Below are 72,089 nucleotides of genomic sequence, written 5' to 3'. Positions count from 1 at the left end.
AGGAGACAACAGGATCAGTACAAGGTGTGCAAATCCATACGTACATGGCAGCATCCTGTCAATGGACAGAAGAATGTCTTACACAGTTAACACGATTTTTCACGTTTGTGTCTGAGTCATCAAATAAAATGTATTTGAAAATATGAAATTCATTTTAACTGTTACCTTTACATATTTTATGAATCAACAGATAACTTATTCTAAAAACACAACTATTGCCTTACTTGACTAAGGAAATACTTTGCAATGTATACACGGGCCTCACACACAAAAAAGTTGGGAATTACTTCCAACCTTTTCTTGTTTAATCAGACTTTTCCGTGGGTCCAAAGCCAGAAGGGAGTGAGAGGAACGGGTTCAGTCCTACCTATTTCAGTCAAGACAGAGACAGAGGCAATCACCTACATGTTGAAGAAACTTTTCTAAAACCTTTGCTAACTTGTTCATTTCCAGGAGGACATTCAGATTCTGGGTCTTGCGCTAAGGAGCACCCCACATTCTCAGCTTGGCAACACCTTGTCCTCTGTGTGACCTGCCCTGGCTCCAGCAGCGAGCGGAGTCTACAGAGTGCAAAAATAAACATCTCTAAGGGCCTGTGGAATGTGATGGCCTGTGCAGTGTGGGCCAGACAGTGGGCCGAGTGCCAGACCTGGTAGGTGAGCCTCTCAGCAGCCCATGTTCGTTTTTAGTCACTCTGCAAAAGCAAGGGGAGACGGCCAGCCTGGCAGTGAAGTTCTGTTTCCAGGTTTGGCCCTGCCCCACCGTGTTCTCAGTGACATCTCTGTACTTCGGGCTCTGTAACCCAGATACTGGGAAGGCTGATTAATCTAGTTTGACAGATTAATCTGGCCAAAAAGAACAAAACAATTTTTTTTAAAAAAGAACAAAACAGGAATGGGTCATTGCCCCTATTCCTCAAGCTCCCACCCAGAACTCTAGAACTGGGGGGCGGGGGGGGGGGGTCTTGTTACTGTTTATTGAGTCCTCTTCTCTCTCAGGAACTATGCTGGCCCCTGAAGCATTGAGGCCCCCTGCTCTCAGGGAGCTCACAGTCTGAGTGCAGGCCTGAGTTCTGCCTGCACTCTCTCTCTTTTTTTTTCAATTTTTTTAATTGGAGGATAAGTGCTTTACAATATTGTGTTGGCCTCTGCCATACATCAGCATGAATCAGGCACAGGCATCCATGCATCGCTTCCCTTCTGAACCCCTCTCTCACCCCATCCCACCCCTCTAGGTTGTCACAAAGCACTGCGTTGAACTTGCAGTGTCACACAGCAAATTCCCACTTGCTATCTCTTTTGTATTTTTAATCTTTTTTTTTTTTTTGGCTGCTCCACGCAGCTTGTGTGATCTTAGTTTCCCAACCAGGGATTGAACCCGTGCCCCATGCAATGGCAGCACCAAGTCCTAACCACTGGACCACCGGAGAAGTCCCTGCCTGCATTCTCTTTCAACACTGGTTCTCTGTAACACTCTGTGACTTGAGGGGTTAACTTCCAGCCAACTGAAATTTTTCACTCGGCTCCCCTCCCATGTCAGCAACATGGCGGGAGCAGTGATTACAGTGAGGAAAGTGTGGTAGAAGCAGGCAGCGCTGTTCTGCAATAAAAGTTTCTCTGTCAACTATCAAAACGATTCTGTGAAATGCATCTCAAGCTCCACATTTTTTTCTCCGTAACAAGAAGCTTCTGATAGACCATAATCTGATTTAATAATTCTGTATGCTGTGAAGAGTATAAAATTAGAATTAAAGAGTTCTGCAGGGTCACTGAGTTAGAACAAAAATTTCTTCCTTGAACCGCACAGATATTAAGCACCAATAGACATTGTGCTAAGTGCTGGAATATTAACAACATGTTATATTTTTTATCAAAGAGGGCTAGCTACAGCTCAGGCCTATCACTGCTTTTACTTGTATTTCCAAATAGGAGAGAAAAGAACTATTTTTGTAGAAAATGGTTACTAGGGGCAAGCTCTTGGTTATGCATTGCACTGTCAGCAAACTATTGGACTCTGGAGTAAGCATTTTTCTAATGTTACCTAGAATCAGCGACTCTGGCTTAGGGACTGACAGGGTGAGAAAGAAGCTTGCTTTCTACTTTCTGCCTCTTATGAATCACAAATTGTACCTTTTTCTCTTTTTCTGTAGTCCAAATACCATATAAATCACTCTGCTGCTTATTCCCATCTTCAAAGTCTTAAAAGACAATGTGGAAACATCGGCAGCTTCATTATCTAAGGTCAGTGTTTCAGTTTAGTGCCCAAAGGTCCTGACAGACATTCAAAAATTTCTGGTTGAACTCAGTAATTATTTACTCCCCTGTTACCAGGATCTATGTGAGGACTAAGCAGAGAGAAGCAGAAAGGAAAAGCAAAATACAAAAAAAGAGTAAAGCACCCTACTTTAGTCTTTACTCTTTCTGCACTTAAGAATAATATATATTTTTTCACAGTATATATGTAATTCATAAAGAAACATAAATCCATAAATAAACATTTATTTATAAATATAAATAAATAAATCCATATGCATTAGGAGATATCCCTAAGACCCAGAGTCCATGTGGAAAAAAAAAAACAAGTTGAGTCCTTGAGGCAGCGACTACACAAACCTGAGCAGAGTAGAAAAGGGGTTTCATTAATTCCCCTCCCACTTTCAGTCATTTTTGGGGTTTGAGTTTGCCCTGAATAAAAGTCTGCAAGGATCAGCTCTAATGCTTTGCTCCATTGCAATAAAGGCTGTGCAGAAAAGTGCTGGAATTCCCTCACATCAGACCTGGAAGGTGGCCGTTTAATGCACATCCCCGAGGCCTGAGTATTCAGTGGGGCCTTGAGTCTTGGAGTGGAATGGAAGCAGACATTCAGTCCTTGGTTAGAAGGTGTAATAAAAATGTCCAGGGACTAGGAGAGAGGTCTCTTTTTACCAAGAAGATATTTCACTGTGCATGCATGCTAAGTGGCTTCAGTCATATCTGACTCTGTGTGACGCTGTAGACTTAGCCCACCAGGCTCCTCTGTCCATGGGATTCTCCAGAAAAGAATACTGGAGTGGGTTGCCATGCCCTCCTTCAGGGATATTCCCAGCCCAGGGATCGAACCTGCATTGCTTATGTCTCCTGCATTGGCAGGCAGGTTCTTTACCACCTGCACCACCTGGGAAACCCATATTTCACTGTTCAGCTCGGTTCAGTTGCTCAGTTGTGTCTGATTCTTTGTGACACCATGGACTGCAGCACACCAGGCCTCCCTGTCCATCACCAACTCCTGGAGTTTGCTCAACTCCTGTCCATTGAGTTGGTGATAGCGTCCAACGATCTCATCCTCTGTCATCCCCTTCTCCTCCTGCCCTCAATCTTTCGCAGCATCAGGGTCTTTTCCAGTGAGTCAACTCTTTGCATTAGGTGGCCAAAGTATTGGAGTTTCAGCTTCAGCATCAGTCCTTCCAATGAATATTCAGGGCTGATTTTCTTTAGGTTGGACTGGTTTGATTTTGCAGTCCAAGGGACTCTCAAGAGTCTTCTCCAATACCACAGTTTAAAAGCATCAATTCTTTGGCACTCAGCTTTCCTTATAGTCAAACTCTTACATCCACACATGACTACTGAAAAAACTATAGCTTTGACTAGACGCATCTTTGTTGGCAAAGTAATGTCTCTGCTTTTTAATATGCTGTCTAGGTTGGTCATAACTTTTCTTCCAAGGAGCAAGCATCTTTTAATTTCATGGCTTCACTCCATCTGCAGTGATTTTGGAGCCCAAGAAAATAAAGTCTGTCACTGTTTCCATTGTTTCCCCATCTGTTTGCCATGAAGTGATGGGACCGGATGCTATGATCTTAGTTTTTTGAATGTTTTTGAGTTTTAAGCCAGCTTTTTCACTCTCCTCTTTCACTTTCATTAAGAGGCTCTTTAGTTCTTCACTTTCTGCCTTACATATTTCATACATATTTCACCGCAACATTTAGCAAACATATGCCAGGCACTGTTCTAGGTGCTGGAGACCCAAGATTGACCATAACCGTGCTAGCTTCCACCAGCAGGTAGCTTGGAGGCCAAGTGGAGAGCAGCAGGATCCAGAGATTAAGACCACAAGCTTAGGACTCAGGCTAAGGCTGAATCTTGGGTTGTTAGAGCATTTTTTATCTGTAAAATGGAAATTATAATATCTGCTTCACAGGGCTGGGATAAAGCTAAAATGAGATAACTACGTGTAATAGTGAATTCAGAGCTTGGTGAATTAAGTGCCCCAAACGGTACCTGTTGTTGCTCTTATACTGTGTGACTTACTCTCTGGCGCTGGCCTCAGAGACTTGAACTCTTAAGTACTGGCTGGTTCCTCTGTGACTAGACTGTTTTGCCCTGGATGTGTGTCCTTTAGAAAGAAGCTGGTTGTGATGAATATTCTTCATTTTCTAGTGGCAGTGGTTGATTTTCTTGCTTGATGTCTGAAGATTAGACCTTTCTGATGAAGATGAACTGCTTTTCCTGTTTCTTTCCATTGAATTACCATTTTAAAACTAGTGACTGTTATTTATGCTTTCAATTTATTTCTTATGACTTGCTGGGGTTCTCTCTGGTGAAGGAAAAACTTATTCATTTATTAGACACTGATGAGCTCTTACTGTGCATCAGACTGTGTGTGTGTGTGTGTGTGTGTGTGTGTGTGTGTGTGTGTTGGAGTTAGAAGATGGTGGAGAAAATTTGGGGGAGAAAAGCAAGGACGACTTAAGGTAGCTTCTGTTCTGTGGATTAAACAGTCCAGTGGTAGAGAGAGACATTGAACAGATAACAACACTGCATTTGATAAGGGCCGGAAGGGTGTGTGCAGAGAGCTCCAAGAGTCTGGGGAAGGGAGATAACTATTTTGAAGAGTGGGGGTGGGATGCAGCAGTTGTAGCAGAATGATAGATAAGTCTGGTGACAAAGTGGAGGAAGAAATTTGAAGGGAAGGAAGAGAGCATGTAAGAAAATACTAAAGCTTGAGTATTTAGTGGGTTGCAAGGAACTTATAGAATCATAAGAGAGGTGGGAGAGGGATGCAGGACTGGGAGTGAGACTAAGTTCATGGTCATATAGCTGGGCTGAAGATGGGACCAGACAGTCCTCAGCCAACATGCCGTCGTTGAGGACATTGAGTTTTTTTCTTGTTTCTACAGAGACCGGAGTGAGTATCTAGGTAAGGAACTTCAAATGGGACACCCTAAGGGCTACAATCTACTATTAAACAATACTTTCCCACTGTAGACGCAATCGTAGAGTTCATTTGGAAATCTTCTGTAGTGAGCTGTGGTGGGGTTGAGATTTGCTTCTATAATGACACAGATGTGAAAGAAATAACAACTTCTTTGTGGCTCAGCTGGTAAAGAATCTGCCTGCAATGCCGGAGACCTGGGCTCTATCCCTGGGTTGGGAAGATCCCCTGGAGAAGGGAAAGGCTATCCACTCCAGTACTACAGCCTGGAGAATTCCATGGACTGTATGGGGGTTGCAAAGATTCGGACACGACTGAGCAACTTTCACTCACTTTCACATTTGTTGCTATTAAAAAATAAAATTTCATCACAAGCCTCTATGAAAGTGAGAGTGATGAGTCCATTTTGCTTTTTATATCCTGTGTAAACTCCCCCAGTTATGAAGGTTTTTCTCTTATGTTTTCCTCTACATTTTTTTTTTTTTTGCATTCATGTTTCAGTTCAGTTCAGTTCAGTTCTGTTGCTCAGTCGTGTCCGACTCTTTGTGACCCCATGAATCACAGCACGCCAGGCCTCCCTGTCCATCACCAACTCCTGGACTTCACTCAGACTCACATCCATCGAGTCGGTGATGCCATCCAGCCATCTCATCCTCTGTGCTCCCCTTCTTCTCCTGCCCCCAATCTCTCCCAGCATCACAGTCTTTTTCCAATGAGTCAACTCTTCGCATGAGGTGGCCAAAGTACTGGAGTTTCAGCTTTAGCATCAGTCCTTCCAAAAAACACCCAGGGCTGATCTCCTTCAGAATGGACTGGCTGGATCTCCTTGCAGTCCAAGGGACTCTCAAGAGTCTTCTCCAACACCACAGTTCAAACGCATCAATTCTTCAGCACTCAGCCTTCTTCACAGTCCAACTCTCACATCCATACATGATCACAGGAAAAACCACAGCCTTGACTAGACGGACCTTAGTCGGCAAAGTAATGTCTCTGCTTTTCAATATGCTGTCTAGGTTGGTCATAACTTTCCTTCCAAGCAGTAAGTGTCTTTTAATTTCATGGCTTCAATCACCATCTGCAGTGCTTTTGGAGCCCCCAAAAATAAAGTCTGACACTGTTTCCACTGTTTCCCCATCTATTTGCCATGAAGTGATGGGACCAGATGCCATGATCTTCGTTTTCTGAATGTTGAGCTTTAAGCCAACTTTTTCACTCTCCTCTTTCATTTTCATCAGAGGCTTTTTAGTTCCTCTTCACTTTCTGCCATAACGGTGGTGTCATCTGCATATCTGAGGTTATCGATATTTCTCCTGGCAATCTTGATTCCAGCTTGTGCTTCTTCCAGCCCAGTGTTTCTCATGATGTACTCTGCATAGGAGCATTCATGTTTAGATATGTTATTTTGAATTAGGTTTCATACATGATGTGAGGTAAGACTAGAGAGTAATTTTCTTCCCATATGAATTAACATGTGGGCTTATTTCTAGACTCTCTATTCTGTTCCACTAATCTAATATGCCAATATCATTCTTGATTACTTTGGTTTTAGAGCAAGTCTTTGAAATTAGTGTAATTCTTCAACTTTTTCTATTTTTTGAGAGTTATTTCATATTTTTTAGGTTCTTTGCATTTCCGTATGAGGTTTTTTTTTTTCCCCTTTATTTTAATTTACAATACTGTATTGGTTTTGCCATACATTGACATGAATCCACCACGGGTGTACATGCGTTCCCAAACATGAACCCCCCACCCACCTCCCTCCCCATAATGTCTCTCTGGGTCATCACCGTGCACCAGCCCCAAGCATGCTGTATCCTGCGTCGGACATAGACTGGCGATTCGATTCTTACATGATAGTATACATGTTACAATGCCATTCTCCCAAATCATCCCACCCTTTCCCTCTCCCTCTGAGTCCAAAAGTCCGTTATACACATCTGTGTCTTTTTTGCTGTCTTGCATACAGGGTCGTCATTGCCATCTTTCTAAATTCCATATATATGTGTTAGTATACTGTATTAGTGTTTTTCTTTCTGACTTACTTCACTGTATAATCGGCTCCAGTTTCATCCATCTCATCAGAACTGATTCAAATGTATTCTTTTTAACAGCTGAGTAATACTCCATTGTGTATATGTACCACAGCTTTCTTATCCATTCCTCTGCTAATGGACATCTAGGTTGTTTCCATGTCCTGGCTGTTATAAACAGTGCTGCGATGAACATTGGGGTACATGTGTCTCTTTCAATTCTGGTTTCCTCGGTGTGTATGCCCAGCAGTGGGATTGCTGGGTCATAAGGCAGTTCTATTTGCAATTTTTTAAGGAATCTCCACACTGCTCTCCAAAGTGGCTGTACTAGTTTGCATTTCCACCAACAGTGTAGGAGGGTTCCCTTTTCTCCACACCCTCCGTATGAGTTTTAGAATCAGCTTGTCAGCTTGAAATAAGGCTGCTGATTGGAATTTCACTGAAACAATCAACTTGTGTAGATATGACATCTTCTCCGTCTTCCTTGGAATGAATTTGCTCACTCACACTCTCTCTCTCGGGCCTTTGTAAGTTTCTCTTAGCTTTGTTTTATAGTTTTTAATGAGCAAATGAGGGACTTTGCTGGTGGTTCAGCGGTTAAGACTCAGCATTCCCGATGCAGGGGACCTGGGTTTAATCCCTGATCAGGGAACTAGTTGTCTGAGGAGGCCTTAGAAATAGCTGAGGAGACAAGCGAAAAGCAAAGGAGAAAGGGAAAGATATACCCAACTGAATGCAGAGTTCCAGAGACTATCATGGAGAGATAAGAAAGCCTTCCTAAGTGAACAATGCAAAGAAATAAAGAGGAAAACAATAAAATGGGAAAGACTAGAAATCTCTTTAAGAAAATTGGAGATACCAAGGGAGCATTTCATTCAAAGATGAACACAATAAAGGACAGAAACAGCAAGGACCTAACAGAAGCAGAAGAGATTATGAAGATATGGCAAAAATACACAGAAGAACTGTACAAAAAAGGTCTTAATGACCCAGAAAACCACAATGGTGGAGTCACTCACCTAGAGCCAGACATCCTGGAGTATGAAGTCAAGTGGGCCTTAGGAAGCATTACTACAAAGCTAAAGGAGGTGATGGAATTCCAGCTGAGCTATTTCAAATCCTAAAAGATGGTGCTGTGAAAGTGCTGCACTCCATATGCCAGCAACGTTGGAAAACTCAGTGGTGGCCACAGGACTGAAATTTTCATTCCAATCCCAAAAAAGGGCAATGCCAAAGAATGTTCAAACTACCCACACAATTGCACTTATCTCACACACTAGCAAAGTAAGGCTCAAAGTTCTCCAAGCCAGGCTTCAACAGTATGTGAACAGAGAAATGCCAGATGTACAAGCTGGATTTAGAGAAGGCAGAGGAACCAGAGATCAAATTGCCAACCTCAGTTTGATCATAGAAAAAGCAAAGGAATTAAAAAAAAAAAATCTACTTCTGCTTCACTGACTACACTAAAGCCTTTGACTGTGTGGATCACAACATACTATGGGAAATGGGAATACCAGACTACCTTACCTGTCTCCTGAGAAACCTGTGTGCAAGTCAAGAAGCAACAGTTAAGAACCAGATATGGAGCAACAGACTGGTTCCAAATCAGGAAAGGAGTACATCAAGACTGTATATTGTCACCCTGCTTATTTAACTGATGTGCAGAGTGCATCACGTGAAATGCTAGACTGGACGATTCATAAGCTGGAATCAAGATTGCTGGAGGAAATATCAACTATCTCAGATATGCAGATGATATGACTCTAAAGGCAGAAAGCGAAGAGGAACTGAAGAGCCCCTTGATGAGGGTGAAAGTGAAAACACTGGCTTAAAATGAAACGTTCAAAAAACTGAGATCATAGCATCCTGTCTCATCACTTCATGGCAAATAGGGAAAAAGTGGAAACAGTGACAGATTTTCTTTTCTTGGGCTCCAAAATCACTGTGGACCGTGACTGCAGCCGTAAAATTAAAAGATGCTCCTTGGAAGAAAAGCTATGACAAACCTAAACAGTGTATTAAAAAGCAGAGATCCATCCAAAAAAGGTCCATCTAGTCAAAGCTATAGCCTTTCCAGTAGTCATGTGAGAATTTGACCATAAAGAAGCCTGAGCACTGAAGAATTGATGCTTTTGAACTGTGGTGTTGGAGGAGACTTTTGAGTGTCCCTTGGACTGCAAGGAGATCCAGCCAGTCAATTCTAAAGGAAATCTGTCCTGAATATTCATTGGAAGGAATGATGCTGAAACTGAAGCTCCAGTACTTTGACCACCTGTTATAAAGAGCTCACCGTTTGGAAAAGACCCTGATGCTAGGAAAGATTGAGGGCAAGAGGAGAAGGGAGGGGACGGAAGAAGAGATGGTTAGATAGCATCACTGACCAATGGGCGTGAGTTTGAATGAACTCTGGGAGATAGTGATGGACAGAGAAGCCTGGCTTGCTGCAGTTCATGGTGTTGCAAAGAGTCAGACATGACTTAGCAACTGTACAGTAACAACAGCAATGAGCAAATAATGCATGCATTTGTTAAAATTATTCCTAGGCATCTCATGGCTTTTGATAAAATATAATGTAAGGCAATACTTTAAAATTCCAATTTCTAATTGTTCACTCTAAAATTGTGTACAAGCCCCCACGTCCTTGAAGCAAAATACTGACTCAAGATTTAATGATTGGTACATGGACTTCCCTGGTGGCTCAGACGGTAAAGCATCTGCCTACAATGCGGGAGACCCGGGTTCAATCCCTGGGTTGGGAAGATCTGGAGAAGGAAATGGTAACCCACTCCAGTACTCTTGCCTAGAAAATGCCATGGGCCGAGAAGCCTGGTAGGCTACAGGCCATGAGGTCGCAAAGAGTCGGACACGACTGAGCAACTTCACTTTCACATGTAAAGATGCAGAAACAAAGAATAGCTGTTGGGCCGGGAAACTGGTAACAACTTAGATTATAAATCCACCACATAACAGAATCATCAAAATATGTAGACAAAGGGCTGGCACACATTCCTAAGTTGTTTTACAGGAAGCAGACCCCCACCAGATGAAAATTGCTGGCCACCAGAGCAGATTGACCTAGATTGGTTGAAACTAGAAGGTTGATGATGTTCGAAACTTCACCATGATGCCAACCAATCCGAGAATTGTCCGCAAGTTGACCGTGCTCTGCTCCTTGAACACTATAAGACTCCACACCACCCCCTCCAGGGTGGGGCACATAGTCTTGAGGGCATTAGCCTACTGTGCTGCCCTTTGCCTGGCAAAACAATAAGAGCTGTTCTTTTCTATTTAGCCTACAACCCCACTCCCATATCTCTATTAGGCATGGGGGAATGGAGGCTGAGTTTCAGCAACAACTACTAATATATAGAAATGTATTTGACTAAAAAGAAAAAATAATAAATTTCAGTTCACCAAAAGTAATAGTATCTGTTCTTCAAAACTGCACCATTGATTAATTAATGGGAAAACCACAGGATGAGAAAAAAATATTTGTAATACAAATATCTACAAAAGACTTATATCTAGACTATATAACTAATTCTTATATCTCAATAAGAAGATAAAAACCCAACTAAAATGAGCATTCTGTTTGAACAGAAACATCACAAAAGAAGATATATAAATAGTTAATAAAACATGGTTAACATCATCAGTGGTCAGGAAAGTACAAATTAAAGCTACAATGAGACTGTGTTACACACTGGAGTTCTAATATGTGTGCTGTGCTGAGTCACTTCAGTCATGTCTGACTCTTTGTGACCCCACGGCTCCTCTGGGAGTATGGGATTTTCCAAGCAGGAGTACTGGAGTGAGTTGTCATGCCCTCCTCAGAGCTCTAATATATTACTGGTAATATCACACAGCTATGTCAAAAAACAGTTCGGTAGTTTCTTCTAAGTTTAAATATACACTTATAATATGACTCAGATATTTCATTCCTGGGTATTTACTCAAGAAAATTAAAACATGTGTCCACAAAGGACTTGTATACAGATGTTCACAGACACTTTATTCATGATGGTCTAAAATGGAAAACAACCCTAATGTCCATCAACAGATAAATAAACTGTAATATATTCATAAAACAGATTACTCTTCGCAATACAAAATGAATCAAGTGCAGATATGCACAGCAACATGAATGAATCTCAAAACATTATCATAAGCGAAAGAAGCCAGAAGCAAAATAGTCCATATTGTGTGATTCCGTATTTATGAAAATATTGACTGGCAAAATTCATCTTTATCAACAGAGAGCAAACCTGTGGTAACGCAATGCTGAGGTTGGTGGAGACTGACTGCAAAGAAGCATGAAAAAATGTTTGGGGTGATGAAAGAGTTCTATATCTTGATTATGGTGGTTGTGGTTACATGAGTGTGTGCATTTGTCAAATGTCATCAAAATGTAGAGGTAAAATGGTTGTGTTTTACTGTATGTAAATTATACCTCAATCTAAAAAAGTTTCTAACAGGTTTTCACGTTTAGAGTAACCTCTTTCAGGACTTCCCTATTGGTCCAATGGTTAAGACCCTGCACTTCCACTGTTGGGGGTGGCAGATTTGATCCCTGGTCCAGGAAGTTCCATGGTCTTCCCAGGTGGTGCAGTGGAAAAGAATGTGCCTGCCAACATAGGGCACCCAAAAGACACAGGTTCAATCCCTGGGTCGGGAAGATCCCCTGAAGGAGGAAATGGCAGCCCACGCCAGTATTTTTGCCTGGAAAATTCCATGGACAGAGGAGCCTGGTGGGCCCAATCCGCGGGGTCACAAAGAGTCAGACACAAGGGAGCGTGCACACACACGCACCCGGGGAAGTTCCACATGCCACTCATAGTGGCAAGAAAAAAAATTTCCGCTTCCTTTCTTGGCATAGGCTTCTACTCTCCCTTTCTGTGTGGTGGGAACTTCCCCTGCAACACACTGCTGTGGCTTCTTGTTTACAGATGGATTTATTCCGGATGGAATCCATTTCCTTGTTTCCCACAGTAAAAAAGCAATAAGCATCGTCTACCAGGTATCTTAGATATTGTGGGAGAGACACTTAACAATCAGCCAACTGGTTTAAAGTCTGACATCAGTAATTTGACGGCTTGTTTCTATAGATTAGGGACCAGTGACAGGAAGTGATTTCACCCAGTGTCGTGCAACGAAGTAGCGTCACTCAGACCCAGTGGTCTCAAAGCCCACTCTTGGTATCTTGCTGCCTCACCTTTACCTCTCTTAAGGCAGCAAACCAATTTAAAAAGTACGGATACTACTGAAAGTTAAGACACTAGAAATAAGAAGGGATTGAGGAAGGAAGAACGGAAAGACAGTGTTGGAGAAGCCTAGCCAAATAAGTGCCTTTTCTCTCTAACTATAAGAAATCTGCAGTTTTTCTAGTGATAGAAGGGGATCACTTCAGAAGACTTTATGGAGGGCAGTGTGACAGATTTGCCCTACAAATGGAGTGCTGCATTTGAAGGTGGTTGACCGTTAGCAAGAAGTCTTTGCAAATGATTAGATTTTTGAAAGGAAAGGGGACAAAGTGAAATGGAACATATATCCCAACCTGCACGGTTTAAGGAGTGATCTTAGAGGAGCATTGTGATATAGAGCCTCTTTGGTTACAATTTTTTTTTCCTGAAGTCAGAATGAAATTCAGAATGCAATTATATTTTAGTGGTTGGATGTTAAAATGAAATAAATGGAAGGCTGCTTGGAAAAATGAAGAATTGCCTGATGGAAATGTACTTTCTTTGCCTATAGTTTTAGGTATGCTCTTAACTCAATAAAGATATTTCCATTATATGTGTGTCATATCAGGTGGGTTAATTATTTACAAGAAGCTCAGGCTAATATTCCAGGGGAACCATAGACTGCTCCAAAGTTTCTAGGAAACTAGATTAGCTTTGTTTAACCTGTGCATCTCTTCTGAATACATATAAATCTATTACATGACTTGTTTTGAAAGCGACTCACGTGTTGTTTTGAGAGCAGCCACGTACTCCTGAGTTAACCCTGTGGTTAACCTCGCTCCCCACCCCCACCCCCCCACTGCCCTTGGTCTTGGTCACTCACTCACGAGGGCTTAAGCTTTACCGTGGCTTGTTGACACAAATGCCCAGTAACAGTTTTGGAGTCTGGAGGGCAGATGGGCGATGAACTCTACCAGAGTTCCTTATCTCCATTTCAGTTCAGATACAGTGTTGCCAGGTGAGTGCCTTCGCTTCTGTGAGCTTCGGTTTCATCCTCCTGGAAGAGGGAAAATTGTGCCCATCTCTGAGGCTTGTGAGGCTCCAGAGTGACTGTTCATGAGGAACTATTAATAGTCTCGCATACTGATGCTTTCAGAGAGGTCCTTTCTTCCCACCCTGGAACCCTGTGAGGAGGTTCCATGGTCTGCGGTTTTGCCCAGCTTGACTCTAACCAACAGACCTTTGCTTACTATACTGTTGTTTACCTTTTAATTTGGATTTATGCAATTATATTTTTAGAGAGACACTCACCAGCTAGTTCTTAACTTATAAGATGAGGGAATGCCAAAGAGAGGATGTCTAATTGAAACAAATGAAAATGGAATCATCTGGGGATAGCAGAGGCAAGGTAAAAATTAATGATGTTTAATATCTTTGTAAGGAAACAGGACATTTTATTTTGCCAGGGGCTGTTACCTTCCCTGTGTCTTTTAGGAGATAATCACCTAATTTTAATGTACAGCATCAATAAATGATACGGTCATTTTTAGTCCTAGAGAAACTATACAAAAGAGATTTCTGTGTTCATATTTATACTGCAGGAGTAACCTGAAATATTTATTTCAGAAAATTATATATATTTTGGTATTGAATGCAGTTTTAAAAATTAATCATTACCACATGGACTATGCAGTCCATGGAATTCTCCAGGCCAGAATACTGGAGTGGGTAGCCTTTCCCTTCTCCAGGGGATCTTCCCAACCCAGGGATTGAACCCAGGTATCCCGCATTGCAGGTGGATTCCTTATCAGCTGAGCCACCAGGGAAGCCCAGCTTAATTAGACCATCCTACTATATTTCTTTCTCTATAGTCTTCCCACTCCATATGACACTTACAAGTATACAACCCTTATAGAAATTTTGCGTGGCTTACCTCACATTGTACGCACAATTCTAGAGTCTTCTTTTTGTTTTAGCATTGTATCATAAATGTTTCCCATATTTCAGTATTATCTTTTTGTTTATAATTATAAAGCATTGTCTGCTGTCCCATTTGTTTCACGTGTCATGATTCTCCAGACACTTCCCAGTTGTCAAGCATTTACGTTGTTTTGGTTTTATATGTTATTCAAAGCACAGCTATTCTTTTTTTCTCATAGTGTTTAGCTTCTCTTGAGTTGTTTTCATAGGCTAACTTCCCAGAACTGAGATTTACTCTTCAAAGAATATGAATAACTTTCTACTTCTTGATATGTTGCGCTATGTTGCTTTCCAAAGGGCTATTGCATCGTACTGCCTGTCTCAAAATTTTTCAAGTGCCGGGCAGCACAGACGTCTCCCACAGGCCATTTATGGGTAGATGGATCCATAATCTTAAATTGGAAGACAGTTTAACCTTGGGGACTATTTTAATGGAAACCCCTAGGGAGAGGCTAGGATTATACCAAGGCAGACGTTTCTAAGCTCTGGCTTTTTCACTTGCACAGCTGATTCTGTCATTTCATGACACCTAATTGTGTCCAAACCTTGTGTGCATTTGTAGGCAAGAGTTGGTAGAATCTTGAATGCTAGTGGTCAGAAGGCTAGACATAAAGCATGCCACAACCACGACTCAGATGTGGCTGTTCAAGAAACTTTGATTTATAGCAACACAGAACCAGCTGAAGTGGAAGGTCTTACTGCCTCCAGGGACCTGGCAGGTGTTGTTCATGAGTGAAACAGCGCAGAGATTGGGCTGTACAGGAGGTCAGGGGAGGGTGGAGGGGGATGGGATATACAGGCCTTATCCAAAGGAGGAGTGCCATTCTTGGCTCCTGCTGATGGCTGCCACGAATGAATGCCAGACCAATATCTTCAGTGCTCTAAGTTTTTCAAGACAGTTTGGGAATCTGAATTTTTAGGTTTCTTAATTGATACAGCCGCTGCAACAAAAATATCACAGACTGGGTTGCCTAAACAACAAATGGTTAGTTCTTATCGTTCTGCAGGCTGGAAATTCCAAGATCAAGGAGCTGGCACGTTCAGGGTCTGGTGAGAACCCTCATCGTGGGTCCTGTTTTTACTGTGACATATGACAGAAGGGCTTCCCTGGTGGCTCAGAGGGTAAAGCGACTGCCCGCAATGCAGGAGACTTGGGTTCAGTCCCTGGGTCAGGAAGATCCCCTAGAGAAGGAAATGGCAACCCACTCCAGTACTCTTGCCTGGAAAATCCCATGGACAGAGAAGCCTGGTAGACTACAGTCCGCGGGATCACAAAGAGTCGGACACGACTGAGCGACTTCAGTTCACTTCATGGCAGAAGGGACAAAAGAGCTCTTTGGGGTCTCTTAAAAGAGCACTAATCCCATTCTGTAAGAGTGGGGCCCTGATGACCTAATCATTTCCCAAAGGCCCCCATTGCCAAATATCATCACATTGGAGAGTTCCATGTTAATTAGGCATGTCAGGGGAATGCCAGTGGTACCATTCAAAGAACTGTGTTTCTAACTGCATCAGGCTGTAATTAATGTCATCCTACTGGTGTGCCTTCAGCAAAAATTACTTGCATTTGATTAAATAAAAGTGTATATGGATTTACATCAAGGAGTGATGAAAGATGTCAGTGTCAGGCATTGTTAGGAAAAGACTGATTCATATCCCATTTTTGCTGTTGATAGTGTTAATAATAGGAAAATTACTGACTCTGCTGTACATATAAAATAGGGATAATAATACCTACTATCTATGGTTATTGTGGGCTTCCCTGGTGGCTCAGATGGTAAGGAATCTGCCTACAAAGCAGGAGACCTGGGTTTGATCCCTGGGTGGAGAAGATCCAATGGAGAAGGGCATGGGTACCCACTCCAGTATTCTTGCCTGGAGAATTCCATGAACAGAGGGGCCTGGTGGGCTTTAGACCATGGGGTTGCAAAGAGTGGGACATGACTGAGCAACTAAAACATACAGCTATGGCTATTGTAAAAGTTAAATGAGATACTGTCCATAGGGATATATCATAGCAGCGTGGCCTATCGAAATGGTCTGAAAAGCTACCTCCATGCTGTTTTCGCTTAGCCCAGTGGTTTGGCTATGACTCTGTCCCCAGCCCAGGGCTTCCCAGATGGCTCAGATGGTAAAGAATTCACCTGCATTGCAGGAGACCTGGGTTCAGTCCCCAGGTGGGGAAGATCTCCTGGAGAAGGGCATGGCTACCCACTCCAGTATTCTTACCTGGAGAAACCCAGGGACAGAAGAGCCTGGCAAGCTACAGTCCATGGGGTCACAAACAGCTGGACACGATTTGCATATCAGGAAAGGAGTACATCAAAGCTGTATATTGTCACCCTGCTTATTTAACTTATATTCAGAGTTCAGTTCACTTCAGTCGCTCAGTCATGTCCAACTCTTTGCGACCCCATGAACTGCAGCACGCCAGGCCTCCCTGTCCATCACCAACTCCCGGAGTTCACCCAAACCCATGTCCATCGAGTCGGTGATGCCATCCAGCCATCTCATCCTCTGTCGTCCCCTTCTCCTGTCCTCAATCTTTCCCAGCATCAGGGTCTTTTCAAATGAGTCAGCTCTTCACCTCAGGTGGCCAAGGTATTGGAGTTTCAGCTTCAACATCAGTCCCTCCAATGAACACCCAGGACTGATCTCCTTTAGGATGGACTGGTTGGATCTCCTTGCAGTCCAAGAGACTCTCAAGAGTCTTCTCCAACACCACAGTTCAAAAGCATCAATTCTTCAGCGCTCAGCTTTCTTCACAGTCCAACTCTCACATCCATACATGACCACAGGAAAAACCAGAGCCTTGACTAGACAGACCTTTGTTGGCAAAGTAATGTCTCTGCTTTTGAATATGCTATCTAGGTTGCTCATAACTTTCCTTCCAAGGAGTAAGCGTCTATTAATTTCATGGCTGCAATCACCATCTGCAGTGATTATATTCAGAGTACATCATGCGAAATGCTGGGCTGGATGAAGCACAAGCTGGAATCAAGATTGCCAGGAGAAATATCAATAACCTCAAATATGCAGATGACACCACCCTTATGGCAGACAGTGAAGAAGAACTAAAGACCCTCTGGGTGAAAGTGAAAGAAAAGCGTGAAAAAGTTGACTTAAAGCTCAACATTCAGAAAACTAAGATAATGGCATCCAGTCCCATCACTTTATGGCAAATAGGTGGGGAAACAGAAACAGTGAGAGACTATATTTGTGGTCTCCAAAATAAGTGCAGATGGTGATTGCAGCCATGGAATTAAAAGACGCTTGCTTCTTGGAAGAAAAGCTATGTCCAACCTAGATAGCGTATTAAAAAGCAGAGGCATTACTAACAAAGGTCCATTTGGTCAAAGCTATGGTTTTTCCAGTAGTCATGTATCGATGTGATAGTTGGACTATAAAAAAAGCTGAGCACCAAAGCAGTGATGCTTTTGAACTGTGGTGTTGGAGAAGACTCTCGACAGTCCCTCGACTTCCAGGAGATCCAACCAGTCCATCCAAAGGAAATCAGTCTTGAATATTCATTGGAAGGACTGATGCTGAAGCTGAAACTCCAATACTTTGGCCATCTGATGTGAAGAACCACCTCATTTGAAAAGACCCTGATGCTGGGAAAGATTGAAGGCAGGAGGAGAAGGGGATGACAGAGGATAAGATGGTTGGATGGCATCACCAACTTGATGGACATGAGTTTGAATAGGCTCCGGGAATTGGTGATGGACAGGGAAGCCTGGAGTGTTGCCGTCCACGGAGTTGCAAAAAGTCAGACATGACTGAGCGACTGAACTGAACTGAACTGAACTGAACAATACTTTCTCTTTTCACTTTCACTGCCCCCAGCCCAGTGATTAGCAATATTAGCATTTCAGATAATAATTTTGACTTTCTGTCAATCAGTAGGCTGAATGTATTTGTACCAATACTGCTCTTCTAGTACTTCGGACAGATTTATCCTCTCCAGCCGTTCACTCCATCTGCTTTGTCAGTCTCCCCACATTCATAGGATGGCTAATTAAGATGAAGGAGGGGCCCTTTTGAGTCTTGAAAACAAGCAAATTTAAAAGGTCTGTCTACATGGAGTCACTCTTGCTGTCTTGGGCTAACTATCTTTGTTCTGCATTTGCTCTTTGAACTCAAAGACAGCCAATTTGTTCCAGTAGCTTCAAAGATCCATGGTTGTAAGATTTTACTGTGCCATTTTCTTGAGAAAGTCATGATTTTAAAGTAAATTTAAAATTTAAATTGGTTTGTCTATAATTTATCAGGCGATGCATGGTCTGTGTTCACCAAACAATACATGCTTGGTCATACTTGACATAATGTTTCATATAATTAATATTACTTAAACTTTTTTCTTAAACTTAAACTATTTTACTTAAACTATTTTACTTAAACTATTTTCATAATAAAATTCTACCCAAAACTGGTGATTGGCTCGATCCAATGGAAAAATCACCTGTTAAAACTCTTTTATTTAGCCGCATAAAGAATTCATCCTTAATTCTAATTAAGAAGCTTATTGGACATGCCAAAGTATACCATAAGAAACACTTGATCTCACAGTTCTTATGGGACCAAACCCAGGCCTAGCTTAGTTGGGTGCTTGGCTCAGGGTCTCACAAGCCTGCAGAGTGTCAGCCAGACTGTGTTCTCTACTGGAGGCTCGCCAAGGGAAAAAAATCTGCTTTCAAGCTCACTTGGCATGTTGGCAGAATTCATTTCCTTTCTCTTGTAGGACAGAGAACTTTAGCTTTTTGCTGTCACTTTAGCTTTTGGGGGCTGTCCTCAGATGCCACGTAGTTCCCTGCCATGTGGCCCTCTCCGTGGCAGCATGTAACACGGCAGCTCCCTTTTTTAAGGCCTGTGAAAGAGCAAGAGCGAGTCAGCTAGCACGAGTGAGGCTCTTTTTTAAAAAAACTATTAGATATAACATCTATTTTTTAAAATTTCATTGATTTGTTTGTGACTCTTCTGGGTCTTCGTTGCTGCATGACCTTTTCTTTAGTTGTGTCTCGTGGGGGCTACTCTCTATCTGCATTCCAGTGACTTGTTGCAGAGCATGGGCTCTAGGGCTCAAGGGCTTCAGTAGTTGTGGCTCATGGGCTTAGTTCAGAAGGCAATGGAACCCCACTCCAGTACTCTTGCCTGGAAAATCCCATGGACGGAGGAGCCTGGTGGGTTTCAGTCTCTGGGGTCACTTCGAGTCGGACACGATTGAGCAGCTTCATTTTCACTTTCCAGTTTCATGCATTGGAGAAGGAAATGGCAACCCACTCCAGTGTTCTTGCCTGGAGAATCCCAGGAAAGGGGGAGCCTGGTGGGCTGCCGTCTATGGGGTTGCACAGAGTCGGACACAACGGAAGCGACTTAGCAGCAGAAGCATGGGCTTAGTTGTTCCGTGGCATGCGGAATCTTCCCAGACCATTGATTGAACCTGCATCTTCTGCACTGGCAGGCGGATTCTTTACTACTGAGCCATCAGGGAAGCCCAAGTCTGAGTCTTATTCACCATGAACTAATCACCCCTGTCCCATCACATGTGCCATATTCTGGTGAGAAGGGAATCATAGGTCCTGCGGAAATGCAACGAAAAGGATTACTCAAAGAACAGAGCAGCAGGAGGTGAGACCATAGGGGTGCCTTAGAATCTCCCAAAGGAGATGTGTTTGTGTCTTGCTCACCACCGAATCCTTGGTGTCCAGAATAATGCCTAACATATATTAGATACTTCATAAGTGTCAGTAGTTGAATTAATGAATTAACGTTGCAGATATTGAATCATGCATTGCTAATTTCCTCCCCCACCCAAGTCTATGGTTTACCTTTGGGTTGTATTTATGTGAGAGTTGGACTGTGAAGAAGGCTGAGCGCCGAAGAATGGATGCTTTTGAACTGTGGTGTTGGAGAAGACTCTTGAGAGTCCCCTGGACTGCAAGGAGATCCAACCAGTCCATTCTGAAGGAGATCAACCCTGGGATTTCTTTGGAAGGAATGATGCTAAAGCTGAAACTCCAGTACTTTGGCCACCTCATGCGAAGAGTTGACTCATTGGAAAAGACTCTGATGCTGGGAGGGATTGGGGGCAGGAGGAGAAGGGGACGACAGAGGATGAGACGGCTGGATGGCATCACTGACTCGATGGACATGAGTCTGAGTGAACTCCAGGAGTTGGTGATGGAGAGGGAGGCCTGGCGTGCTGCGATTCAGGGGGTCACGAAGAGTCGGACACCACTGAGCGACTGAACTGAACTGATTACATGTTTTGATGTATTCAGTTCAGTTCAGTTCAGTTCAGTCACTCAGTCGTTTCTGACTCTTTGTGACTCCATGAATCACAGCACGCCAGGCCTCCCTGTCCATCACCAAGTCCTGGAGTTGATGTATATAAATGTTAAATTTTGATTAAGACAAATCAACAAAAGTTTCCCTTAATTTGTTGATATCACTTTACATCTCAGGGAATCCTTTGCCCATCCAGAGATCAGATAAATGTTTGCCTGTATTTTCACCTAAATTTTAAACTACTTTTTTTCCCATGTAATTCTGATATATCTAGAAAGTCAAAAATTAAATGGAGAGTTATAACAGGATGTAGCAAATAATCTTTTTTTTCCCATCTATCCCTGTTTGCTACCTTATTTAGTTTTATTGAATTATTATGTACTAGTTTCTGGGCTTTCTGTTCTGTTTCATTATTTTTCATTCTCGTTTCAGTTTTTTCCATCTAAGAATTATAGCGTTCTTGGTCAGAAATGCCAAAGCAGTTACTGTCAGAATCATTCAGTATAATAATTAAGACATAGCCTAAGCTGTTGAAAGACTCCAGCATAGAGAGCCGGCATGGCACCCACTCAGTATTCTCACCTGGAGAATCCCATGGGCAGAGGAATCTGCCCGGCTATAGTCTATAGGGTAGCAGAGAGTCTACGCAACTGAAGCCACCTAGCACCGCACAGCACAAATACAGCTGAAGCATATTTACCTTTGGCATAATAGTGGGTAGGTGAAACCCAGACCTGGAGAGGCACCTCTTCCCCACAGAGTCGTTTGAGAACCCAGGCTCATCCTGTCCCGTAGCTCTGCCAGCCCCCAGGTCAATGTTCAGGCATGTATGGTTGGAGCTGTCTCATCTCCTCGTCCATGTTCCAGTCTGTGGGAAAGGAGGTGGTGCGTGTCTTGAGACATCCTTTGCCTTTGAGCTGAGGAACCAGAAGTAGCATGTATTATTTTGCTCAGATCCCTTTAGTCTAACTAATCCATGTTGCCACATCTACCTTCAAGGCATGGAAAATAGTTTAAATGGCCATCCTAGATTTGACTTGAAAGTTGAGAGGATCTGTTATTAAAAAAAAAAGAGGGATGGGTTCCAAGAACAACTAATGGTCTTTGCTGCAGTCCAGTTTGCATAGTCACAAATACTCATATTTAAGAGAAAGGTAATAATCATTTTCTGCAAGTGAAGAACTATCTTTGGCAATGAAATACAAATATGTCCTGATTTTTTATTTTAGATGGCCAATAACCCATGTGCCAGGTAGCACTCTATGCCAATCTTGAATGCCAACAGGAAGTCACTGGACGGCAAACCCTTCCAAGATCATAACTGGGCTGTTGGAGTAACTTGGGAAAGAAGAAAAAGGAATTGAAAGTATGGCAAAAGTAAATAGAGCTCGGTCTACCTCCCCTCCTGATGGAGGCTGGGGCTGGATGATCGTGGCTGGCTGTTTCCTTGTTACCATCTGCACCCGGGCAGTAACCAGGTAGGTGGGACTTTCTTCTTGATTTGTTATTATGATCTGGCTATTTTCCTAACTCGGCTGCATTCTATCTCTGAACCTGTCATTGTGAAAATAAATGTGTATATGTGTGTTATGTGTGTGTGTGTTTTCTTTGACTGCTCAGATATCTTCTTCTTGGCAAGGAACGTCATTTTCTGACACTTAAAAGTCCTGGATAGTGATCTCTTTTTTAATATCTGACCTATAAACCTGGAGTTTTATGACATTTTTGAGTAAATATCATGGCTATTGCCAGACATTTATTTTCATAAGCAGTTCATCCCACAAAGGACAAATGTATAAGCTCAAAATAGCCACGAGAACCTCTCGGCTCACCAGGATGCCGAGCCACGGGAAGCTTAAAGCCTAAAATTGAAATCCTTTTGCTTCATTTTGCACTTGGCTGTGGTAGTGGAGGCTGAACTCTGGGCTGAAGGAGAGAAACAGCACAAATGCAGGGATTCTCTCATCTCTTTGGGTTGTGGGTCCTCTTTTTCTTTTACTCAAGGACATATAGTGTGGAATATACTTGCGTTAAATGGCCATACGCTGAGATGCCTTCATCTCATTTACATTTGGAATAAATACACACTTGAAATCTGCATGTGCCAGCTCTTCTAGAGGTGCCTTTGTTCAGACTGAACTCTCTTCTCTGGCAACTCTCCCTCGGCTGCTCTGCTGCTGCTAAGTCGCTTCAGTCGTGTCCGACTCTGTGCGACCCCATAGATGGGGGCCCGCTGTCTCTGGGATTCTCCAGGCAAGAACACTGGAGTGGGTTGCCATTTCCTTCTCCAATGCATGAAAGTGAAAAGCAAAAGTGAAGTCGCTCAGTCGTGCCTGACTCATAGCGACCCCATGGACTGCAGCCCACCAGGCTCCTCCATCCATGGGATTTTCCAGGCAAGAGTCCTGGAGTGGGGTGCTATTGCCTTCTCTGCTCGGCTGCTCTACATAACTTTATTTGATGGTATCATCCATAAAAGCATTGATGTGTTCCCCATGACAAACAGATAATGCAGGAAAGAAGCAGTGTGTGTTTTTGCTACAATAAGGTTTTGTTATGTGTCATCATAAACTGTAGATTTATTTAAAATTATGTGATGGTTGAGTCTGATTTTTCTCCCATCTATTTTATGGATCCTCTGTTCTGGGAGTGAGGAGGTCATAGAGTTGAAAGGAATCTTTCATCTTGGTTCTTCCATGTGGATGCTTTCATCATTCATTTAAGCATTTCATCAATAGTTTATTTATTTTATATATAATTTGATGAGAGGAAAGTTCTGGAAGTGAGCTTGGTGCTTTATAAGAAGGGCGGCTGGAAATTTAAAAAGAGGCTTGTGGCTGGCAGCAAAGACTTGTCTTCAGAGCTTCCTGGGAGAGGCTGAGAGTAGGGTCCTTGAGCAGAATAAGCTTGGAGGAGACAAGTATGATGCACCAGGAAGCAGCCAAGAGAACTGAAGACAGAAGCAAAGACAACAGCCTACACGGGGGTTTGTCAGTTCAGAGAATCAGTGCCTATTGGGCAGTCTGATTAATTCTTTTTTCCACTTTTTTCAAGTTGTATTAAGAAATAATCAACCTTAGTCACTATATAGGTTCAAGGCATACATATTGATGAGTTTTTACTGAAGTATGTTTGATTTACAGTGTTGTGTTAGTTTCTGGTACAGAAAAGTGAAAGTGTTAGTCATTCAGTTGTGTTGGATTTTGTGACCCCCATGGACTTTAGCCCGCCAGAATTCCATGGAATTCTCCTGGCAAGAATACTAAAGTGGGTTGCCATTTCCTTTTCCAGGGGATCTTCCCCACCCAGGGATCGAACCTGCATTGCAGGCAGATTCTTTACCAACTGAGCCACTAGGGAAGCCTATTCTTTTCCATTATGGTTTATTACAAGATACTGAATGTGGTTGCCTGTGCTATACAGTGGGACCTTATTGTTTATCTATTTTATATATAGTAGTTTATAAGCATGATGATTTGATTTACATATATTATGGGCTCAGCTAACATCCATCTTCTCATATAACTACACTGAAAAGGGAAGAAAGAAGAAAAGAGGAAAAAAAATTTCTCCTCCTGAAGAGAACACTTAGAATGTACTCTTTTAACATCTTTCCTGCATATCATACCACAGTGTCAGCTGTAGTCATCATATTGTACATGACATCACTACTGCTTATTTATCTCATAACTGGAAGTTAGTATTTTTGACCACCCTCCTCCAGTCCCCTTTCCCCCACCCTCTGTCTCTGGCAACCACAAGTCTAATCTCTTTTTATATGAGTCTGGTTATTGTTTTAGATTCCATATATGAATACGATCATACAGTATTTGTCTTTCTCTGTTTAATTTATTTCACTTAGCAGAATACCTTAGAGAAGGCAATGGCACCCCAACTCCAGTACTCTTGCCTGGAAAATCCCATGGACGGAGGAGCCTGGTGGGCTGCAGTCCATGGGGTCGCACAGAGTTGGACACGACTGAGCGACTTCACTTTCACTTTTCACTTTCCTGCATGGGAGAAGGAAGTGGCAACCCACTCCAGTGTTCTCGCCTGGAGAATCCCAGGGACAGGGGAGCCTGGTGGGCTGCCGTCTATGGGGTCACACAGAGTCCGACATGACTGAAGCAACTTAGCAGCAGGATACCTTCAAAGCCCTTTCATATTGTTACAAAGTGGGAGGATTTCCACGTGTTTTTTCCTGGCTGAATAATATTCCATTGTATATATACACCACACCCTCTTTATCCGTTTATCCATGCGTGTCTTGGCGGTTGTAAATCACGCTGCTGTGAGCATGGGGACGCAGACATCTTTTCTTGTTCGGGCTCTCGTTTTCTATGGATCTATTCCCAGCAGTGGGATTGTTGGGTCCCATACTGTTTCCTGCGGTGGCTGTACCAGTTTACAGTCCCATCAACGATGCACAAGGGTTGCCTCACTGGAAAACAGATACTTAAGATTTCATATAGATGAGTCCATAATGTATTTAAAATGATTTTATTGATGGACATTTATATTGTCTCCTGGCTTTTGCTTTACAAATAATGCTACCATTATAATCTACCATTAAATCTACCATTTAAAAGTCATATTTCACTCTTGCCTTGTAACTGGTAATGCTTTCTTACACATGAAATTTATAAAAAGCTTAAAGTTGTGCAGGTTGTTAAAGCAGTCATTCCTGTTATTTGCTCCCTGTGCTTGTTAATATGCATTGAGTACCTGTTTTTGCTTCAAGATGTGTTATTACCAAACACATTATCTATGTTAATAAATTCATTTCATTGTGGAATTACATGACATTCTATTAGTAACTTGAAAAATTGAATTGGAGTTGATACTTGAAAAGCAATGTTTGTTTAAAGGCTCAGTTCTTGTAAATAATTTCTCATGTTACCTGAACACTTACTCTGTGTTTGTTGGCATTATTCCAAACAATTTTCATTGATTAAATCATTTAATCCTGGTAATAACACACAGAGGTTGAATAATGTGTCCAAAGTCACATGGTGAGTAAGTGATAGTACTTTTAACCACTGGGCTGCGTTGCCCAGTGGATTACTTACTGTGCTGACTTAGTGGATAACTTCATCAACGAGGAAAAAAAAAGTCTTTACCAAATATCAGATGTTGTCAGCTTCCAGTTCTCCAGGAGCCAGAGAAGAATTTTACAGCACAGTGACAAGATAGAGGCAGCAAGTATGTTGACCCCTTGAGAGAGAGTATCTCTGAGAATGATATAGCAAACACCACTTGGATGATATCATGAATAAAACCTACTAACCCCTGGAGGCTGTTCGGGGTTGTTCGCTATTGCAGCACAATCGAATCCAATCTGACTGATACAGTCTGGCTTCTCCAAACGCTTAATTTATAGATGAGGAAATCAAGACCCTGAGAGATTTAGAAGCTTTATCACAACTCTCAGTTATTCAGCATGGGAATCAGAGATCAGAAACCAGTTCTGCTGACATCTGTCAGATGCCCAAATATTCCAAGGGACAACAAAAATAACTTGGGGTGAGAAGCACATGTACCGCCAATAAAATTTGTTTTCTTTCAGGTCGTGCCAGTGTTTGCTTGTGTGCTCTCTGTTGTGTCTGACTCTGTGACGTCGTGGACTAATAGCCTTCCAGGCTCCTCTGTCCATGGGCAAGAATACTGGAGTGGGTTGCCATTCCCTCCTCCAGGGGATCTTCCCCACCCAGGGACTGAATCTGCATCTCCTGAGTCTTCTGCTTTGGCAGGCGGACTCTTTACCTTTGAGCCACCAGCAAAGCCCCTTTCATGGAGACTTCCTGATTCTCTAGTCTCCACTCCCAAAGGACCCAAATTAGACTAATTCCTCAACTGAATATCCATTGAGCTTTAGGCTTATTTTATATTTCTGTAATATGTGCTTTCATCATTGTGCATCACCCCTCTTGGTGGCCTCTCACTTCTTAAGGGGCAAACACCTCTGGCACCAAAACTTGGGGAAAGCCTGTCAAAGCCAACATGCATGCCCATGGGTCTCACCTTCTGGAAAAATCTGAGCCTCAGTACTTTCTTCTTGTCTGTTACTCTTCCTCATTCAAAAAATATTTATAGAGAGAATTCCCTGGTGCTCTAGTGGTTAGGACGCCTAGATTTCACTGTCTGTGTTTACAAGGCATAAATCATAAAACTTTACCATCTATAAAGTTCCATGGTCCTTTCTGTTTGGAGAACAAAGGAAAGGACCACAATAATCCCTCCCATATTTCATAAAAGTCACAGTCATTCAGAAGCCTGTGTATGTAGTTATTAAATTTTACCGCTGACAAGCCTACTCACATGTTTAGACAAGAATCTCAAGTGTTACTTTTGAATTTTGCATGCCTATAGTTTGATATGACTAATCATTATCAGTTGGGGGAAAAAGCATCAAACAGAAAGCAAAATGACAATAGAACAAGATTTTTAAAAAGTCACAAGAGACAAACATAGCCTCACAGATTTTAAATTTCCCAAAACTATTTAGTGGAGAGAAGACACTTCCACAAGTGCTGATCCTAATCTATCTTCTGCACATCAAACTCCACCCCAGCGCCTTTGGGACTTAGAATTTAGCATCCTATCCCATCCCTTTTCTCTTTCCTATCACCAGCACTGGCAACATAATTGCAGGACCCAGTGCAAGAGGAAAATGCAAGGCCTCTTGTCCAAAAGGCAGGAAAGAAAGGGCTGGTAAATATACTAAAAGGCTTCCCAGGTGGCTCAGTGGTAAACAATCCACCTGCCAATGCAAGAGACTTGGGTTTGATCCCTGGGTTGGGAAAATCCCCTGGAGTAGGAAGTGGCAACCCACTCCAGTATTCTTGCCTGGGAAATCTCTTGGACGAGGAGCCTGGTGAGTTTCAGTCCATGGGACTGCAAAGAGTCAGACAAGACTTTGCGACTGAGCACAGACTTATGCGCACAAAAATGTACTAAAATAGGAAGCTTTTCCTTTTTCAGTAGTCTATCTTGATTTTTCATGATGTTTTCTCTTTGGTGTTGTTCTGAGTAAAGAAAAATGGAAACTAGCACAGATCTACTGATCATCTTAATATTACCAGTAGCCCTATCTTTTTCTTTCCTTCTGTGTCATCGTTTTCAGCATACGGGATCAAATAATACCGAGAAGCAACATGAGTAACAAAGGATCTGATAGGAATCCTTGTACCTTTGTGTTTCTTACAGTATCACTGCCTTCTGCATTTGAAGCAAGTGTTGATTTGAAAGGAAAGCCTGGTCTCTCTTCCTCCCCTATGTCCATGATCACTCAGTTATAGGCATAACCCACTTACCTTGTACTCAGTCTGAGCTTTACTGGACTCCCACACAAGAGTCTGCTGGAGTTTTGTGACCTGGAGCATCTCTAAGAACTGCAGACTGAAGAATCTGTGGCTCTTCTCGGCTCACACGCATGCTTCATTGTCCCAGTGGACTTCACTTAGAAAACGCAACTTCAAAGATAAAATTATAAGGAATTTTAAGACAGTGACAGCTGAGTTAAACCAAGTTTTATGCCTCTAAGTATCAGATTCTGTGCAGTTGTATAGGTTGTAAACTGTAAAGCCAGACCTGCCTGACACCACTGTCCTCAGGCTTCCTCATTCTCTTCCCTCTTCTTTAACTTTCCCATCTACTCACTTTCACTTCCAGCAGCAACTGGAGAGTCAGGAAGAATAAATAACAGGTTGCTAGGGGCTGTTGAAGCATAAGGAGCTGGATTGTAAGGCCTGTCCCAGGAGACAGATACCCTTCTATCTCATCCCCAGCTGCAAGACCTGATTTCTTTCCCCGCTATCATGGAGCTCTAAAAGCTTCCTGGCCTGCAGTAGGACACCCTGCTAATCTGCGTGTGGTTCCGTCTGAGTTGTACAATGGTACAAACTGTTGCTTCTGACTCATTTATGTCTTGTTTTTCCTAAGTAATTCTCTATTTTTCAACATAAAATATTCTGTTTGTTTCTGTCTCTGTATATATACTGTCATATATATGTATATGCACACACACATAAGTTTCTGTATAAGAAATATTCACTGTCAAATAATTCAAAGTGCAGAACAAAATAAAAACCATTTACAGTATCACCATGCACATGTAATGGCTGGATACATTTTGGTTTATATGCTTTGAGGCTTTTTTTGTTTACATAAACTGTGTTTTTATAACAATAAGCCCTTTCTACGTGAACTATTTTGTAACTTAGTTTGTTTCTTAACATTATGTTGTGAATTTATTTCCAAGTCAATAAATCAAATACCTAATAAATATTTCATTTTATTGAGATCCTATAAGTTACTTAAGCAGTCCCTCAGTTCAGTTCAGTTCAGTTCAGTTCAGTCGCTCGGTCATGTCTGACTCTTTGTGATCCCATGGACTGCAGCATGCCAGGCTTCCCTGTCCATCACCAACTCCCAGAGCTTGCTCAAACTCATGTCCATCGAGTCGGTGATGCCATCCACCATCTCGTCCTCTGTCGTCCCCTGCTCCTCTTGCCTTCAATATTTTCCAGCATCAGGGTCTTTTCTAATGAGTCAGTTATTCGCATCAGGTGGCTAAAGTATTGGAGCTTCAGCTTCAGCATCAGTCTTTCCAAGGAATATTCAGGACTGATTTCCTTTGGGATGGACTGGTTGGATCTCCTTGCAGTCCAAGGGACTCTCAAGAGTCTTCTCCAACATCACAGTTCAAAAGCATCAATCCTTTGGCGCTCAGCCTTCTTTATGGTCCAGCTCTCACATCCATACATGACTACTGGGAAAACCATAGACTTGACTAGACGGACCTTTGTTGGCAAAGTAATGTCTGCTTTTTAATCTGCTACTTAGGTTTGTCATAGCTTTTCTTCCAAGGAGCAAGCATCTTTTAATTTCAGTCCCTTATCATTTCAGCGTGTTTTAATTTTAAACCAGTCCCTACTGGTGGACAAATAGGTTGGTGACAACATTTGGCTATTATAAATTGTTAACCACAATATATGTGTAACTTTTTTGTATTATTGTTTTCTATTATTATTATCACCATCATCTGTTTATTAACTTTGGTTAAAACCTAGAAGTGAAATTGGTGGGTGATGTATAATAGTTTATTGTCAAATCGTAACTTAAACAACCATCTCTTAGAAGCTACAGATGTTAGTGAAACACTAAGCTGAGTAAGAACCCATGTGTTTGTCCTGCCATCTTTTCTATAAGACTTTTCCTACAGCAGTGATCTTCACATCTACTTGGCTTCACAGCCCCTGTAGTGAATGAACACTTGTTCTTATCCCTTAGAATGTCCAATGGTTAGCTTCTGATTTCCCACTCACTATGGACCAGCAATGTATCATTGAAAATCAATCAAAATCAATTAAAACCCTTAGAGACTGGAACAGCTGATTGAACCAAAACTTGAAGCTCTAGGTCAAATCTATATTCATTGTTTTTTGTATAAAATACTTGCACTTTTTTTCAGATGTATTTCAATTTTTTTTGTGGAGTTCCAGACATACTTCTCTCAGGATTATGCACAGACAGCCTGGATCCATTCCATTGTAGACTGTGTGACTATGCTCTGTGGTAAGTATCTCCAGAGATAGACAATTGCTGGCTCCCTTTGAACTGTACATGACAGTGACCTTCCACTGCCTCTGATGACCTGTTTTTCTGAGTAGAAGGGCTATGGTAAAAATTGACTAAAACTATGTAAAGAGAAAAATATGATCCTGCCTTTAACCCAACTCAATCAGACATGCTGTTGGAATTAATGTTCTTCGTTGATATTGGATGGACCAGGTAGTGAGTACAGTCAGTTGGATACTTACCATTTGGTTCTTCCATATAAAGCGAGGGAGCCAGGCATCACAGGACTTGTCCTGATTTTGGATGCAGCTAACTATACATTGTACACTGTGTCTTGTTGTCTTCTTATTTTCCAGTCGTGTAAACAGCCATCAGAAGGCACTGTGAGCCATTTCCATGCAGTCTCCTTAAATACACGCCAGTAATATGCGCATCGTGCCTCAAGTTTTGTTTTCACTCTCGTTCCTTCCCAGAGAGTTCAAAATTTGGCTCATTGATTTATTTTTCATGCATACGTCTTCATTCTTCGACAAGTATTGTGGAAAAATAGAATGTTGCAGTCATAAGATAAGCATGTTCACGATGGCTATAATATCCTTCCAGAACCACAAAGGTGCTATACATAATGTGTAGAGTGGTCTCAAGATTCGTGGAGTCTCTCATTCCATCTGTACAGTAAAGAGAAAGTAGCCTTGAGATTTTTCTTTTTAAAAATTTCCAACCAAAGTTATTAAAGGAGTGTCATAGAAATTTTATGAGATTGGGTCAAATTGAAATGATCTGTTTGCAGGCTTGACCCATTAAATCCTTTCATTTATTGACTCCTGAACATTTTTAAAAAAAACTGTTATCTCTTCAGGCCATATCTTGGTGGCAGAAGAAAATGCTATATGGTTTACTACTACACTACTAAGTCGCTTCAGTCGTGTCCAACTCTGTGCGACCCCATAGACGGCAGCCCACCAGGCTCCACCGTCCCTGGGATTCTCCAGGCAAGAACACTGGAGTGGGCTGCCATTTCCTTCTCCAATGCATGAAAGTGAAAAGTCAAAGTGAAGTTGCTCAGTCGTCTCCGACTCCCAGCAACCCCATGGACTGCAGCCCACCAGGCTCCTCCATCCATGGGATTTTCCAGGCAAGAGTACTGGAGTGGGGTGCCATTGCCCTCTCCAGTAACACATAAATTACATCACCGTTCCATTCTAGGTACTGGTTCATATTTATTTTTAGAAAAATGTACGTAATCAGGAGCAGGTTGATTTGTTCTGATGTAGTTCCTTGGTTATTTGAATGCAATTCTAGGTTTCACAAGACCACTAAGTTGATGCTACTGATAACACTGGAAGGTCAGAAGGGATCAAGAAATCATAACTCGGGTTTTCTAGCCTATCTTTTTAATTTAAAACATTAAGATGATCACTTGATTTTCAGGGTCAGATGAGTAGTCATTGTCTTTGTGTGAGCACGCCTGTGCTCATGGCAGTGAGAACTTCCATGTTTATCTTTCACGAAGGACGCAGGTGACTCATTTCTCCCACTGTTATCTTTTGGAGAGTATTTATAATCCCTCAAAGAGGAATAAATGGCCTTCAGTGACCACTGTGGTCACAATGACCATGTGAACCGTTGAGCTAAAGCAGGGTCATGTTAGATGCAGTGTATTTAAGTTCTATCCAAGGCCTTGAGTCCTCTTGTACCCAATTACTGTATACTCGTTTGCTTATCTGGTGACATTAGTTGAGTTTGGAGTATGGACAAGAGGCTGCAGAATCACATCTGGGACATACCTTGGGGCCATATCTGCACTATGATGGGCAGAGAAGTGAACATTTTTCATTGAGTTTCATATACATCTTGTCACTTTCCAAGAGCCATTACAGCATCAGCCTGGAGAATTAAATGTATTTTTAGGAGATTTGCTCATTCCTATTATCTAGAGGTTATATATGCATCCAGCTACTATTCCAACTAGATGGGATATTAGGCTGATGACTGATGCTATCATGTACATTTGAATCAAGCCCCAATTTTAACCTGATCTATATAAAAATTATACTCTACAGATACCCAGAGAATTGGCTCTTCTGATCTTGTTCCCATGAATACTGGTGTCAGCATGAATTGTTTTTTAGAAAGAAATTCGCATGCTTTCTCCACTCATCTCCTCTGCCTGAAAGACCCAAGAAGCCAGAATAATAGGGTGAAATAACATTGTACTCGGTGTCAGGTGCCCTGAGCTGAATATTTTTTGGTGATCTTGGGCATGTCATATTCCCCTGAACTTTAGTTTCTTTTTGGCCTCTTCCAGCTTGAATTATTATCCTATAAACCTGGAAGTTGGCATAATTCTGACACATTGTTAAACCACAGATAGAATGAGGCTAACTGAAATGTTATCATCGCATTTCCTAGATTTTCTGGGCTTTCGTTTCTCATCCACAGGGTTTTCAAAAGCCCAGAAGCAGTGCCAGATTGTGAAGTGTGTCTGTGATCTCTCTCCCTGGCCTTTTCTTGCATAACACTGCTGGCCATGCAGTGTTGCCCACCTTCTTCTCCACAATATACCTGTCATTATTGTTGTTAATTGTGTATTATCCATGTTATGTGAAACATACAAGGCATATCACTGTGCAACCGTTGAGCTAAATCAAGGTCACGTTAGATGCAGTGTGTTTAAATTCTGTCCAAGGCCTTCATTTCAAGGAACTGGCTTGCTGTTTGAAAAGCAGCCCATTCTCCTGGGATTATGACCATTCTAGCATGGAGAAATGGAATGAGCAGTCAAATGCTAGTCAGGAGACCTGCTCCTGATTCTAGCCTTGCCACTTGCTCTCTGTGGGACCGTGGGCAGGTCATTCCCTCTCCCCTCGGTTTCTAACTCCATAGGATGAGTGGGGTGGGCAGGTCATTCCCTCTCCCCTTGGTTTCTAACTGCATAGGATGAGTCGGGTAGGCAGGTCATTCCCTCTCCCCTTGGTTTCTAACTCCATAGAATGAGTGGGGTGGGCTCGAGGATCTGAGGATGGGCGGCTATCTGCGCCACTGATACAGCACCCCAGCCTGTACACAGCGCCCTCAAGGCCTCTATGTTGAACCTATTTATTATTGTTTTTGAAGCTCCACTTGGGAGTGTTGTCAGTAACCATTTTTCCTGTCAAGTGGGAATCATGCTGGGTGGCTTGCTTGCATCCACTGGTCTCATCCTGGGCTCGTTTGCCACCAGTCTGAAGCATCTCTACCTCACTCTGGGAGTTCTTACAGGTAAGGGCACTTTGTACCACCCTTTCTCATCCCACCCTATCCAGGGGTTGTTAAGCCTTCCCACAGAGCAGTAATTCATAAAATATTCCTATTGTTGGATGCATAATTTAGCTGAACATCTGCCTACCAAACGATTAAACACAAGGGCTAGAAATTTAATGAACTGTCATATGTAATGAGACTGTGTCAGCACTTTAATTCAGCCACGTGACAACAGTGACTGCTGACTTTCCTTGGGCAGCCATGTATGGCTGAGATCCTTCACTCAGAAGCAGAGCAACATTAGCCAGGGCAACATAAATTTTTAGCAATGATCATTCTCCCAGCATCTTTGCCAAGACATAGAAATACTATCTGTGGTTGACCAGAGTTGCCCTTACTTTTTAGTGAGTATCATTGTCCAATAAATGGGGGTTTACAGTTAAAAAAAAAAAAAAAAGCCTCTTGTGAATATTCTTATATCACACATTCTCTTTCAATGTTATGGAAATATACTTCAGAGAATGAAGTCCATAGAAAGAGAAGCAACCGATGTGCATTCCACAGATCCCACTTACAGGGACTGCAGAGGATCAAGGTTGGTTGGAGGGGCTAGCATGATCTGGCCAATAAAAGATATAATCTCACAGTGAGGTTATAAATCGGGATCTGTCAGCTGAAAAGGTATCTATCTGTCCCATGTCACCCAAAGGGCCTGACCACTAGGGTGTCCCATCCTCTCAGTTTACCAGAAACTGTCCTGGGCCTGGTGCTGAAAGCCTCACATGTGGGAAACCCCTCAGTCCAAGCAAACTGGGATCATTGCTCACCCTACCCCGAAGATGGAAATAGGAGGTGCAGGCAGTTCTCCTTTTCCTTCCTTGATGTTTAAATTCCAGGTTTAAAGCCTTTCTGATTTTCTTGACTTAAAAAAAATAGAACTGGAAAATCTTGAAGAGACTTTTCTGCTGGGGATATTTTCAGGTTGCTATATGTACATGCTATGTTCATGGGTAAAATTAGCACGTTTCTTAATATTTGAAATTACTCTGGAACTTTCACAGGATCACATATGCTATTTAAATACAAATTCCAAAGTGGTCCAGATAATCAGGGTTGTATCTCCATGTGCAGTGATGAGTTAAAGTAATTCTCTGGATAATTTAAGTATTATCAATAATGTAAGTCTTATCAATAATTTAATAATACTTAAATTACCTGGAGATCACTTAATTTACTAAAATTAACTTTAATTTATTTAAAAAAGAATTGTTGTGGTAAGAATACATTTCTCAGGTCAGTGTTATCCTGATTTTCTAGTTAATTCAAATTTAACTTGTATAATAGATTTTAAAGTCTTCATTTTATTTTGCTTAAGTCATAGTCCCTTAAAGCTTTTCTTCCCAAGAAGAAAGTCATACAGATGCTATACTTTCCAAATTGTGGATGGCTGGTGAGGGGAGACTCATTTTCAGCTTGATGTAGAAAGCAATTTTAAAGGGATTTACTTGAGATTTAGATTCTCTTAAATCCCAATAGTATGATTCTCAGAGATGTTCTTTCAGGGGCTATTCATGGCATACCATTAGCACTCATAGACTTCTCTTTATCACCAGGTCTTGGATTTGCACTTTGTTACTCTCCAGCTATTGCCATGGTTGGCAAGTATTTCAGCAGACGGAAAGCCCTTGCTTATGGGATCTCCCTGTCAGGAAGTGGCATTGGCATCTTCATCCTGGCTCCTGTGGTTCAGCTCCTTATTGAACAGTTTTCCTGGAGAGGAGCATTACTCATCCTTGGGGGCTTCGTTTTGAATCTCTGTGTCTGCGGTGCCTTGATGCGGCCGATCACTCTTAAAGAGGACCAGACCACTCCAGAGCAGAACCATGTCTGCAGAACTCGGACACAAGACTTGAAGCGGGCATCTCCCTGTTCGACTTGGACTAAAGAATGGGTGCAGACCTGCCTCTGTGGCTCTTTGCAGCAGGAATACAGTTTTCTACTGATGTCAGACTTTGTCGTGTTGGCCATCTCTGTCCTGTTTATGGCTTATGGCTGTAGCCCTCTGTTTGTGTACTTCGTGCCTTATGCGTTGAGTGTGGGAGTGACTCATCAGCAAGCTGCTTTTCTTATGTCTATTCTTGGGGTGATTGACATTATTGGCAATATCACGTTCGGATGGCTAACTGACAGAAGGTAAAAATCTGTGAAACCACCACTGGTTCCCCACAAGGAACTTTAAGCTTTGAGTTTCCCTTCATCACCTTGGGCTTCCCTGATGGCTTAGCTGGTAAAGAATCTACCTGCAACGTGGGAGACCCGGGTTCAATCCCTGGGTTGGAAGGATCCCCTGGAGAAGGGAATGGCTACCCACTCCAGTATTCTGGCCTGGAGAATTCTAGTCCATGGAGTTGCAAAGAGTCAGACATGACTGAATGACTTCCCTTTCATCACCTTACCCTCTAGAATACCTAGGTCTAAATAATATTAACAGGTTTTCAATATCTGAAGGCAACTCCCTTGTTGGTTCTTCTAGTCAGGCGTCGGCAAACTTTTTGTACAGGGATAGACATTAAAGAGATAAAGTCTCATTGACTTTGTAGGTCATATGATCCCAACCACCCAACGCTGCTCTTGTAGCACAGAAGCAGCCATAGACAATATGTGACTGAAAGAGAATGGCCATATTCCAATAAGACTTTATTTAAGGGCACTAAAATTTTAGTTTCTCACACAGTGTTTGCATGTCACAACATTTTGTCGTTCTTTCGATTTTTTCCAATCATTCAAAAATGGGAAAACCATTCTAAGTTCACAGTCCAAAAAACAAGTGGTGGGCCAGATTTGGCCGTAGTTTGCTGACCCCTGATCTAGATAATTTAGAATGATGGGTATGTCTAAGTGGCAGAAGCAAAGGATAGTTACGAGTTCTGGTAACAAATTTAATTCCATTCTAAGTCAGGTCAGTCCTCCAGTAAAACAACTTCTGACTGGTCACTGTGGTTTTAGTGTCTTGCGAACCACCCCAGAGACTGGCTGGCAACAGAGAGAGGAATGGACTGCAGTCTCGGTAGGAGGACCAGGTCGATAATAGCACGTTATCTATAGCACCACATATTTATGTTTGACAGTGCAAGAAGCAAATAGCTTCATTATAATTTTAGACTTAGAAACCAGTATTTTAAGAAATCTGAGTAGTTTCTTCAGCTAATGCTAATCTAGATTGAAGAGAGCAAACTATTCATATTCTCCTAAATGATAGACTTTTCACACTTGAGCTATGACCTGGGAGAGCTATCATCACGTGGCTTCTTAGCTGTTATGTCTTTGGGAAGTAATCAGGATCCAACTGCCATTCACCAGTATCATGAATACAATATTTAGGATTAAATATAAAAGCCACACTTTTAATAGCTAAGGAATGTGGGGAAGAGCAAAGGGTATCTTTCTTTACAATCAAATAACCCAACCAGAAGCAGTCTGATACAGATCTGAAAGAGGGATTTCTAGTCTAAGATATAAAAGACCCAAGTTCTTGTCCTGGCTCTGCCCCATATTATCCCTGAGACTTAGAGAAAATCACCCAACTCTCAGATCCTCACGGGTCTTCATCTGTAAAATGGACCAGTTCAATATTTGCCTAAGGACTTTATAGCATTTTGTGAGGCTCACATGAGATTACAAGCAGAAAAGCATAAATTGCTTTTCTTTTCTTACATAATTTATAACGTGTAAATTGCTGATGCTAATATAATACAGAGTCTTTGTGATATTTGCTATCATAGATGGGTTTGGATCTACAAAGGGAAAATATTCATGGATGTGCCACTGGGGAGATCTTGAAATAAGACTTAGTCCTAATACACGACCATCATAATCTCTGGCAAATCATTTTCATTTCTTCATGTCACGGCTTCCTCTTTGTATACCCCCTTGGGTTATTGAACATATATGGAGAGCTGGAGACTAATGGATGATGTATCTGAAAGCATCGAATATGGTAGACTTGCAGAAAATATTAGTCTCCTGACCCTCTATGTGTTATTTCACAAATTTCCTTGATTAACTCTGAGATAGATAACATCTCTTTTTATAGCTAAAGGAATTGAGGTTAGAGTTAGGCAGTTAGTAGATGGGAGAACTGGACTCAAACGTCTATCTTTCTAATTTTAGTGCACGGGTTATTTTCTACCATAATGCTTCCTGGGAAGATCCATTCTTGCGTTTGCATATACCAAAAGAAAGATAGGAAGACAACGTAGAAGGCACACAATGGGGAGGCCATCTCTATAAATAAAGCGCTTACCGCTACATGGCCAGGATTCTAGAGCTCTTTGATAGAAGCCGAGTGTCCTGCACTCATTCTTGGTCTTCAAATCCACAGGTGTCTGAAGAACTACCAGTATGTTTGCTACCTCTTTGCCATCGGACTGGATGGGCTCTGCTATCTCTGCCTCCCAATGCTTCAAAGCCTTCCCCTGCTCGTGCCTTTCGCTTGTACTTTTGGCTACTTCGATGGTGCCTATGTGACTTTGATCCCAGTAGTGACCGCAGAAATCGTGGGGACCACCTCTCTGTCATCAGCACTCGGCGTGGTGTACTTCTTGCATGCGGTGCCGTACTTGGTGAGCCCACCCATCGCAGGTAAGTTTCCAGAGGAAACCCCCTGACCCCAGTCAGCTCTTCTCTTTGTCATTTTGATGTAAAAACAGTGGACTCACACAACATACTATGAGAAGTGGAAGTAAGTTGGGAAGAAAGAAAGAGAAAGGAATGGCCGAGCCGCCAAAATACCATGGTCTCACGTACTTCCTTTGTTGTATAATCTTCTTCCAACTAACGGAGGACCTTAGTGTACTTGGGGAAAAAGAGTCCCAAATTAGGATCTTGATTCTGTTCCACACAAACGGTGGGAGCAATGGAATGAAACAGCTGTTCAGACTTAGATATAAGTTGGGCACATTCAGAGGGAAGGCTGGCGGGCATAGAGGGTTTCAGTAGAGGTAGAATGATGAGGTAGGTGGTGAGCTGGAATGTTAATGTACAGGTGTCATAGTGGAGTGTCTCCAGTGCCCGCTAAAGGAGGTGGGGCCCTATATACTTCAGAGGATATGGGTCTCTAAAGTATTACAGCTTTTGTGCAAAGGAGTAATACAGAATGTGTTTTGGAAAGATGATCTAGTACTTTAGTGGAGAAGCAGTTAGAATTTCATTCTGATAGTTCAGGAGCCATCTGATAAAGGCCTGAACTGTGGCTTCTGCAGCAGAAATGAGAATGAACTCTGTGGTCAAAGGAGGAAATTTGGGGGGAAAATCAACTGATTTGAGCATGTGGGGGTATGAAGGAGGGAACAAGTCCAATATATCAGGAGATGATGGCACACTTGAAAGAAATAAGGCAGCGCAAGAGAGTAGCTTTGCCAGAAAATAATAAATGTAATATTTAGACATACTCAGATATCTGAAATACCCAATAAGGTATTTAAGGATGAAATCCGAGCGTTAGAGGGAGGGCAGATTTGGATCCACAGATTTGGGACTCAAGATAAAGCATCTAGAATGTTTTGTAAAATGATAAGACATTAAAAACATGATTCAGTAATTCCACAAATATTCATTGAGTCCATTAGGTAATTCAGGAAATATGTATTGCATGCCTTAAACAAGTAATTCAACAGATATTTATTGCTGTGTACATCGGCACTGTGTCTGGTGCTGTTGGTGCATCAGCAAACAGGTAAGAACCCACTCCATCTTCTTGGGGTGTAGAGTCTAGACCAGCGCCTCTCAGGATGAGGTCTTGAGATCACTGCAACAGAGTCCCCTGGGACCCTTGTTAGACTGCAGGTTCCATGACCCTCCATCTGTGATTTGGATCTTTAGGGGTGAGTTCCAGGAACCTACATTCTCAAGCAGTTTTCTTGTGACTCTCCTGTACACTAAAGAATGAGAACGATTGGTCCAGATTATTCCTTGCCTAGATTAAAACTGAGAGTGAACAAGGTCTCTGAAGACAGGCAAACGAGAAATGAAGTAAACATTTGCCTAGAAGGAAAGAAGGGGACATTTTGAAGAAGGCAGGATTGCTGCTTTAGCAACTGTTATAAATAGACAACAGTTCAAGTTATTTCCAAACCCAGCAATTGCTAAAGTGTCAAACCAGGAGAAATTGTGACTGCTTGATGGCTACAGATAAAAACTCCTGGTCAGTTTAAACTCCATGATATAGGATGGTATGTTTAGTGCTTCAGTTTTGGAAAAGAGCCCCAGGATGTTCTCATATCCTCCCTCCATAGCCAGTTTTTGTATTTACCAACCTTTAGGAACACTGTGATTCTGTTAAACAGTCATGGAACATAAATGAGGATTCCTGGGTCCTTTTGTCAAACCATGGCCTTCATTTGAATTCAGTTCAGTTCAGTTCAGTCGCTCAGTCATGTCTGACTCTTTGAGACCCCATGGACTGCAGCTTGCTAGGCTTCCCTGTCCATCACCAACTCCCGGAGCCTACTCAAACTCATGTCCATTGCGTAGGTGATGCCATCCAGCCATCTGTCCTCTGTCACCCCCTTCTCCTTCTGCCTTCAATCTTTCCCAGCATCAGGGTCTTTTCCAATGAGTCAGTGCATCAGGTGGCTAAAGTATTGGAGCTTCAGCTCCAGCATCAGTCCTTCCAGTGAATATTCAGGACTGATTTCCTTCAGGATTGACTGATTGGATCTCCTTGCAGTCCAAGGGATTCACAAGAGTCTTCTCCCGCATTTGGCATATCAGATAGTATACTCATTACTAGGTATTAGAGGATCAGTGTGTGAGTTCCTGTTGTAATACTTCTCTTATTTAACGACTTTTAAGATGACAGTTCTTTACTCAGTCTCCTGCTTGCTGCTAAAGGAATGCACAGGTAAATAACATAACTAAAATATTTGAGAGTAACAGTTTGGATTGTAGGCTTCCCTCATAGCTCAGTTGGTAAAGAATCCACCTGCAATGCAGGAGACCCCAGTTCAATTCCTGGGTCAGGAAGATCCACTGGAGAAGGAATAGGCTATCCACTCCAGTATTCTGGCCTGGAGAATTCCATGGACTGTATAGTGCATGGGGTCACAAAGAGTTGGACATGACTGAGCAACCTTCACTTTCACTTTGGATTGTAGGAAACGTTATGGGGCTTCTCATAATTTTTTCATGCCATTTTTGGCTAATTGTTGAAGTAGATGAGAGCAGAAGTCATATACTTCTGTGTGGATTTTCTTGGCACATAAGTAAAGTTTGGAGGAACTTTAAAAACCTTTTTAATTACAAAATAATTTCCTGCCAATGTCTAATTTTACCCCATTGAGTCCCTGATTATTGGGACTTATATTTTGCATATCATATACTCTGATTCTCCTCAAAATTTAGAGCGGGAGTTGATATTGTGGTTAATTTGTTGCAACAACAGATACATTTTAAAAAGCTGTGATTACAGAATTATGCTTCGTGAAATTTGCATGTGAAACTTTAACATGGCCCAACGATCTGATTTTCAAACTGGATAGGGTAAAATGTCTGGATCTATTAGGAAATTTGGATTCTGCTTTATCTAGGAGCATGTTCTGTTACTCAAGGTAGACAGTATATGGGTGCTGGGAACATTACTACTAGGGTTCTGTACGATTATACTCTTCACACTCTAGATAAAGAGATAATCCTAAACTCTGTAATTTGAATGATGTTTTTATCTTTGCTACCATATTCATGGAATTAATAATGACTAATATTTATTGTGTACTAAGAATACTATTATTCATAGTATAGAATGTAGTACTTCTAAACACTTTACATAATAACAACAATTTAGGAGTTTCTCCAGAAAATAGAATGCATTTTTCAGCTGTTGCAAAATACTTTTGATCTACTCTTTGTGTGAAAATGATAGTGGTGGTGCTAGCAATCTATTGTTATTATCCTCACAAATTATTAGATTTGAATGAGTAAATAGTCAAATTTTCAACTCAACAATATCATCTTGCTGTTGCTTGTTACAGGATGGCTTGTAGACACAACTGGCAGCTACACTGCAGCATTCCTTGTCTGTGGATTCTCAATGATATTTAGTTCTCTGTTGCTTGGCTTTGCTAGAGTCGTAAAGAAGATGAAAAAAACCCAGCTGCGGTTCCTTGCCAAAGAATCAGATCCCAAGATGCAGCTATGGACCAATGGCTCGGTGGCTTATTCTGTAGCAAGAGAATTAGATCAGAAAGATGGGGAATCTGCGGCTCTAGCAATGCTTGGTTCCAGCCCCACATGACCAATGGCTTTGAGCCTAGGAATCTTCAGGGCTGAGAGAGGTGGGACACCGGATTGTATATGTTTCTGAAGGACTTTATTTTGGCAGAAGCATTGCCTTCCAAGGAAATTTATTGTTTTATTAATATGTTCATAGGGGGTTGGGAAATAGCAAATAACAAAGCAAACTGGACCGGCTGAGAGTTTCCCCATTTGGGATTCACGATTGAACTCAAACAGCATCACACTGTGGAGAATGTTAGGACACAACTGATATAATTTCCTGTAAACAGGGGTAATTTCAACAAATGACTAAAGCAGATAACAGTGGAACAGCTTTGTTTCAAACTCTCTGTCCCTCCACCTTCCTTCTTCAGTTAGAAGGTAAGCCAGAAGCATTGACATGTAGGTTTCTTTATGCTGTTTGGAAAAGGGGGTATCCCATTTTAATCACTGCCTTTTGAAGAATCTATTCTTTAAGCACTCTGTTTCACATCCTAATGAGAAGCTCCACCAGGAAGAAGGTTTAGCACCCTTACCTTCCACCGCCACTGAAAGCTCATTTCCTCTGGCCAGGTGCTCGCCTCTGTTGCTATCACGTGGGTGATTCCTAAATCTTACCAGAAATGTTAACACTAACATTTCCCTTTTTTTCTTCAGAAATAGAGCACTTATTTTAACTGTAGACTTCCCTGTTAGGAATGGGAAAATGTTGGCAGCATTCCAGCTGGGCAGGAATTGATTTCTTGAATCAGCAGGTCTCTGGTGAGAGTTTTCTTTTTAGATCAGACATTTAACTTCATCATTACCCAAAACAAGGTGAGAGTTTTGCCTGAAAAATATTATTCTAGAGATGTTCTGAAAGTGAGGTTCCTTTCTCCCTGTGTCAGTTATTGTTCCAGCGTCCACTGCTCTTCATCTCTTTATAAATAATCATTAGGAACTTGGTGGACCTTTTCCGCTGAATAAGAAGGCTTTGGGAGTTAACCTCAGCACTGTGGCCTTCTCACAAATTATAGCTTTGGCCAGGAGAGAGGAAGGACAAAGTTAAGAAGGCTACTGGTGTGTTGTTTTATAGTTCATAGAACTCTTTCACACACCTTAAGTCACTGGATTAGGATAGTTCTCTCATTTCCAAGTACCCTATCTCCCTATGGTTTGGGTCTTCAGATTGATGAGGGGAGGGCATGGGGAGATAAGAAAGAGGTCAGACCCCCAGCCTGTCCCTAACCATTTTAAGTCCTCTGAACTACAATCTTGAATCCCAAATCATGCTGCACTTATAAATAGGGGCAAGTTATACATTTGAAAGGAGATTTTAATTAATTAAAACTTTTAAATCTGGGAACTTCCCTGGAGGTGCAGTGGTTAAGACTCCACGCTTCCAATTCAGGGGCTTCAGGTTTGATCCCTGGTTGGGGAGCTCAGATCCCTCATGCTGAGCCCCATGGCCAAAAAAAAAAAAAAAAAATTAAGTCTGAACCTCAAGGAAATATTTTGACCCTGAAGGTTATTCAATCCACTGTCCCCAGAGAGGTCTCACAAATGCCTGGACACAGGTACTGAAAGATAAAACACAGCCATGAGGGGCACCCAGGTTAACCAAGTATGTTCAGCATGAGTCTTTGCCTATAACTGGATTATTTTAAAAATTACATATTAATACAGTGCTTTCAGAATGAAATGCTGACTTGATTTGATGGCAGAAAGCTAGTATCTCATAGATGTTTTCCAAAGAGAAATTGGAATGTTTCCTGTTATTTTTATACTTAGTTTGAAGATTTAGTTGTGAAACCACTTTCCTTGTTGTTTGCCATTTCAAAGCAATGTTTGGAAAATATCTGTAAACAGTCAAAGTTAAAATGAAGTTGTATGTGTTTGGAATAACACTTTATACTAAATGTCATTTCTTAAATCTTCAAACCTAAAGATTGTTTGAGATATAAAGAGTTATAAGTATTCTTATACGTGTTTTTTCCTCTGATGGTCACAGTAAAATTATGTTTATCTTGTTCAGCAATGTAATTTCTCTAAAGTATTATAAATATTCATGAAAAATGAGCATAGAGATCAGAGCTTTTAAAAATTTGTGTAAAATATTTGGGATATTCTGACTTTATACATGCATACATTTGTATTTTATTTTTCTTTTTGGAGCAGCATTTTTAGAAAACCAGTAAAGAAAATGTAGATTTTAGAGGTTACCATTGTCATCTATACAAAATTTTACTGTTACGTTCCATGTGCCTATACTGTTTATTTTAAAATGGAGGGATTCATGAGAATAATGTGTATGCTTTGTGGAATCAAGAACAAAATTGTGGTGGGATGATTTTATATCTTAAATATTTCTTTATATCACTGCAAGTTCTACTTTGAAATTGAGTAAAAAAAAGGCAAAAGAAATATGTAACTTCTGTAGATACACTGTACCATTTGACTTTTTTTTTCAGATTGTGACTTCACTAATAGATCAGATATTTATGATAATATTTTCTTATTTCAAAAGCATAATAAAATGAGTTTATAGTCATGTTTGGAAAACATTTTTCTGCTGCACGAGGGGTTTGATTATGAGTGGGTCTGTCTGGGGTCAAGCCAAGTGGTCACTGGCATATAAAGATGTTGTAAGTAATGAAATAATTTACAAAAGCCAAAACCATTTATTGAGTACTTCAATGTGTTAGCTGCTGTGTTAAGCGCTTCCTATTGCAATGTCTTACTTAATCCCCATAATAACCTATCTTTTCACCCTTCCATGAACATGGAACCTGAGGCATCAGGTCCCATGACTTCTGACTCAGTAGTCACTGCACCATTTGGAAATAAGCCCTTCCTTGGGCAGATAAAATCCTTCAGATTATACTTCAGTCTTCCAGTGAGTATAGATGAGAAGACCCTGGACTGAAAATTTCCAAGACTTCCTAAGAGACTTCTGGTTTTATTAAGACCACTACTTCGGGCTTAGTGGTTTAATTTGCTGTCTGTTGATCCAGACGCCTCTTTGGGAGCATTTGCATGGGGGGGCACATGGAAAGGGTTGGGAAGCGCGCTGTGCATGACCAAAGTCGTGCTTACTCAGTCAGGAAGTGCGTGCCTTCCGAAATCCCATTGCCCTGTGATGATGAAGATGATGATATCTATCTGGCACTCTCCTTCCTGGGCACAATAGATCTAATGCAGAAACTGCTTATTGACGTGAAATCGTGTGAATTCAAGATAAACATCCGAGTTTCTCTTCTCATACTTCAAAGCTGTGAGTCTTTTTAAACCCTGCCCAACCATGCATTTTTATACCTGTTGCCAGAGCAGCTCCCAGTAAGAGATAACTAGGGTTTTGTCCCATTAGCACAGAGAAACATTTGGTGGGAGCAGTGAGGAAAATAATAAATAATGACATAAAAAGAAACGTTTAAAAACATTTTTACTAATAATGAAACTTTCCAAACATAGACAAAACCAAAAAGAAAAGTACAATGTACTTGAAGTACCCATTGTCCCAGCATCTACAGTTCTTTACCTCTTTGCCTCCACTCCTGATGAAGCCATTTGAGATCATGTTGACAGGACATGTCTTCCTTCAGTTGTCAAGGAATAACTAAATTTGGCAAGAACAATTTGTTCATGCTAGTCAAGGGTACGGGTGGTCAGTGTCCCATATTAAAGGGCCACATCATTACCTACAAGGCTGATGGGGACCCCTTTCTTGCTGTGGACTTCCTTCAGGTGTCTGAATTGCAGGCTAAAACTCTTCCTTTCCTAGCCCACATGTGATCTATCTACCTGAAGCTTGCGTGCCTATGTGCTAAGGCGCTTCAGTCATGTCTGACTCTTAGCGACACTATGGGCTGTAGCCCACCAGGCTCCTCTGTCCATGGGATCCTCCAGGCAAGAGTACTGGGGTGGGTAGCCATGCCCTCCTCCAGGGATCTTCACTACCCAGAGACTGAATCTGAATCTCTTACATCGCCTGCATTGGCAGGCGGTTCTTTACCACTAGCACCACCAAGCTTAAGGAAGTGTCAAATAAGTGAAAAGTGCTTCTGAATTCTGGAAAAGAGTGATCACTATTAACTTGCATTAGTACTGTTAATTGTTTAAGTGTCAGAGGCCTCTTTGAGGGATCCAGGCTCTAAGATTGGTCTAAAATTAAATACAAACACTTTTATACTTTCCTTAAAAATGTTTTTTGGCCACTTGGTGAGGCTTGTAGGTTCCACAACCAGGGATTGAACCCAGGCACTTGGTAATGAAAGCATGGAGTCCTAACTACTGGACTGCCAGGGAATTCCCTATTTTTGAGGAGTTAATGTATGTTCCACTGAAGATTTGCACTGACATTCAGTTCAGTTCAGTTCAGTCACTCAGTCGTTTCCGACTGTTTGTGACCCCATGGACATGGCCAGGGCATGCTAGGCCTCCCTGTCAATCACCAACTCTCAGAGTTTGCTCAAACTCATGGCCATCAAGTCGGTGATGCCATCCAAACATCTCATCCTCTGTCGTCCCCTTCTCCTCCTGCCTTCAATCTTTCCCAGCATCAGGGTCTTTTCCAATGAGTCAGTTCTTCGCATCAGGTGGCCAAAGTATTGGAGTTTCAGCTTCAGTATCAGGCCTTCCAGTGAATATTCAGGACTGATTTCCTTTAGGATGGACTGGTTGGATCTCCTTGCAATCCAAGGGACTCTCACGAGTCTTCTCCAACATCACAGTTCAAAAGTATCAATTCTTTGGTGCTCAGCTTCCTTAATATTCCAACTCTCACATCCATAACTAACTACTAGAAAAAAACATCGCTTTAACTAGATGGACCTTTGTTGGCAAAGTAATGCATTGAAAATGCATTGATATTAAAAGGCATTAAAATTAGCATTTTAAAGTGCAGCCCTTTTAAAGTTTTCCCATAAAACTGTTACTCCTGTGATGGCAGGTTAGGTCTTTCCCACCCTCCCCACGCCCCGGCACTTGAAATGATGGATGAGTTAGTGGTCCTGACCCTAGGAAAAGTGAAGACATGTTCTCAGTCCCTGTTTGTTCAACAGGGCCCTAAGCAGAGTCTGAGTGTGTATCAGGTGGGAAGCACCGAGGGGGAAGAATTTGGACATCTGACTCAAGTTTCTAAAGGTCAAACAGGGAGGGGTAAAGCCTTTTTTTTTTCCTTTAATTTTTTGGCCACACCACATGGCACGTGGTGTCTTTGTTCCCCAACCAGGGGTCGAACACACCCCCCTGCCTTTGAAGCATGGTATCTTAACCACTAGACTGCCAGGGAAGTCCCAGGGCAAGCCTGTTTCAGAATCACCGACGTTGCACGCTGGAGTATGGTCCGTGGTGTCCTGCATGGTGAGCTTCCGCCTCACTGCCAAACCTCCTGCTGGGCTACCCTGTTCTCACCACACTGCAGTGCCCTGTTCTGTTTCCAAGGTCGTTTTGCATATGCCGATCCCTCAGGATATTCACTTCTCACACTTTGGGCCTCAGTATAAATGTCACTTCCCTACCCTGAACTGTTGCCTCCACCTAAATTACTTATTGGGCTTCCCAGGTGATGGCAGTGGTAAAGAATTTGCCTGCCATTGCAGGAGACACAAGAGACGTGGGTTCAAGCCCAGGGCCGGAAGAGTCCCTACAGTAGGAAATGGCAACCCACTCCAGTATTCTTGCCGGGAGAATCCCAAGGGCAAAGGAGCCTAGTGGTCTACAGTCCATGGGGTCCCCAAAGTGTTGGACACGACTGAGCACACAGGCACACCAATTACCTATCACACTATCACCACCTGCACGACACGTTCTCATAGCACCCTGCTCTGTCGCACCAGAGAACGTATTTTAATTATAATTCCATATTCATTTATGTGTTTATTTTTAAATGTCATCTTTACAAAATCACAAGCTTTCTGAGGCTAGTGATCATGCTGACTGACTTGCCAGAGTCCAGTGCCTAATCCATAGTCACTCAATAAATACTTGGTGAATGAATGAGTGAAAAGAACAAAGGCAGCAGCTACTAAAGGGAATTATAATGCAGCAAGGGTGGGGCTAGTGAAGGTCGGGTTTGCTTGAAGTTGCGCACTCAGGAATGCATAGAGTACGTTGACAGGGCAAGTGTTAGTCGCTCAGTGGCGTCCTGAGCAGCCCCGTGGACTGTAGCCCACCAGGCTTCTCTGTCTGTGGGATTCTCCAGGCAAAAATACTGGAGTGGGTTGCCATTCCCTTCTCCAGGGAATCTTCCTGACCCAGGGATCAAACCCGGATCTCCCACACTGTGGCAAAATTCTTTACCATCAGAGCCGCCAGGGAAGCCCCAAGGTAGGATATGTTGGATGTTCCCAGTTCAGTGGGCCAAAATAGGACACCTGATGAGAAGTGTCCTATAAAAGAAGCAGGACCTCCAGAGCATTGCGTATCATGGGGCAGGTTTGGGGAAGGGAATAAAAGTGGCAAAGAGAAGAGCTGGTAGAAATACACTAAATAGAACTTAGATTGAGGCCTGAAAGTAAAAATGATACGACTATGTTGAACTGAGACTAGTTTAATTAAATAACTGTGTTGTGCTCAAATTAAGCCCAGGCCCAGGCGTGGGGCACTGCCCATGCCAGGAAACCCTAGAAAGTTGGGAAAAAATGCAGCACATGTGCCTCAAGTGTGAAAAGATGGGGTTTCAGTTACAGGGACCAAACGAGCTGCTTTTACTTGACACAGAAACCTTGTACCAGGATTTGGCCCATAGCAGAAGTTCCCCACTAGAGTCTTAACCTGCTCTGATGGCTGGCTTCTAACTCAACTGGTGTGCCTGAAAATCAGATGGCATGCTGACAAACTCTTTAAAGAGCTGGTGAGAGGAGTTAATCAACCACAACTATTTATTAAGCACCTCCTTGGACTCTGGCACCATGTTATATATAGCAGGGAATTCAAAACACACGTACTACCCTGTCCAGTGGTCTCAGGTGTACCGACTAATTGGTAAATTGAAATGAACACAGGTGAGAACAACCACAAGAGGTTTTCAATGCTGACCTTGGGCTAAGGGCACGGCATACATGCTGGAGGTTAGGAGAGGAAGAATTCATGAAGGGCCAAAGAAATTTGAGATGATTCTGAGGAACTCTGGTACGGAACAGCCTCTTGTGTTTTCAGGGGAAGAAGCTGGGGAGTAAAGGGAAAGGATGTGGGGAAGCTGCTTTATGCAGCTACCTGGGGCTCTAGTTGATTCCTATAAGTGAAAGTAGCTCAGTCGTGTCCTACTCTTTGTGACCTGGAATTCTCCAGGCCAGAATACTGGAGTGGGTAGCCTTTCCTCTCTCCAGGGGATCTTCCCAACCCAGGGATCAAACCCAGGTCTCCTGCATTGCAGGGGGATTCTTTACCAACTGAACCACAAGGGAAGCCAATTCCTGAGGCCAGTGCAAAACCATGCATAAGCTGACAGTAACAAATATCTTGATGAGGGGATCCACAGAGGTGTCTGGAACTTTGGGGACTGCCGGGACTTGGGGTTGCATTTGCTGTCTCTAAATTAAAAACTTCCTGGCGGCTCAGATAGTAAAGAATCTGCCTGCAATGCGGGAGACCCAGGTTTGATCCCTGGGTTCAGGAAGATCCCCTGGAGAAGGGAATGGCTTCCGACTCCAGTATTCTTGCCTGGAGAATCCAATGGACAGAGGAGCCTGGCAGGCTACAGTCCATGGGGTCACAAAGAGTCTGACAGGACTGAGTGACTAACACTTTCACATTCACTTCACAAATTAAAAAGAGACTTTCAGAGCATGGGGTTATACTTTAATAATTACTTCTCACCCCTAAAAAGAAATGTTTTGTATGTTTTTTCCTTCTTAAGGGGTCCAGAGGTTCAAGAAGGTTTTTTTGGTGGATTTTATTTGTAAATAACTATAATACCTATTATGCAGCATTGCACTGCCATCTGCTGGAATGACTGAGACCACTTCCCTAAAGTTGGTGGCGCCTCCAATTACAGCTTAACTGGACAAGACCAGGCTTAGAAGAAACATTAAAATTTGTTATTGCCTTCTCTTCCCTCCCTCATTTCCTACTCGCGACCCATCCCGCATTTATCCTCTTCCTCTTGCAAGTATCAATGCAAATATAGGGATAAAGATGCTGTGTTGTGTTTTTCTGTATATATTCTTATTTCCTAGGTCACTTCTCTATTTAGCATATCAAAGTTAATATAAGTGATGATTTTAATTGACCTAACACAGGATTGTTGCTGTTCAGTTGCCCAGTCATGTCCGAATCTTTGCAACCTCATGGACTGCAGCATGCCATAGGCAAAATTTAATGTGAAAAAGTGTTTTGAGCCCTTTGTGGACTTTTTTGGGAATTCAGATTGCTGTCCTGGTTCCCGTTTTTGGTCCCCTACTATTGTGTTAACTGGTTTGATGTAAGTTGATAAACAATTAAATTAAAGTATAAGATAAAGTCTCAAACACGTACCAGAAGTCGAATTTGAGAAATGTTGAAACCAAATGAATAGAGGCGTGTATTCTGTGTAATCTGGAAGCATAAAGCATCTTTGTTTTACTGTATACAAATTATGCTGGATTTGGTGATTGAATTTATTTTTAAATGTGTAATTCCTATGAAATTGTAAGGGGCTGCTATTTATTTATTTATAGCAACAACTGCCTTCAAAGGAGAGTGTATCATATAAGCATTAAGGACTTTTTGTTGCACTAAGCAAGTTGAATTTGGTTATGCATAAGTGGGTCTGTATATGAGGATAAGAGAAAACCGAATTGTTCTTTTTAAGGAAATCAGTAGAATTGGTTCTTATTTCAGAACAGTAGAGATAGGGAAGGAGGTAAGGCCCAGAATCAGGGCAAGAGGTGGAACTATCCAGAAATGGTTGAGGGTGTTTCCTTCTTTCTCGTTTCCCTTCAATCCATCTCTCTCTTTTCTTTCTTTCTTTTTTCCCATCTCTGTCTTTCCTTCTACGCTTTCTTCCTTTCTCTTCCTTTAAAAAAGTGATTATCTAATATTAAATTATTAAGTTATAGATTCTCTCCTAAACTTTGTCAATAAAATGCTTTTATATACAAATGACCTGTAAGCAGTTTTCATTTTCAGTGTTTGTTTGGTTTTTATGTTTTTTGTTTGTTTTGGTGAGATTGGGGTAAGGTTGCTAGAGTTAAAATGGTATGGAAGAGGGAAAGGATGTGAAGGGAGGTAAAGTGTCTCTTAAGCTAAATTAATAATCAGTGGAATTAGGCGCTCAGAGCTACTTTCCAAAGTCCATGGCTTGGAGGTTCAAGGCAAGGCTTACTTTCTTTTTCAAGGAATTTATTCCAAATCTCTGATTTTTAACATCTAACCTGTAAGATGATTGAGTCCCTTGATTTCTTGGGCCATTCTCTCCAGTGGTTTCAGAGCAGTTGTTAATCCCTGTTCCTTTCACAATTCCTTCCAGGGGGTTTGGAACTCTCTGTGAAAGTGTTGGGTGGCCTATGACTGTAGAATGTCTGTCTTTCATGTCACTCTCTGTGGCATTCTCCTAAGTGTCTGCAAAGATTGGTCCTACCTCCCCACATCCTTCATTCCAAATTTTAGAACTATCTAGAAAATATTGTATAGTAAATTGTATCCTAGAACCAGACATCCATGGTTTGAATCCTTTTTCTACCTCTTATTAGCTATGTGACCTTGGGCTTACTTTGTATCTCTAAATTTCAGTGTCTTCATATGCAAAAGGAAATAACAAAAATGTTTATCTGTAAGGATTTTGTGAACATTTTATAAGTTTAATACATGCAATGCATTTAGAACAGCACGTAGTACACATTGTATTCCATGTAGCTACGAGTTAGCTATGGCTATTCATGTGTCACTAGAGTCTAAAATGGGGCTGAACTAGCATTCTCTCCTTCCCAGGGCTTTGCTCCAGTCTGGTGGTGAGTTAGGAACATGTTTGGAGGCAACTGACCTATAGGCTCACTTCTGAACTCTGGAGTACTCGTCTCTCTTTCTTTACCCTCAGCCCATTTTACCCTTTGATGTTGGAAGAAGCTTAGACAGGCATCGCTTTTCCTGAAGGACAGGAAAGGCCGTATGTTCAGTATCTTCGGTGTTCAGTCCAAGAGACATCAATCCATGCTTGTCCTTCAGAGTTTAGCCATGAGGCACCTGTGTGTTCCCATGAGATATGGCTTTCCCAAAACGTCACACGTCTCACCTTCATTATTCTGTTGCTCGCTCTGCCTAGGCCATCATGATCGGAAATATTAAGAAGATTCTAGTTATCACTTATAGAGGACCCCTTAGTTCAGAGCAAATAGAGGAATCTATACATGACACTTCTGCGCATGTTTCTAGTAATTAGATCTGTTTTTTAATTCACTTGAAGTACAATAAAATGCTTTATGAACACATTTATCTTAGGAAATAAGACACTGCCAGAGAGGGTTGGAGTGGTTTGGGGTGGGATAGGTCTATGTGGCTTGATCACAGGACAAGAGGAAACTAAGGCGGAAAAGAAACCACATCTCAGTGATCCAGAGAACTTTGGCTAAGAAGACACCTGCAGAGGAACGAGAAGCTATGGTCCTGGGAGAGAAGTGGGCGAGAGGAGTGGACAGGTAAGATCCTCCCCTTGTGTGATTCTGATTGTTACTTAACTAACTTCTGAGGAGTTGTTTGTTCTATTCATTTGCAGTGTTGATATAGTTAAATGAGGTAACATATTAAAGTACCTTTTAATGAATGCAAAGCAGTTATTTTGATACGGGCCTCTACCATTGCAGACATATATGTTTGCACAAGCTGACCACATGGGTAATCTGTCTTTTGATGTCTAAGTCACACCATACTCACTTTTATCACCTCCCTTTGTCACTTTGAATTTGGACTTGTCTGGTTCAGGGCCTGTAGCCCTCATGGCAGCTGTGAATAAGCTGGTGATGATGGCTTCTTCTGGGGCTGCTCAGCTCTGTTGGATACAGGTCATTATTTTGGTCATCACAGTCATCTCTGGTACTTCAGGTACATTCACAAGCTGTAATGCCTCTGGTTATTCTACCTATTTCTTGAAGTCATCTGAATCACAGTTGGTGGCAATTACTATAATGTGAGTATAACTGCTTCCCTTGGTTCACCTTCCACACACCACTGCCCCTACCAGGCTGCCTTCCATGACGCTGAGAACAGATCTGAAGGGATAAAGAGGAATAAGAGGACCAGACTAAAATCCCAACAGAAAAAGTTTACTGGGGCCTTCATTATTGACTAGAGTTTGAACGACTAGCTCCTTTTGGAAATACTCTACTTGCTAAATGTATGTAGTGGGGAAGAAGGCACAATTTGAATCTACGTATTTTTGGTATTTTGGGCTGTGTTCCAATCCTGATTTTCTTGGTATTTCCACCCCTACCACTTGCAGTCCATATACTTCCAGGGAAGTCAACTTTCTCTTCATTCCTGGCTTTCTGGGTCAGCTGTGTGGTCTCTTTCTCTTTGGCCGGGATGACTTATTTGAAAATGGTTTTGCAAGGAGATCCAACCAGTCCATTTGAAAGATCAGCCTGGGTTTTCTTTGGAAGGAATGATGCTAAAGCTGAAACTCCAGTACTTTGGCCACCTCAGGCAAAGAGTTGACTCATTGGAAAAGACTCTGATGCTGGGAGGGATTGGGGGCAGGAGGAGAAGGGGATGACAGAGGATGAGATGGCTGGATGGCATCACTGACTCGATGGACCCGAGTCTGAGTGAACTCCGGGAGTTGGTGATGGACAGGGAGGCCTGGCGTGCTGCGATTCATGGGGTCGCAAAGAGTCGGACACGACTGAGCGACTGAACTGAACCGAACTGATGTAACCCAAGATGGCCCTATCAGAGCAAACCTGGCATTCTCAGATGGTTGTGGGAGATGCGCACTTTCCCACTGCATAGAGACAAGAGTGCGTGTGGCTCCCATATGAGGACCACAGAGTTATTTTTCTCAGAATGGAGCCAGATTTGATAACTCAGTCCTGAGAAGGAGAGACTGTGACTTTGTCTTGATCACACTGTTTTGAGATCAAGCCTTGTTTGAAAACATGATGTACTGGTTTTTTATTAAAGACAGCTTAACCTGGGGTTTCTATTGTCTGTTCTGTTATTTGCAATGGATAGCATATTAGACAGACATTTCCTCAACAACTTCTTGAAGAGATATGGATCACCTGAATTGACGTGCTGAATGCTACCAAGTAACATAAAACACTTTCAGAGCCAAATGCTCAGGGTTAGGATATGAAAGGCATATCTTAAAATGGATTACACGTTAAGTAGGTAGTAAGCGTATATTATTTTGCCTAAATTAATATACATATAATCCCTAGAAAAGAAAGACAAGGGATCATTCTACCAGAGTCCGAAAGCCTCATTTTGGGTATGAAGTTAAACCCAGACAAAGGATAAGGACAATGTGTAGAGAATTCAAAATAACCATGATGAGGAAGAGATTTCAATATGTCTTATGAGCGTGGGTGGAAGAAAACTGCATGTTTAACTTAAAGAAGTTTCAGGGACACATGGCAATAGTCTTCAATTACTTTAAGATATATGTAGCAGACATTTGGTTTTTGGCTATTCAGCATTGACTTCCAACAATAGCCATTATGTATTTGGTGATTTATTTGTCTCTTCAAATTTATCTGAAATTACTGCTGTTCCTGGACTATTAAATTGGCCACTATATTCTCATTTTTGCTTAGGTCATTTTAGCTGAGTTTTCTGATTTGCAATCAAGAGTTTTAACTAATGCAAAATGTCATCTCTAGGAAGGCTTAGATCTCTGAGGTCCCTATAGACCAAAATGTGTAGACTACAGGCTAGACGTCTTCTGTTAAATGGAAGAAACAAATTTCAAAGAATAAGGACTATCTGAAGATGAAATTATCATTTAGGAAGATAATTCACGATTCAAAATTTGATGGTTAATTAATAAAGGTGAAGTTTGAGGTCTTTTTTTAAAAGTAAGAGTCTGAAAGTATCTCTAAATACTTATAAATTTTAAGTAGGCAAGCAAAATTATTGACAAAATTTAAAGTTAATTAATTTGATTAATAGAGTTGTATTTTTCATATGATTTTATACTGATTTTATACTTTCTTAGTATGTTATGCTTCTTATATATTTCAAAATTTTTGTATCTAGTGGATTTTAAAGTCACTTAATAGACTTAAAAGTCTAATGTTTAAATATAGAGGTTTGTAGTTGTATCTTTGTTTTGATATCACAACTGTAATTTTATTGACTGTGAAGTCTCTACTTGGGAACACAGCCTTAATCATAGTATTATTCTCAATGGGAAAACTGACTTACTGCAAAATAAAACATTTGCTACAAAACAAGCCAAATATTTCTACTGATAGGTTAGGACTTCAGTCCTAAATTACTGAAATACATAAAATCATTCCTTGCCTATTCTTCCTTCTTGAATAAACAAATGAAAACAGCAAAATAAACAAAAACAGCAGGGACATAAGTAAAACAAACATTAAAAAATTTAATTTATGAGATACACTGAAGTATTTAGGTGTGTTTGAATATGCATAGAAAAAATATCTGGAGGGATACATATCAGATTATTAACAGTTTACCTTGGGCATGTGGAATTGGGATAGGGTGAAGGCAGTGCTCTTATTTTTAAATTCTTACACTTCTGTATTTTGTGAAATTTTACAATGAGCATTTATTACTTTCATAATAATGAAAACCATAATAGAAATTTAAAAAATAAACATAGTAAGAAAAAGTGAAAAACACACATATTTACAGTAGTTTTAAGAGCTTCATTGGAGGTACAGAGAATTAAACCATATGGCACATTTCCCCACTAATACTGTGGTGGTAAATATAACTGCATACTTTTAGCAACATCTCAATTTAAAAGTCCTCTGGGATAAGAGCCCTTAAGCAGTGACCCTTCAAGGTGAATATTAAAACTGAAAACAGGGTTTAACTGTTTCTAGAGGATCTATGGGAAAACATGTCAATCTGAAAACTTCAGACAAAACGAAAAGCTTCACAGAAGTAACTCTGGCATACTAAAACAGCTAACCAAAGGCCAGAAATGACCCAGTTCAGACCCAAAACTAAATCACTGAAATCTTGGTAATCTAGGGAAACAGGTTAGGGGTATCTATTTTACCCATTTGTTTATTATTTCTCCCAAATTTTCAATTGGTCTGCTTTTTAATCTCAATGATTTTACCCTAAAAATACTGCAATTTTAATGGGAAGGAATTAAATTAGTTCCATCTAATTAGCTTTAGGTTTATTCTTCCAGTTAAAACAACTAGAAAAAACTGAGACTAATGATTTTCCCGTCCTTGTTTTTTTCTCATCACTATTTCTAGCCACTCGATGAACATTCTGGGAGTTAATACTTTGGATTTCTCATGAGTCCCTGAAGTTCTGTATTTGGGAAGATATTTTCTCTTATGTTCTAATTTTTCCTCCTTTTACTGAAGTCATCAGGGATGACAAACTTATTATTATAAACTTTTTTCTTCCAACACAGAGGATTCTTTAGATGACTATCAGGCTTGTGGTTAAATATCCTCATCAAAGTCAGAACATCTGTAACTTGGAAGTTTCCATCTTTGCAAGCTACAAGTTAAGTGCTTAACTGATATAATTTTGCACTCCTGAAAAAGTGCTCATGACTTAGGTGTCAAAAGCTTGTGTAGGATTAAACTTAAAGCATAAATAATATGGAAAATTTGACAAAACTTAATCAGAAATTATTATAAATAGCACAGATAAAGGATATAAAGTCATAATAACCATATGATTTTTAAAAGCTACAACAGCTGAAATTTTGCTGTTTCTCAATGGAAAATTTTTTAAAAAACAAAAGATTCATCATAATGTATATAAAGTATTTAGCATGATGCCAGGTACATAGTAACCATTCAATAAAAGTTAGGTATAAATGAACAATGGATTAAAGCAATAAACAAAAATATAAGAACCCAAAAAGGAGAGAAAAGCTTAGAACTGATTTCCTAGAGTGTGTACTTAAATGGAAAGTCGAAGCTCACAGAGAGCAGTAAGAAATTCTGCATTTTCTGGATCTATCTTTTGGGCCCTTTCATAGTACTCAGCTGCTTGCCTCTTTTCTCCCTCTAGCTTGTAAACAAACCCTAGGGCACTTAAACTCTGCACATCCGAAGCATTATAGCCAAGTCTCTTAGTAGCCAGTTTCTTCAGAGCACTTGTCAGTTTAGGACGCAGAGATGACCTGTCTTTGACCTTTAAGGCTTCTAAATAATGGTGGATGGCAGTATTTTCTGATTTACGGTGAAATTCCTGAAAGCGGCCATAGTGGTAGTGGATCTGATGTTTGTGATCATCAGTTATGTTCTCCAGACGAAGAGCTTTCTGGAAAATGTCTTCAGCATTGCTATACTGGCCGCCCTCGGCATACATGTTGGCCAGGTCCGTGTAGGCAAATGCAAACATAGAGTCTCGCTCCACAGCTGCTTTGAAATGAGAAACAGCCGAGGTAATCAGCTCCTCAACTTTCAGTTTATCCTTTCCTTTAGGTCTGTTGCGAGTGGCCTTCTTGATTTGGATCATTTGTGCCCTATAGCAAAGTCCCATTTGGTGATGCAAGAAAGAAGAGGTTGGTGTCACCTCCAAGGCCTTTTTCAAAAGTTCTAGAGCTTTGTCCCAGGAATTTTTTCTCCTATAGAATTTGGCTGCATAACGAAGGACATAAGGTTGGGCTGATATCTGGTCCAGGATTTCTTCAATATACTTTTCCCCCTCAGCTTCTGCATGCACATCTTGAAGCTTCAGTGCAAGAAAAACCTTAATGTAGGAATTATCTGGGTTCAGGGTGACAGCTTTCCTCAGGGGGCCCAGGGAAAAGCTTTTTATAGACCCTTCTCTGTCAGAATCATCCAGCCGATACACTGTGATGGCATAGCCGATGTTAAATTCTGGATTGTCTGGTTCTGCTTCCAGAGCCTTCTCAAAAGCGGCTTTAGCCTTTTGGTAATATTTTCCTCCAAATTTCAAGAGTGCCCATCCTTTCTCACAGTCAATCTCTGGACGCTCCAACTTGTAGTTAGAAGGACTAGACAATTTCTTGCAGACGTTCCCTATCTTGTCTATATACTTCTGAGCTTCTTTAAGCTGATCCATGTAATAATAAACCCAGGCATAGTTTCCCCAAGTGACCAGACTTCGTACTTCTTCTTTGTCTGAGTGCTCTCGCTGTATAATTTCTTCTGCTTGTTTCAAGCACTTCAGCGCATCTTCATTTTGGCCCTTTAGGTGTTTCACGTACGCCAATAGGTTATAAAGAGTGAGTCTGGATTTTGTGGTAAGAAATTCAAGCTGTTGCCCAATAGTATCTTCTACATCAAACAGATCAATGTCTTCCTTCAGTAAATTCCATGTGAAGTGACATTCCAACTCCAAAAGAATGGTCTTCAAGCAGTCCTTAGGAATGTCACTGTTAAAGATAAAAACACTTTTTAATTTCTGAAGAAATAAAGAAAATAATACATTTTTAAATCTTAAATACAGTTCTTTGCTTAACAATCTATCTTATCTACTTGATTTCACAGTTAAAGCACTAGGCTTCTGTAAGTTTATACTAGTTTCCTCTGTGTATAGGTATGTTCTAGAAATATTCCATTAAATTCACACTATTTATTGCAAAACCAATTCTGGAGAGAACAGCATTTTCTATTTTACAAGGTATCTATTTCCTTTAGGCAGTCACTAACCCACAAGGAACACCTGTTTTTAGAGAGGGGAATTTAAATTATTTTATTTACTAGCTTTGAAAATTAAGAATAATAGATATATACACAATAAATAACATAAAAATTTCATTTCTATATTATGAATAGTGAAGGAAAAGAGGAGAAAATGAAAAATAAGAAAAAGAAAAAGACTGAAGGAGAGAGAGAAGCCACATGAATACATAATTTTTGCAGAGAAAGAAAGGGAACTCCACACAGAAAAAAAGCAGAGTCAGACAGGAACAGGTACACCAAGAGATGGGAAGAAGTATACGTTTGAGAAGTAACAAAGATTTAGAGAAAACGCGGCAAAGGCAAAAGGAGGCTTAGCAGGTTTTACTGTTAAGTGCCACATCCTTCTGACCTTTAGGGTTGTGGGCAACAATAAAGACTGTCGCCTATTACCGCCCTTACAGTTCACGTCACAAATAGTTGTTAAACTCCCTTTGTGAAGCACAGTGTAATTTCTTCAGGGCCTAGTTTCATCTCTGAAACCAGGAAGATGAAGAGGAAGGAGGGGTTAGGAAATATCTACTCATTACCGGTAGGCTTCTATGTGCAAGATCTTCTGAATAACCCTGGAGGTATAACTGTGAATAAGACACAGGCCTACTTATACAGAGCTTGTAAGTACACAGCCAATTACAAATCAGCATTCCAATACAGTGGCATGGAAGTGACTCGGGAAGGGCACACAGTCCAGTGTTGTAGACATCTGTGGCTTTCATTTGGCAGAGCAACATCTCCCCCTCCTCTCAATCCATGTGATTTGAGACAGGCTGCCTACACTTCCTCCAGCGTGTGAAGGCATGCAATATTCCAGCCATTCCCTGGCCTCAGTGATTTATTCAGATTTATTCAATTAAAACATAATTTTGCTGAAATGGGGCTTTGCTGGAACTCTCTCTCTTCCAAAAATTTTAAGCTGGTAGAATATAAGCTGGAGTTGCTGGTGGCCATCTTTCCAAATCCTTGGGACAGCCTGCCTAAGAGAGACTCAAACACAGAGAAAAGCAGAGCTTAGGAATAAAGACAGATTGCTTGTGACGCTTACTAAATTCCTGAAACCAGGTATTGCCCGGATCACCCTGTCAATCCCTGTACTACTACCTTTTTAAGGAAATAATCTCTCTTTTCTTAAGCCAGTATGAACTGGATTTCTCCTGTCTGAAGCTGACAAATTCCTGATTGATATACCTAATTTTGTTTGTTTTGCTTATGGTAGTGGTGAGGCAGTCAGGAAAGACTTTCTAAATCTAGTATTGGGCATAATTAAGGGTCACAAGAAATTTACAGAACAAAGCTGCTTAAGGCTTCTCTCCAAGAAGGAAATGTTCTAATTATTGGATGAACAGTATATGTGTATTTATTTCCCTTTCTGCGGCACACAGGACTCTTTCTCTTATATGTACGTATGCATATTTGTATAAATGTTTTTCAGAACTATAGTAATATTTCTATCAAGAAACATTTATTGATCACCTCATGTCATACATGCCAGGCAATATGCTAGCTGTAGTCGATATAGTAATGAGCAAGATAGAAAAAGGCCTTTTCTTCATGGTAATTCCATTACGGGAGAGGAAGGAACAATAGGGGTTGACAGAAAATAAACATGTAAACAAATCAATGGACAACGTAATTCCAGATTTTAATAAGCGTTAAGAAAAAAACCAGAGTAATGGGATTATGTGGTGGTTTACTTTAATACACTTTTTATTCCCTCACTCTGTGAACTTTTCCTAGGAGAGTATTGTGCTTAGTTGCTCAGAGGTGTCCGCCTCTTTGCGACCCTATGGACTTGTAGCCCGCCAGACTCCTTTATCATGGGGATTCTCCAGCTAAGAATACTGGAGTGGGCTGCTATGCCCTCCTCCAAGGGATCTTCTCAACCCAGGGATCGAACTCAGGCCTCCTGCACTGCAGGCGGATTCCGTACCATCTGGGCCACCAGGGAAGCCCTGGGAAAGTAGAGGGCTTACTTATTCTCACAATTCTGGCCTTGGCTCAAATCTCAGCTCTTCAAAGAGGCTGACCCCTGACCACCATAGGTTAAACTGCATCTCCACCTTGCCTGCCATCCTAAAGTCTCGTCTATCACATTTTCCTGTTCTCCATGGCACTTTTATCAATATTTTCTGGGAGCTGGGGAGGAAGGGGAGCGGGCTGTGAATCAAAGTGAGATTGAGGCTTTAAAATGTATTGGGCTGAGTTTCAGGAACTGGAAAGCAGCTGTCCTAATTGCCAAAAGTGGCCGAAGAGTTAGAGAATTGGATTAATTAACAGAATTAGTAGTAGTGATTAGAAAAATAAAACCACTTCATATTTATAACCTAATAGTATACTTCATGAAATGTTTCCCGATTTTTATAAATACTAAATTTAAACATTAATAGCTTACTTAATAATATATTTAGATATTTAGTAGACATGTTCACTTATATTATTAACTTTATAATTTTTTCTTATTTATCCTCTTTCTTTTATCATCTGTGTATACATATAAACACATATATACAGGTCCTACATTTTAGCGATTGCAGGTTCTAGACCAGAGCTTTCCAACAGAACTTCCTGCCAAGATGGAAATGTTCTTATCTGTGCTATACAGTATGGTAGCCACTAGCCACATATGACCACTGATCACTTGAAATGGTGGCTAGTAAAACTATGAACTAAATTTTATATTTTATCTACTTTTAGTTAATTTAAATATTATATGACTAGTGGTTATTGTATGTGACAGGACAGTTGAAGACACTGGGCCTATGGAGCTTAATGTATAAGAAAACCTTAAGCTCAATAGGTTAGACTTCTTTAACTTGAAATTTTCCCCGTTTTATTTAAGGTGAAGAGCTAAATTAAATGGCAAACAGGGATATACCTGAGAAGAAAACTTTATGCATATGACCTAGGTTCACTACAGGTTCAACTCAATAGCACAAATGTTACACATGTAACACACACTTCCAGAATCAGACGAGAGCTCAAAAAAAAAAAAAAGAAAAAACCCAAAACATCCCCCCAAACCATTCACTTGCCACACTACCCAAGCCAGGCAGAGTGCCAAGCAATTTACACAAATTATATTTACTTTTATAACATCTTATTATTTTTACAATTTTATAAATGAGGACTGGGAAATAGAGTTTAAATTACATATCCAAGGCTATGTACTATAAAGTGGCCAAGCACAGGTTCAAAGTTACTTCTGACTAATTCAAACAAAAGCTTATGCCTTTTAACCATAATGCTATACGACATCTTTCATATAAAAATTGGAGTTCTTGTTAAAGAATGATTTGCTTTAAAATACAGGCTATGTCTAATGTATGTAAAGTTCACTTTGCCTAGGAAGGACTTAAAAGAAAAACATAGAGATTTTAGAGCAGCTTAAAGAGCAGCTAGAGGTTGTGTAACTGCTCATTGAGAAAGACAGGCCAGACAGTTAAAAGTCTGGGGATAAGAAAACAATGGTTTCAAACATAAGCCCTCAATCTGAAGTCACAGCATTCTACATTGTTGGAGTTATTTTGAGATGGAGCTCACTAGGACATGCTGTGGAGTGACAGAGAGGATTGATTATTTCAAACAATAAAGGATCTGAGTAGAAATGTGTGAAAACTGATCTGAAGAAAGATTAAAACTCTTAGTTATCAAAGATATAATTATCATCATTATTAGTGTAAGGAAATTAAAACCTCTTTTTTCCCCATAAACCAGTTAAAAGATATAGTACATGCTGATGATTTCCCAAGGTATGTCCTCTCTCTCTGCTTCCTCCTGAATTCCAGACTTCTAGTTTTTAGTTTAAATCTTCAATTAGAAGTTCAGTCGGGATCTCAAGTAAATATATTCATTACAGAAATCTGGGTTCCTTCAATCTGTTCATACCTTAGTTTTCCCCATCTTTTTTTGGTACCTCTTAGTCCCACAGGCCAAATAACCTAGAAGTCATCTCTTGATTCCTCTTCTCTCAACCCCTCATCTAATCCAATGGGAAATTCTGTTAATTCTACCACCCAGATATATAAAATCCATCCACTTTCCTTCCCCCTATTTCCACTGTAATTTTGCTAGTCTAAAAGACTATTTCCTTTAAAAATCTGGTCTCCCAGTTTTTGCTCTTAGTCCCCATATAATATTAGTAAACTTCTGAAAATGTAAACCAGGTTATGTCAGTCTTTTGATTTAAAATCTTCCACTAGCTTCGAAACACCCTTAATCTAGCCTCTGCCATGTCTTAAAAGCCTCTAAAGATGCTGGACCTGTGTATCCACCCAACATTCTCTCCTTTCCTCCTCTTTATCGTGTTTTAGACATACTGACCGTCTTCCTATCTTGAACATATCAAGTTCAAAGACTTTTACACTTGTTTTTACTCTACTTGAAAAGCTCTGTTCCCAAATCCTTGTATGACTAGCTCCTTCCTTTAACTTGGCTCAAAAATTCCCTATCCAAGAGGCCATCTGTGGCAAAGGTATCTAAAATAATCCCCCCTATTCTTTGTCACTCTCTTAGCCCACTACACTATTTTATTTTCCTTATAGCTCTTACCACCTTCTGAATTATGTTATTTATTCATTCATTTTTGGTTATTTACCCACTTATTTTTGGTTGTCTATTTCCCCCATTTAAATGAGAATAGGGACTTTGTTCTGGTTTGATTTTTTTCACCCGTGTGTCCCCAGAATCTATGATTTCAGTATATAAGAGGAGCTCAATAATAAATACTTGCAGAGTGAATGAATGAATGCAGTTATATACTGGTACCTTCCGGCATTTTCAACCCAGAGGCATGAGCCTAGCATTAAAAAAAAAAAGCACCTGAATTTCTGATGAGGGAATTCCTGCTAGTTCTTTCCATCCTGCTACTGGTTCCAAACTTTCTGCCACTTCAGTCTTCCCTATCCTATTTGTTTTTCCATCTTGGCATGCTGTCTGGCTCTCTGTTTACATTTTGAAAGTAGGTTTTGGACTAAGGTCCTAAGGTCCTGACTGGGAAACATGGTATGACTGTCCCTTGGTGGTTCCTTTCTCTGGTGTAAGTGCACCAAAATCGTAGGCAAGACATGCCACGCCCTTAATAGCCTGCTCAGATCCACAATATGGGCTTACCAGCCTCTGCCCATCCACAGAGTGAAATGAACCTCTGCCTCTGCCCAAGGCGGATGAGGAGGGAGGGCTGCCCAGGGCTTGTCATGTGGCTGAGATCTCCAGGGGACATTCAGTCAGCCATGTTAAGTGCCTTGCCTACACTCTATGGAATTTATGCACAACCGGGCACTATGACAAATTTTACTTTTTCAACTCTACTTACTTTTTTAACTTTGTCTCTGGGAAGCTGGGGAGAGAGGCTATTGTGTCTGAAGAAGCAACATTTATCTTTAGACAATTTTGTGTGTGTGTGGTGGGGAGTTGTTTTATTGTGTTTGTTTTTTTTGCCAGGGAGAAGCAGTCTTTCCTTTTCCTTGATAGACAGTTAGTGCCCAGTGGGGTTCACCCCTCTGCATCCCATCCACCAGACACTCGCAGGGCACCACCGGCCTTTTCCTCCCTATACCTCCCACATCCCTCCTTTCTTACAAAGGGTAGAAGTTAAGGCATTTATTAAACATTTTTAAACATAACAAAAGTCAACATCTGCAAATATATGAGCTGGGCATTCAGCAACAACCGTTTCCACAGTCCTAAGAGATGGATGCCATCACTTTTTACAGACAAGAAACAGCCTCACCGAGTTGAAGAAACTTTGCTTTGGGTTACCCAACTAGTAGGTGGTCCGAGTCAGGATTTAGAACAAAAGGCTGTAAGGCCTGCAGGAGCCCACCATCTGAGCCTCCTCAGGCCTCAGCTTCCTACATGCAGACCGTTCACCATCCCCGTGCGGGTAGGGGACCAGATGAAAAGGGGTCAGCCGAGGACCCCCACCACAAGCCAGTCTCGGAAACGGAGAAAGCAAGCCCCACAAAACGGGGGATGGGGTGGAGCCGGAACAATGTGTCCACGGTACAAAGGAGGGGGGAGAAGTCAGACCCAAGAATCAAAACGGCAAAATGGCAGAAGCGGACGCGTGTGACGCGGGGGCTGCGGCCTGCGGGGGCCTGCACCGCAGAAGCTCCCGCACCGGCCCGGGGGCGGCGGCGACCGGAGCCGCAGGGAAGTGACCAGTCCCCGGGGCGCATCGCCCCTGCCCCCCCGCCCCCCGACTCGGCCCGAGAGTCCGATCGCGGATGCCTGGGACGTGCCGGAAGGGTCCACGCGGCCACCCTCCCCGGCAGGCCCACCTTCAGCCGCCCCGGACCCGGACCGGGCTCCCGGGCGGGGAGCGCCCCCAAAGCCGACGCCCGGCGGCCGGGCTCTGGGGCTCGGCTCAAGGGCCGCAGCGCTGCCCTGCAAACGGAACGCGAGAGAAAGGCGTGCAAAACAAAGGCCACAGGGAGTTGGGGAGGGGCGGGGAGAAGCCCTTACCTCATGGTGGCAGGGCTCCGCTGCAGTTCCGGGAGGTGCAGGTCCCTTCGGGCTTTCTCCTCGCCCTCCGCTCCTTTGCGGCTGAGCGGCGGCGCGCGGGCGCGGGCGTGGGCGCGCGGGCGCGGGCGTGGGCGCGCGGGCGCGGGCGTGGGCGCGCGGGCGCGGGCGTGGGCGCGCGGGCGCGGGCGTGGGCGCGCGGGCGCGGGCGTGGGCGCGCGGGCGAGGTGACCGCAGCGCGAGGCCCGCGCACGAGGGCGGCCGCCTTTGTTAAAGGGCGGACGGGAGCGGGAAAGGGAAACTAGAAAGTGAATCTGATCCCCGACTAGGCGGAGTCCAGCTCCGGGAAACAGAAACTTCTGGAAGAGCTGAGCGGGGGCGCCCCCCGGCCGGGCTGAGGAACCGCTGTGAGAGGTTTGCGCAGCGCGGGGACGTTCTGGGTGGAATTTGCAGCTGGGCCTTGAGACCTTGGTCTTGGCCGCTCAGCTGCCTTTTTGAGTCCACGTGCCTTCGCTTTTTTGCGGGGTGGTTGTTATTTGTTGGATTTTTTTTTCCCTTAGCTAAGATGACTGAAGATATTTCAGCGTTATGTTTGTTGGGTGGCACCGATGCGATGTATAGCTTTGTGCATCCTAGGCTAAAACTCAAGTCTTGACTCAACAAACACAAGTGCAATGCCATGCACTTGTGCCGTGATTTTCACTGGGTAAACCTAGAGAAATTTGGGGGCCAAAACGTGTATATATTCAAAATTTTGGTAGCTATTCCAGGTTCGCTTTGCAAAGAGGTTTTTACACCCCACCCACAATTCTATGAAAATTCCCTTCCCTTCCATGCCCTTGACAGCTGAGCTTCCTATAATAAGGTCCCATAAGGTCCTATAATACTATTATAATAATCCTATAGTAAGGTCCCATCTTTATGATGGGGTTGGCTTCCCCTGGTAGCTTAGATGGTAAAGAATCTGGCTTCAATACAGGAGACCTGGGTTCGATTCCTGGGTAGGGAGGATCCCCAGGCGAAGGGAATGGCAACTCACTGCAGTATTCTTGCCTGGAGAATCCCCATGGACAGAGGAGCCTGGCGGGCTATGGCTATAGTCCATGGGGTCACAAAGAGTCAGCCAGGACTGAGCAACTAACACACACACCCACAAAGATGGGGTGGTTTGGAACCTAAGCAGAAAATATCAAATGCCCATACACTTTGCCCCCTTCAAATTCAGTCATTCCTTCTTTCAACACGTTTTTTTTTTTTTTTTTTTGGCTGCACTGGGTCTTAGCTGCAACATTTAGGATCTTCAGTTGCAGGATGCAGACTCTCACTTTCAGCATGTGGGATTGAGTTCCCTTACCAAGATCGAACCCGGGTCCTCTGCGTTAGGAGTGCAGAGTCTTAGCCACTGGACTACCAGGGAAGGCCCCTCAATAGGTTTTATTAAACGAATGCTAAGAGCTATACATTGTTCAAGGCCCTGTCAGTATAGCCTGGAATAAATCAGACAAGGGACAAGCCCTCCCCCCTCCTCCCCCCTCACACTGTCTGATGCATTTTGTTCCTGATTATGCACAGGGTGGAGATAATTCTCAAACTTCGAGAAAAGTGTTCGTCACAGAGTTTAAAAGGCACAAGTTTATCACTTTTATGCCTTGGCAAAATGCCGTGCTAGGCACTTTGTTTTTCAAATGAATGGACAACAATGTACAGTTTTTGCTGTGTCTATTAGTTTAAATGATGCTGACTTTGGCTTTGCAAGAAAAGGGGCCTTATACCTAAAGCCAGTTCTTGCTCCTTCAGAATTAAGTTAAGCGTGGCTAACTCACAGTGTAGATCCAGAACTGCAGTTAGCTGTGCATTTGTGATTTTGTCACACTTGTTTGTTTGGAGTTAATTTCTAGTGTGAGAGGTGAAGGTAAATAACAGATAGAATATTTTATGTCAGATTGTGCTATGGAGAAAAAGCAGAGAGAGGGTTGGTGTTTTGCTGTTATGAATATATTGGGGAGGAAAGGTTTGAGGTGGGGGAAGAAGTGAGCACTGTGGATATGGGGTCAGGGAAGAGCTTTCCAGACTGGGGGAACAGTAACTGCAAAGGCCTAGGGATGGAAGCATACTTGGCATGCACAGATGGTGTGGTTGGAGTGGAGAGGGCAGGGAAGAAGTCCTAAGAAATGAGGTTGGGGAGGTAATGTGGATGTGGTGGGTCTGTAGGCTATGGTAACCTTTACGTGGGAAACCACATTTTAGAAAAAGTACTGAATGGCTTATTTGGAGGTACAAAGATATGCCCAGAATTTCCTCCTTCCTGAAGATTTGCAATATTTAATAGAGCTCTGTTTGAAAAAATGTCCAGTGTGTTGATGGTGTTTTTTTCTTCCTTGTTCCTACTTCTTTCCTTTCTTTTAGCTGTAGCTGGGCCGAGAGATTGTCTTTGGTTATCAAGGTTTGAATGAACAGCAACTAAACAGTAAATGATAAAAATCAAAAGAGGAAAAAAAATCCTGATTATCAGCTTATATTGTTTAGGATTTCAGATTCAGAAAGACTAAAACGATCTGTAAAAAGTTTAAAGGAATATGCATGATCAGGATTGAGAAGAAGAAAAGACCCAGCTGTTGAGTAGGTGTTGAACATGCTGAGTTTATTAGATGGAATTTGAATATCAGTATTTTTTTCATAACTTGTCAGATTGGGTAAATTCATGGGAAAATTAGCAGTGTATTGTCTTCTGAATTCTTATCAACCTGTAAAACACAGCAACTGGAGAAAAAGAGAAATAGAACATGAAAAATGGCAACTAATAGAAAGTCTGCTTGGGAAACTGAAAACTTAGTAACTCTTCCAAGGTACAGATCTAAGCCTGAGTTTCTCAACCTTGATGCTATTGACATTTGGGTTGTGGGAAGCTGTGCAGTGCATTTTAGGATGTTTAAGCAGCAATCTTGCACCTATCCACTAGATGTCAGTAGCACGCTGCAGTTATGAAAAACGAAATTAACTCCAGAGATTGCCAAACCCAACTTTTTTTTTTTGGCCTTCGGGGCAAAATCTTCCTCCTTTCTCTTCCCCACAATTGAGAATCATGTAACACCCTCATGTATATACCTAATTTATTTGAATTAGTCTTCACAGCCCAGGCTGCAAGAGATAAAAGATGGACTTTAGGTAGGAGAGGAAAAGTTGAAATTAGATCACAGAAAGTCAAGGGTGGTACTGGAGTTCAGGAAGTGGCCTAGGTGAATGAGTTGATATCCAGGGTAATGACAGAGAAGGCTTACTCCCTTAAGCACCGGCTCCAAAGTAGAGGTGGCTGGGTCTGACTGGGGGCAAGATCCGGAGCTCTGGACACCGACTGAGGGTGGGAAGTTCAGGCTGGGGCATGCTGCAGGGTGGAGGCTCTTAGCCCCTATGCAGTCCCCGTTCTGGCAGCCTCAGGAGAATGGAGACATTGGTTTCAGGATGGTCCCCAGGTGGGTGGATCCTGTGGTGGTGTGTAGACAGTGGTTATCAAGGACCTAGACTGGGGCACTTACAATAGTAGTGAATGGCCTGAGCTAAGGTTTGGCCTGATTTAGGGTACATGAGAGACATTCCCTGGGCACTCAGGGAATTCTAAATAAGGACAGTGAATGACTGAGGTTCTGTCAGTCATTTACATGGGAGTAACAAGCTCCTAAAATTCAGCTGTCAATTTCAAGACTTCTTGGTAATGCCTGGAGATACTCATTTGTAAATTCGGCAATAGTATTTTCAATACCAGAGAGCATCTCTTTTCCTGGATTCACTGCTTGCTTTTCTCTGCAGACGTCCAGGCTGTCCCACATTTTAGTTTTACTGAACTCCCCAAAGGGCAGAGATGTCTTCCAGAGTTGGGAAAGATGGGAGAGCGAGATGATTGTTAGGTTGTTAAACACAATAAGTAAATGTGATCTTTGAAGCTTGTCAAACACATATCACACAAACACATTGCATAATCCAGAGATTTATTTTGCCTTAAAGAGCTCTGCTTTCTGGGTACAGATGATGTATAACAATATTGGGGAAGAGTTACCTCATCAAAAATTGACACTTATCTGATAACTATTTGATTTTCATATTTCTGACCTAGGGGAGTTGGCAGTGGGTAGACTTATTTTAGTACCTTTAGAGCCTCCTTCCTCAAACACAAGCACTTTGAGTCGTGTTTCTGTTAATAAACCTCTTGTTTTAGTGATACGGAAATTGTGAAGATGGCTTCTGTGTAACGCTCATGCCTGCTCCTGATACAGACCTTACTCACTTCAGTTCTTATAGAATTTCAGTAATAATTTCCCATAGAAATCCAAGGCCTTGTTCAGTATTTCTGTGAATTCCTTGGGGACTTGTCTTTTCTGTGGATTTAGGGTTCCCACCAGGAAATACAGGCAGCCTCTAGAATGTGGAAAAGGTACCAAAAGAATTGTCTCCTAGGGCCTCCAGAAGGGATTTGGATGTGCCAACACCTTCATTTCAGGCCAGTGAAACCCATTTCTAGAGGCTTCTAACCTCTAGAACTGTAAGATAATAAATGAGTGTGATTTTAAGCCACCCAGTTCATGGTAATTTATTAGCCACAATAGGAAATGCATACATCTTCCCCCCAAACACGTACAAGAATGAAAAAACAATGACATTGTTTCCTTAATTTTCCTTTTAAAAATGTTATTTGTGGGGCATTTAATAAAATGTTATAAAATGTTTTAATAAAATGTTATAATCAAAGGGGATTGCTACAGATGGTCTTTCAGACTCTTTAACATCCTTTTCCTATTTATTCATCTAACTAAATCTGTGCTAGCAAATGACTGAAGCAATAGTGCTTCAAACAAAATGGCATAAAGCAACAGAAATTGTTTGGAACAACGAATTAAATTTCAAACATCTTCGTGGAGAAAATTGACCTTTAATTGACTATGTACTTGTTTCCCTGTCTCTCTCACTAGCTGCTTGAGGTTTGGGGGGAAATGTCTGCTTTGTTCACTGAGGGGTAGCAGAATATGCCATCCCCAAATATGCCACCTTGCCATAAGGATTATTTTGAGCTGAAGGCAATTGAAAAGAAGCAGATAGAAGAAGAGCTCTCTATTCTCCCCCATCTGCCTGAAAAATAATGTCTCTCCTCTCTCTACCAGGAAGGACAGAAGTTAATCACCTGAGACAGCCCTAACCCTAAACAGCCCAGAGACACTGACAGAAAGATATATGTAACACACCTTATAAGCAAACTCTTACCTTCTGTTAGTTTCCCCCAGATATTTGCCTTCATACAATTTGCTCCTTAGAAATTTGAAGTTCTTTGCCTTTGCCTTATCATTTCTCTAAAAATGTATCATTTGGTTGTTAGGATGCTATATAAGCCCATTTTCTGGTCCCCGCTTTGAGTTACTCATCACTGGGTACTCAGGTGTATGCCTGATGCATGTGTTAATACACTTGTTTTTCTCTTGTTAATCTGTCTTTTGTCAGTTTAATTTAAGGCTCTAGCCAATGAACCTAAGATGGGTAGAGGTGAAAGAACCTTCCCTTCGCTCCTTCACCCTAGTACTTTTGATATCTAGCACTGAAAGCTATTTATTGATAAAATGAATGAATTGAACATTTTATTTTATGTAAGTCCAGTGTTTGGTGGTTTTTTTTTGCTTTAAATCTACTCAACAAACTACTATTTTTTTCTCCTTTTTTCCCTACTGTATAACATTCACAGAGAAATGGTTCTTTCTCTTCTCTCTCTCTCACATATAGAGGCATGTATGTTCTGTTTGACTATTTTCTTTTTTTAAAAAAAGACAATTCACGGTACACATTTTATTTAGTTTTAATGAGTGGGATCGCTTTTCTACTTGAGCCAATTTTTTAACCAAAGCAAAATAACCTAAGTAATACAAAGTGTTAAAGTACAGCATAAAGATACAAAAACGGACATACTAATTCTAATTAGGAATGTAATTATGATACTACATTTTTTATAATACACAACTAAGTTTAGGAAATCACACAAACATAGATCAGTGATTTGAATGAAAAGCATACATTTGTAGCAAAGCATTGTAGTTACAAAAAAAAATTACCAAAAAAGGCACAAAATTAATGTTTATTCTACCTTTATGTCATATTCCTAGATTCTTCACCAATGTTACATGAAAAAGAAAAACTAAAGCAAAACACGTGAAAAACTGAAATCAGAGTCACTAATGTTATCAAATAGGGAAACAAATAAAATCTAGCAGCCATCAGCAAGAGTACAGCACAGAGAATGCTGTAAAAAGAAACAAAATTGCCAGAAAGCTATGCATCATACTCTTTCAAACCAGTAAAATACGCTCCTTCATACAATGGAATGTAAACAAAATCATTCTCCTGTAAGGTATAGAAATGCAAGTTCTTTTTTTTAATACTGTAGATGGGTCAAATGTTTTTGTAATGGTTAATTCCATTTTATAGAGTGGGCCAGGAACACATTTATGGATTCTGGGGATGATATGATGTGTACTGTAATACTTTGATTGGGATAATGGACACTCTAGCTAAAAAAAAAAAAACGAAAATATGAATACAGAAGTATAAGACAAAGGCTAATGAAACTTCCTTATATCTTAGCAACATTTAGAAGGAACTCAAATTTAAATGCAGTCCATCCTGCTTTTGAAGAGGCTTTCCTTCAGCTCCCAAATCTTGATTGCTTGAGGCAGTTGCCTATGGGAAACAACAAACCTGTTTTTAGTGGTGGAGCTGCTCTTAGTAGCTGTGTCTGCATGGGACTGATAACCAGTCACTATCTTTGGAGGAAGTCCTAACTTTTCCTTGTATACCCTGCCTATATGTGTAACAGTTTCGCTGTTTTCACATTCAGTAGTCCATATTGCTATTTCATCACCTTTCAGTTCAGTTAAGTCGCTTAGTCAGGTCCGACTGTTTGCAACACCATGGACTGCAGCACACCAGGCCTCCCTGTCCATCACCAACTTGCAGAGTTTACTCAAACTCGTGTCCATGTCTTGTCACCTTTAGCTCTAACATTAACAACAGCTCCACATACATCATCATTGTAGTCATCAAAAGATTCTCCAGTAAGGCACAGCAGTATC

The 72,089-nt window shown here is 41.6% G+C and overlaps 2 protein-coding genes and 1 pseudogene across 2 annotated transcripts; 1 reads left to right on the top strand and 2 right to left on the bottom strand.

Annotated features, from left to right (window-relative positions):
- The first annotated feature begins 21,943 nt into the window (after positions 1-21,943).
- On the top strand, positions 21,944-41,780 carry SLC16A12 (solute carrier family 16 member 12). The gene is given in 6 exon segments (XM_052661181.1): positions 21,944-22,146; positions 30,141-30,244; positions 33,365-33,508; positions 35,104-35,683; positions 37,872-38,131; positions 41,518-41,780. Coding segments are annotated over 6 exon segments (1,554 nt in total).
- Positions 41,781-56,779: 14,999 nt separating this feature from the next.
- LOC128067960 (interferon-induced protein with tetratricopeptide repeats 5) lies at positions 56,780-65,006 on the bottom strand. The gene is made up of 2 exons (XM_052661094.1): positions 64,990-65,006; positions 56,780-58,223 (listed from the first exon to the last, which is right to left on the bottom strand). The coding sequence occupies exons 1-2, from the start codon at positions 64,992-64,994 to the stop codon at positions 56,780-56,782; spliced, it is 1,449 nt and encodes a 482-aa protein (XP_052517054.1). The 5' UTR covers positions 64,995-65,006.
- A 6,618-nt stretch (positions 65,007-71,624) lies between these two features.
- The window catches only part of LOC128068061 (eukaryotic translation initiation factor 4E-like), a 1,009-nt pseudogene continuing 544 nt past the window's right edge, over positions 71,625-72,089 (bottom strand).

Source organism: Budorcas taxicolor, chromosome 23 (genome assembly GCF_023091745.1).
Source record: "Budorcas taxicolor isolate Tak-1 chromosome 23, Takin1.1, whole genome shotgun sequence".
NCBI classification, from domain to species: domain Eukaryota; kingdom Metazoa; phylum Chordata; class Mammalia; order Artiodactyla; family Bovidae; genus Budorcas; species Budorcas taxicolor.
The sequence above is the reverse complement of the archived record's forward strand: the minus strand, read 5'-3'. Positions and strand labels throughout refer to the sequence as shown.